The 72,089-nt window shown below is 41.8% G+C and overlaps 1 protein-coding gene across 1 annotated transcript; it reads left to right on the forward strand.

The window, feature by feature from the left end:
- The first annotated feature begins 5,275 nt into the window (after positions 1–5,275).
- Positions 5,276–41,395, forward strand: LOC114447077 (contactin-associated protein-like 4). Its single transcript, XM_028423103.1, has 24 exons — positions 5,276–5,351; positions 14,111–14,221; positions 21,547–21,740; positions 24,020–24,167; positions 24,381–24,584; positions 28,312–28,487; positions 28,576–28,722; positions 29,856–30,123; positions 30,373–30,522; positions 30,606–30,771; positions 32,647–32,753; positions 33,409–33,528; positions 33,717–33,917; positions 34,003–34,165; positions 34,248–34,375; positions 34,469–34,639; positions 35,392–35,610; positions 36,743–36,982; positions 38,068–38,313; positions 39,051–39,184; positions 39,662–39,749; positions 39,956–40,171; positions 40,397–40,468; positions 41,199–41,395. Exons 1-24 carry the CDS (start codon positions 5,276–5,278, stop codon positions 41,393–41,395), a joined length of 3,942 nt encoding a protein of 1,313 aa, XP_028278904.1.
- The last annotated feature ends 30,694 nt before the right edge of the window (positions 41,396–72,089 follow it).

The following is a 72,089-nucleotide window of genomic DNA, read 5'->3' on the forward strand; positions in this document are numbered from 1 at the left end:
ACTCTTAATGGATGTTTTAAACTTTATGAAAGGGGAGAAATGTAAACACAGAGATTTGCTCTCCGTCCTTTCTAGAGGGAGTTTGTGGGTAACCTTAACCTTAGCTTCTGAACTCCAATGGAACCTTTTTTTATCATCCACAGGTAGCAGCAGTTCCTGTGCACTCACATTTCTGTGTGTACTACGTAGATTGCATGAGTCATAGTAACCTCCTCCACACCTCACTTGGCCTGTTGAGGCTGACTTCAAAAGCAGGTCAATTTTCTAGTGAATGTGGGCAAAAAGAGGTAGAAAATGTATCACATAACTTTGATTTTAGACTTTATTATCCTCTACTATATGGGAAAGTGTCATTCTACTTCACTGATATTTTTGTATGTCACTTTTTAACTCGAAAAGGCAAAGTTAGTCAACTGGTGCACATTTTGTGCACTTTTGTCCATATATGAAAACACAACTTAACAGTGTGCTAACAACGTGAGCTGCTAATGCTCAGGCTCTATCCACCTTGAATATGAATAAAGCGTTTATCCTTCAACATACACACTGACTTGTTTATGAGGCCTCTGTGCAGCACTGACGTGCATTGTTTATTGGTCTGCCTAAAGCATTTTCCTTCAGAAAGTGCATCCTCATGCAGTTTGGAAGTGGTACTGTGTTTTTTTATTTTCATTTAATTGCAGTTCTTTCCCGAACAGTATGACAAACAGCTCCACCACATAAAGTCTGTGTGTGCTGCTCATTTCACTTCGCTTTTTTTTATCATTATTGACTAAAAAATGTTGTTTGTTTTCTTTGTATTTCACCTGACCTCCAAACAGCTAGCCTATGAATAATTTTCACAGACATCAGTGAAAGAGACTGAATTATACTGCAGCTTTCTACCTTTAAAAATCAATGCCATAAATGAAAACTCTGCGTCCCCCCCCCCCCCCAAACTTTTTATTAAAAAAAAAGTGGACAAGACTTGAAAAGTGTGTGAACATTCTCACACATAAATGACAGAATAAATGACTGCCAATGAATCCTGAACAACACATACACACTAAATGTTTGGGGCAAATAGTACAAAATCCTCCAAAAGGAGCAAGATGGATGGTGGAAATTATCCAAATTCTGACTATCACCATGGAAACTATGACTTCTGTTCTCAGGTGCTGCTTTGTTAGGTTAAGAAAAAGATCTGAGAAGCAGAACCTACAGGCCGAAAAAAAAAGAAATGCACTGCAACTTTTGACATTAAAAAAACAACTTACTTACTGAAAGTTTCTCTTGCTGCCTGGCTCTTACATCTTTCAGACAGATGACAGCTGATTTGTTCGCGGTGGCTTTGACCTCAGTGAGCAGCGAGGTGAGTAAAAATATGTCCTTTGGTGTTCTGGGAGCATTTAGGCGGAGCTGTTCTTTTTCTCTGTGCTGCTGGGTATTAACTGGGTTGTGAAGCGTGATATTAGGTGCAAGTCTTGGTGCTGGGACGCCTCGGAGCCTTAACGATCTCGAAGCACCGCTTACCCATCTCCAGTGACTGACAGGGGCCACTCAGCTGGAAGAAAACAACACTTTGGGGCGCGACTTCAGACAACAACAGGAGAAGCAGGGGTTAAGAGGCTGAGGAAACACTGATTACTTAGCAATATGAAGGCAGGTGGCGCAATACTGTGAGTGTCTTTTTTTTAAATATTGTGACATGTAAATGGAGAGCTACACTTTCAACAGACACCACTTGCTGTGATGCAGCCAAATTTGGGTTTAAGGAAAAACAGAATGCAAACACATATGGTTAAATTCCACAAACAACCAGTGGGAGTGGCAGCAAACACTGCTAGCCTTGCCTAAATGTATATAACAGCACTACATCTAGTAAATCAGTCAGTGTGGTGCCCTCTGACCTCTGGAATGGATTTCACAGATTGTCTTTTTCTCTCTTTCCCTCTGTCAAGAACAGCAGCACCATAAATATGCCACATATCTGGCAGTTATTTCATTTCAGTGTAAGTACTGCACCAAATTTATGAATCTTTCTGCAGGTGTGCTGCAGATTTTTCCGTTCTGGCTCAGAACAGAGTGATCGACACTGGATTTATAACAGAGACAGAGATAACTAACTTTTGCTATCCTACGCCGTCTCCATTAATTATCAGGGTAACAAATCCCTCTGTCTGCCTCCTTGGATGTTTCTTTTCTTTATATTTCTGTTTCCTTAACGCCCCTTTATAAAACAGTTCTAAATGTAGATGATTGGTAAGTCTGTGGCCTATAACATAGAAAGAATCATTTTTTTTCTTTGAGTATTTTTCCTCAGAGCATGTATGTAATAAATTACATGAGTGATCTTAACGCTTAATCTTGTCTTTGCTCAATAGAAGTAAGCTGCTACAGTTTGCTCTTTGGATCTTACGTCAGTTAAATTCCATAAAGAGTGATAAAAGCAGGTCTATTTCATAGAAGATATATGCATGTATGACACGCAAAATTAATCTCTCATGGTTTCCTGTCAGTCAACACATTAGGTCTTTAAGAGTTAATTCAGCAATTTGATCCATAAAGTGTGCCTCTGCCTCACAATATCATGGACGTCTGAATTCATCCATCTCAGTCTGTGAAGATGTGCACATGTACTCTCTTAGCTGTTTGAAATGCTGGCCATGTATTGTGGTAAACCAGGAGAGTTTGGAGGTGATGAATTAATGGAGGGCCTAACAACTGTACAGGATGGTAATGGAGCTCTTTGTGCCTCAGTGGCTCCAGGTTCACAGGGCTAATGCGGTATTACTCGTCTAGGACCACAATGACAAGCAAGCAGCTATAGAGAGTGACAAGAACAATGTGAAGAGGAAAGTGGAGCATGTGAAGGCAGAGAGGAACAAGGGAGGGGTGCTTATAGTTGAGCAATTTCATTCTTCTTTAATAAGTGCTCCTAACATTGATGTTATAATAGTGTTCGTTGAAATTTAAGTGTGATGACCTTGTCTTGTCAGGAAGGTTCAGCTCACTCCTCTTTCTGTTGGCTTCCACTTTTTGTATTTGATAGAATTTACTAAAAATACTTCAAGAGGTGTCTTCTCTTTTGTCCATCCATGAGCTGTGCTGTCCCATTACTCCTACCTCTTCATTTTCTGCTAGGCTCTGAGTGTTATAGGGTTAAATTGAAGTTATGGAGATATTGGCTGTGATCACCACTCCAAATGTGTAGTGAGATCTGTTACACCTATGTAGTGGATGAGCCACTATCACACCTCTTTCTTTGTGCTCATTCATAAGGGTGTTACATACAGATGTGAAAGTGGCTGATGTATCCCACAATGCATCACAGAAAGCAGTGTATAACCAATCAAAATCACTGCATCAGTGTTGTGAACTGTATATTACATAGTGCATTGTGCTCAATATTAATTACCCCAGCAGCAACACGACACTTTTTAATATTACAACAGCAATAAGACTATTAACTGTAGAAAGCGATGTCCTCCACAATGATACAGTGAGTGGGCAGTAGTGAAGAAAGGGGTGATTTTACCCATATGCAATGAGTTTAGGACTGCATTAGATTGTGCTGACCTTGATTTCCTACTTACTCCCTAACTTTTTAGGGTTTGGTAAAGTTTGCCTGTGTCTAATGAAGGGGAGGATGATCGTTAATATGGATCTTATTGTGACTGGATGGCGTCCCATCCACATCAGAGTTTGGACAGTGAACACAGAACTATGCTGAGTAAATGTTGTCGGTGAAAATATTTACATTCTGCTTTGGCATGGAACAACAGTGACTTCTGATCACTCTGCTGAGTAGAAACCTTTTTGAAATGTTAATAATCCAGCAGCAAAAATCCAGAGATGAGGAAAGCGAGATTAGCATACTGTATGCTGAGGGTTTTGTCTCACAGATACACAAAACTCAGCCTGAGAGTGGGTTGTTCTGTTTAACTTTCTAAAACATTAGAAACTAAAAGTGCAGTTCCTCATTTGCTCACAGCTTCCTCATTCGTATGCCACCTGTCTCCTGAAAAAGCCCATCTAGCAGCCCTGTGTGCAGATAAAACAAGCACAGTGATGTGATCTAGGAACAGTTATATTAACTATGATAATGCAGATAAAGACCGCAGGATAATCTATTCCTACGCTCAGCAGAAGTGACATATTTATACAGTGTTCATAAAGGAGATTGAAAACCCAATTCAGACAGAGAAATTACTCATTGTGTGCTGGTTTTAAAAATCTATTCTTTGGAAAGAAGCTGTTTCTTCAGTCCTGTTTCATATTTTTTGTTTGAGAAGAAAGTCTGCAAGTGGAGCAGAAAAAAATGTCACAGTCTGCAATCCTCCTGTCTATTTATCTTTCTTTTATAATTAGTTTCTAGGCTCTTAAGTTTAGGTTTTAAAAGCCATGATTTTGCACTAAAGAATAATTAGTGTTACCTAGATGACCAGATCATAAGATAATATCCATAGCAATGAGGCCATATTTTTAAAGACACAGAGAGGAGTAAACAAGTGCATAATGTTGGAAGGTTGCCACTGCTGGTTTCAGTAAGGTTGTTCTACAACAAGTGGACCGACCAATACTCTCTTATGTTCTTAATACTGGACTCATACAAGCAGAAGACGCTGCAGAGAAGGTACGTGTCAGTGAGAGGAAGAGGCTGGTTTTCATTTACATATTTACCTGTAAAGATGAAGAGTGCAGAGATTACGGTGCTTTTTTTATTTATCATTTTAATTTCTGAGTGCTCCCTCTGTGGCCCTCTTTTGTTGATTTGCAGCGATCCCTTCCATGACCACTGGACCTGACCTGCTGCATTACATGATGACAGAGTGCGAGCAGCAGCCTGGAGCCTAATGGGGACCTGAGATGACTCTTTTTCAAACATTGTGGCAGCAGAATGATGTAGCCTGCAGCAGGTTTTCCTCTGAACGATTCAAGCAGACCAAAAAGTCTTCAAGTCCTGTAAATGACTAAAGTACCATGCACTGGAGCTGTGACAGCAGTGAGCTCTCTCTCTCTCTCTCTCTCTCCTGTGTCTTTCTCCCTCTCTTCTTCCCCCACACTCTGCAGAGTGCAGCCAAACAGAAAGCAGCCCTGCTTCTGGTGCCATCTCCGTGGAGCCAGGCGGATGTCGGTGAGCGCTGTGGACGCACAAGTGCAAAATACATCAGGGATCTGTGGAGGAGGAGGAAGAGGAGGAGGAGGAGAAGCAGAGTGAAGAGGACAGAGGAGAGGCAGACTGTCTCCCTCCTTCACTCACCAGGCTTTTTCTGCAGCATCTTTCCACTTCATCATGGATCTCTGGAGTAACAAAGTCTGGGGAATTATTGCACTGATACTTTTCAGCTTCAATGGGTCAACACAAGCAGGTGAGTACAGTTTATTTCAAATGTCTGCAGGGTTACAGAAGATTTACCCACTCACTCTGTGCGGATTTTACAAATCCAATGAGTTTTTATGAAAAGCTGAATTTTTTGAGGCATGCATGACAACATATATATATATATATATATATATATATATATATATATATATATATATATATATATATATATATATGTTAATTGATTTTGTTTTATTGACTTGAATGAGGGCAGAGCAAGTGAATGAGAAACACTTCCCTCCATCACGATCAAGTCCACACAGAGCTTTATACTTTAGATGTATGACTGTGTGACTATAAGGAAGCAATAAGAGACAAGTTATTATAGCTAAAAGATTTTTTGATTAGTAACAAATTGTTTCCTTTTTTCCTTTTTATCAGTTAATTTTCTTTTTAAACTTTACTCTGAGTGGTTTGGCATGGCATCAAATATCAGTTGTATGTGTTACCACTTCCACTGGGTCCTTATTGGTAGTCACCCCACATTATGTCAATAGAAATGTGAACAGAGAGATTGGAGCAGTTTGGACTTTGTTTCCAATATTACTAACATAGTGGTATACATTTCTGTTCTGGGTGTATTAAATTTAATTCTGAGTCAACATGCCTGAGCAAATAGGATCTATTAAAAATGTCAGGTGACTAAATGCTACTTAGGTATTCAGTGAAAGGAGAGTGGGACAAACAGATAAGTAATAGAAATTACCAGGTCAGGTTTATATTCCCCCTGGAGAGAGCCGCACTCACACTATAGGCTTTGAAAAAGCGATATAAAGGAGATAAAGACATTCCTTTGCCCTGGAGGAAATGGTGTAGACTCAGCTGAGAGCCTTTCACAAACTATAACAAAAAAGACAATTCATCTGTCTCTCTAAAATCAATAAGTTGTGCCTGCGACCCATTTTCGTCCTCTTTTAGGGTAAACATACAGTGCATCATCCACTTAATAATCCCCAGTGGCCAGGTCTCTCTTCACATTTTATTTGACTTTGTGTTAGAGTTGAGCCTATGCCACAGGCAAGGGCCGACTCAAGGTATTTGTCAGAGTGAACAAAGGAGGTAAAACTGTCATGAGAGGGCAGATGTTTCTGTCTCTGCTGTGGCTAATGTGTACTTTCAAGTGGACCCAGGTGGATGGAACATTATATTTGACTTCAGCATTTGATAGGCAACAAAACTTGGTTAGGTTAAAAAAAACACACACATCTGTAAAGATTATCAGCAATCTGGTCCTGATGCTGTTAAATACATAACTTGAACCATAAATGTGTTGTGTAGTTTGAATAATTCACTGTTTTCTTTTGTATTTATCTCTTTGGGGGAAAGTTATGCATGAAAAAACAATTTTTCTTTGTGTCAATTCACAACCACAGTCTGTATGTAATTTGCTCCTGATGCTCCAAAACAGCTGCTCACTCATCTCATCTGGGATCACCAAGCTTGGAAAGCAAATGCACGCCGCAAAATAATGTTTCCTAATGAATTTGTGTCAATAAGGTAGAGAAAAAAAAACCTGAGCAGGATTGTGCATACGACCCAGAGCGGAGCATGTGGAGGGAGGTGATGACCCCAGTGATTCTCAAGAAAACCTGTGGTTGTTAGGCCGATCATGTAATTGTACAGAGAATTACTTATTTACTGTAGCTTTCAGTCTCTCATTGGTTAGGAAAATATCTGCAGTTCCTTAAATAGCCACTAGATGCTGCCTCCAGAAACTGATTTCTGTAAATACTGCTTATTTTTACCCTTAGAGGTATATGTTTAGAATGCTGAGTGCCTGTATATTGCTGCTGCAATAGCAACATTTCCCAGCTTGGGATGAATAAAGTATTTCTATTGTATTCTATTTATACTCTATAGGATATTTATGTCATAACTTTAAAGCAACACTTTTCTTACTACCTCTGGTGGGCAGACATTTTGAAGTTCTTTTTCCTTTAACACAACAAAACAAACCAGATGTTTCCCAGCTGAATGCACACCTACGATCTCCTGTTATCTGCACGCTGCTCCCTTCAAACACACGAGATTCACACAGTGCTGCTGATAGTCTCTCACTTTCTCTCTCATGGGATCATTATCTCTTCTCTGAGCTGATGTGGAGTGTGTGCTCTAATCGCTGCCTAATGACAGGTAATACCACTGCTCTCCTAACCTGTGTGTCTGTGTGTGTGTGGAGTGTCTGCATCCCCTGATAACAAGTGAATAGCCATGTGTGAACAGGATGAAAGGAGCAGCAAGGGAATGCTGCGCAGTACAGCGGCTGTGTCCGTGTATGGGCAAATAATGACCAAAAATAGGTTTTGTGTGCATGTGTGTGTGTGTGCGTGTGTGTTAAGATAACAGTTACTCACCACTCATACTACAGATAGTGATCACCAACAAGTTAAAGTGTCAGTAGAGCTGCATCTCCAGAGAAAGAACAGGTGGAGGAGGTGCGGTCTTGTGTCAGTTTAGGTACGTTTAGAGGTTGTGATGATGAGCTGTAGATTCTGGTGTGATGAAAAAACAATATTGATAAGTGAACCAAGTTGCAAATATGTTCTCTACACAGGCTGTAGAGATTATTTATAGTGACTTAAGCACAGACATATGAACACCAAACACCAAAAATCAATGTCTTTAGGTTATCAGGACATCACAGCTGTGGATAGGTTTAGACAAATATTGTATAGGTTAACATAAAACCAACAATATTAAACACATGCTACGAGGCAAACATCTATCTAAAACAAGCTTCCTTTGCTCTTTTCTTGGTTACCATGGTGACAACTGCCTCCACAACCTGCTGATTTTGTGAACACTTAATCTCACATCCACAGGAGAGACACGAACACCTGCTGTTTCAATCAAGAAACTACAGCCGTTCTCCTTGTCAACACAACAAACAATTTATTTACTAAATACAGGGTTGTAAAAACAAAAATGCTAAAGTAGAAAAAATATTATAGGAATAAAAAAGTTGACACTCCTCCATGTCATAAAAAAATTAAAGGATTCCCCTGTCTTTCCAATAATGGGGTCAAAACATCACTATCAGGGTTAGAGTTCAGGTGGGACCCACACATGAACAAAATCCAAACAAAAGGTGAGCATTATTAACATAAAGCCAGCAGAACAAGAAACAAAAACCAAAAACTCCAAACTGACACAAACTGAAGAGTCAAAAACGTGACTTAACCAAGATGAAGGAAAGAGAAAGCCAGGCAACAACACAGGAAGTGAACAGATGAACTGGCAACAAGTGAGGGAAAACACACACTGTAAATAGACAAGGGGGCGGTGGAACACATTAGGGTGGAGCAGGTAATCACAGAGAGCGGGATGCACAGGAGGAACACTACTACAAACACACAGGGGAACCCACGAACACAAATAAAAACAAAAACAAAACGAATATACTAAAATAACCAGGAAACACAGGAAACAAGAATAAGACACCCATGGAATTGAGGCTTAATGTGGGAGGAGGTTTCAGCTGCTTTCTTTGAGCAACAGTTTGAATCCTGACTACTCCAGCACAGCTGTCACTGAGCTGCCTGGTGCATGCAGAAAACAGAGGAAACTATCATTACCGTCATCTATATATATATATATATATATACTGTATGTTCTCTCCTAATTACAGTGTGTCCTGTTCTGCATGTCACATTTATTCTAATAAATTCTGGCAATGGCACTGGAGAAAATGTTCACTGTACTGCTCATTTTGAACCAGAAAATCTAAGTGTAATATTTCTGGATGAACATGAAGCTGTAAATAAAGTCTAATTAGTGTGACTGTGTTGTGCCCCACTGTCCTTGATGTGATGATGATGAATGATTCATGAGGGCTGTGCCAGAGGAGATGTGAAAAGTGAGAGGAAGCTGAGGAGAACCCCGGTGTCATATTTCTTCTTTAGTGTCATTTATGAAAATGTTCAGAAAAAAAGGGGAGCCATGAATGCGAGCTGATGAAGTCAAGGCAGCGGCGGCCAATGGTGTACACTTGGCGCTGTCAGTCAGGAATCAAGATTTATTAACCCAGAGACAAGTAGTTAAGTGATAAAACTGACGGAGGACTGCAATCCATTCATCTGAGTTTGTGACAGGCACAGATATTTGCTCAAGGCCAGTGGCCCTGAATCTCTGGCTCCCTAAACACACACTCATTTATCACCGGGTCCTGTCATCACCTTAGATGACTTGTGTTTGGGCCCGGAATTCGTCAAACTCTGCTAAGGTCAGGGAGCTCTGTCGCTGCGTTGACGTGGGTCCTGGTTTGAGACTCAACTTCAGCTCTGTTTGTGAACTGTACAGAAGAATTGGCTAAAAATTGGCATTTCAATTTTCTCAGTCTGAGCAAACAAAAAAAATGAATGCTGAAGGCAATGATGATGGAAGAAAAAGATAAAGAAACAAGAGAATGCTGATGCTGCAGCACTTAAAGAAGTCAATGGTGATGCTGATGGCCAAAGGTCAACTGAAAGCAAGTGTAAACTTGATTGAGTGCATAAAGAAAAGCTGCACTTTCTTATGCAATGGACTTGAAGAATAATAATTTATCTTTATGCATCCTATATGCAACAAACTTCTCCTCCATCTTGGCCATTATAATGAAAGGTCATGCACTATGTGACATGTCCATGGGAGGCCTGTGTCCATGAAGGACTAATCAAAAGGATGTTTTTTCACATCCCACTGATTTGTTTGGATGAGTATGTATTTTAGGAAAAAACTTTGCAAATGAATTCTGGAAATAATTTAGCTTCAGTGGATGTCTTCACATTCCTTTACACTGTAAAGTCTCCATCTGTTCCTTCTTACACTCCAGGCTGCCACAAGGGGCAGCGTAATTAGCTCAGATGTAGAGTCTTAAATGGAAATGTGAGTGCAGTCCAAATGTCATTGCTTTTAGAGACTGCTGCTGACATTGAACACCACAGGACAAAGCTGAGTCAGAGCCAAAAACTTTGAGATGCAACAGAGATAAAGTATCTGACAAGCAATTTAATGGTCCAGTTAATGAGGTGGAAGACACGGCAGAGGAAGATGTGAGCACTCGCGCAGTCACACCAGAGCTGTTCTGAAACGTCTTGACTGCGTTTCATGGCAGAGTTTCAGAACAGGAAGACAAAGACAACCCCTCCATGTTATGGGTAAACAGATAAAAATATTGTTTTATTGTATTTGTACTCAGATCATTTCAGTTGTTTTTACATTCCCTCTGTCATGCATACTAATCGCACTTCTGTGGATTGTTTGAAATGATTGTTAAAGCTGTCAAAGCTCAGACAGCCATTGTTACAAATGCACTCTCTTCATTATTGAAATGTCAAAAAGATTAATTCTTCCCATTATGCATTATGAAAAAATAATTAAATAAAATAATCATTAATCTAATTAATTTCCAACAGCGTGACAGTGCTTTGTAAAGCAGACATGATGGTGCAGGGGACCCTGGGTTTTAAAGAAGTTTTATTAGACCGTCCTTCAAACACAAAGTCTGCACATGTCCTCTGTGTCAGCAGGCCTCTTTTGAAATGTTTGTGTCACTGAACTCCTGCCAACTCCAGAAGTGCTGATCAGTAGCTTAGCCAGTGCACTGATCTGCCTGTGAATTACTGCTTTGGGGGAATCGATAGAGTAAGACAGGAGGAAGAAAAGCTGATTATCAGTGCAGAGGCTTTCAACAGGTGGTTGTGCTTAACAAGTCCTTGGAGCGGGGGCTGTAACATTAGGCCCTAATGAAGTATGACAGCATCAAATGTTGTAGCAGTGAGGACACCATAGGTTTTATCACATCAGTATCAGGCGGTGTGAATTATGCTGGTGAACAGAACTGTTTGTTTTATTTCTCTGATGCTTCATTTGGGCGGTCTGGAGTCAAGTATTTTGCTCAAGGGCACAATAATATTGAGTTTTCCCACCGTGTCAGCGATTTATGTCTGTGAGTTTCTCCTCATGAGCAGGTTCTGTAACTTGTTCAGCACAGCGGCGGTGCTTGTTTCAGGTTTCTGTCTGTGTGTAGATGAAGAATGATAAAGTGCTGCCTTTTCTTATGTGACTTGTTTAAGTATAATCTGGGGTAAAGCGATGGTTAGTTAGTTTAGTGAGCACTCCAGTGACTCTGTAAATTGGTCAGGATTCCCTCAACAAATGTGCAAATGTGTTATATTTTCACTGTCCTTATCCTAGATTACATGCGAGTGAGGCAATGAGCTCACTCAGGACATGCATCAGTGAACACCAGCAGGAAGGACTTTCCAAGAAATCCCAGTGTTGGAAGCTGTTGAGAGTCCGGAGGAGGCTGCTGTTTCTCAGTGCAGAGGCCCGGTGGATTTTTCAATGTGTGGCATGTTTGTTTTGATCATTTTTTTTACTGTATGCTCTTTTTGTGGATTGTTTGCCCTTGCTGAGTCATGTTTGAGCATCTGGGGAAACAGCATCATGTGCAGAGCAAACAAGAAGGAATTCCATGTCATAATATATCATGTCCACGAAGCTGTTGTGGTGGCCATTTACATTTGTCTTTCAACTCTGGCACTTAGCCCCAGAGGCTGAGTCATCAGACAGCTGCTGATGGGTTCTCAGGCTAAACTGTAATTAACATCAATTCAACATTATATGCTTCACAAAACTTGTAGCTGCTTCATTGCTTCTGCATTTGAACTGTCTGCACTGCACAGGGGTTCATGTTACTTTGTTTAAGCACTGTTTCCAAATATGGCTCTGTCTATATATATATATGTATACACAGGGTTTTTTGATTGGCAGATGCAGGGCAGGAAACATTGTTTCTCAGCATTCAGGCTGCAGATATGTTGATTGGGAAAGTGCAGACAGGCACTGCTTCCTTTCTATTCTAAAAACTGAAGGACATCACAGTGGAAGATGTACAAACACTTCTGTCAGCATTTACTTCTTATGTACTTTTCACCTATAGGAGTGTTTCCTCAGATCCAAATATGTCAGCATTATTTCAGCATCATCTGCTGATTCGTCAGTATTCACCTCTGAGCCGTGTTTAGAGTTGGATGCACTTAGGATGTATGTCACTCTGGATTAAAATGACATCTATTAAATACAACAAATGTGAATGTACACTGCAGACAGTATTAAAGCTGCTCTTTCCCTCTCCTACATGTGATTCCTTATATTAGGTTAAACTTTAATGGCTGCATTAGCAGCAGTATATAGCCATAAATAGAGAAACATCTGGATGAGAGGCTGCATGAGAGAATACAAGTGAAGCTGCTGCATTAATAATGATGAACACACTCCTGTATCACTCAGGCATGTGAAGGGTACTAAGAGTCCTGAGGGGGGTTCTAACATTAATGGGACAATTTACAGAGTTTTGAATTGGAGAGTTAACAATATTCACAGTTCACAATATCTCTGTTCAGGCCAAGAGCTGTTGAGCTACCAATAGCACCCTTAGCTCTGTGATGTGCTAAGTAAAAGCAGTACAATAACACATAGATAACAGCACAAATTTAAAATGGATTGTTTAGATCTAATAGCAAGAGTTGATTTGCTGAAGACAAATATTCCAAAATTCAGAATTCATTCATGTATGTAGCCCCTGGCCCAACTTCCACCTTTATGAAGACACTTTAAAAGACTGAAAACATGAGTACTATTTTTTCATATTAATATAATCAATGTCAAGTCCTTGTTTTTGGCAGTTCTGATTCTGTCTTAGTTTGCATCATGAGTTTAGTTTGACCTTTGTTAGTTTTTGCATGTATTATTGAGTTTTGTCACTTTTCTGAACTTTTTGGTTTTTTCATTTTAGCAAACACAATAATGCCTCTAAGACAGCTGTGCAGGCATTTCATTAGAACATTCAGTTTACACTCTAGTCTAGTTTTGTATCATGTCAATTGGGCCTGGGCTAAATGAACATTTGACCTTTGCTCTCCTACAGTGGTATTATGATGTGGAAACTTTGTTTGTCTGTATTTCAGTTTTTATTCTCATATTTTAATGTCTAACGAGTTTAGAGTGTTTGTGGTTGAAAAGTTTTAAACTAGTGAGCCCATCACAATTCAAAACAGTCCTTCAGAGTTTAATGCTGTGCTGTTCTTGAGACCAGATGCATTCAGCTCGGGGGTCATTAATGTCACCACACAAAAAGCTGCGTTTGAAAACTGGAAATGGGAAAATAAGCCAGGTCTCATGAACCTGAACACTGTATATTTAGTGAGTATTTAATTTCTCTGAACATCTAGGACTGAGACCCTGAAAGAAGGAAGACCTCAGCAAAACCTCTGGGACAGACATTAATGTTTTACAGGATTTCCACATCATATACATGGTCAGCAGCTTACCTTTATGCTGATCTATTTCTGTGTGATTCAGCAACCAAAACCCCATTTCCAGTACAATCCATAATCCCAGTCAGTCAGTGGGCCAGAGAAAGGTCTTACAGTCCTTTGAATAATGTAACAGCAATAATGACCATAACTTTTCCCAGTTCATCCAGTTTCCAGTGTCTAAAATATCCATATATCTGTGTGTGTGTGTGTTTGTTAGCTCCTGTCGAGTGTGAAAAAGTGCATATAAAATCTCCAAGTTGCGATAGGACTTATTGCCATGGTAGCCATGAAAATAGAGGAGAAGCTTGTTGGTGGAAGAAGTTGTGAAACCATAAAAACAAAAATCTAATCTTTAGAGTGATAACTTTATAAAGTGTGATATAAAGTGTGACATCCATCATCCATACCAGTTGGTTCTAACTTGTGTGCTCTGTCTTCTCAGAGGCGTGTCACAGCCCGCTGGTGTCCAGTCTGCTGCCCTCATCCTTCAGGAGCTCCTCACAGGTGACCAGCAGCCACGGTCCGGGCTTCGCTAAGCTGAACAGGAGAGAAGGTGAGTAAGCGTTCACATAATAGAGAGGTACTAAAATCTTTTTACAGTGCTTTACTTTCCCTGGTGAAAGTTTCGCCTGAATCATAATATCTGAGTAAAAACTGAGGGAGTGTTACCACTGAGGAACCAGGCCTACCCTCAGGGCTGTGACATGTAATCCTCCAGCTCCACCCAGCTCTCCCTCAGCTCTCCTCACCACTACTCACATTTAAAATTTAGCAGTTAAACATCAATAAATGATTGCTGCATTCTTGCGTGGTTTTCTTCTCAATCTTTTTTTTTGATCTCTGGTGTTTTTAGTGGTCATGCTGCAGATACAATAAGCTGTTTCAGTTCACCTGTGTTGCAGTAACGACAACCATCAGAGACCTCACTGTGATGGATCTAAAGATACAGCACGATGCTTATTGCTTCCTGTCTGTTTGTGAAGACTTTCCACAACAACAACAACAAACAAAATAAAAAATAAAAGTGCTGTATCTGCTAAAACATGGCTTTCTCATTTGGCTGCTTTACACTCAATCCAAAGGCAAAACTCAGATAGAAGCGCTGTGATGTCTTTGTCTTCGACACATCACAGGATCTGAACGATTTTCACCACCTGGGAGACTGCAGGAAGTGCAGCCTGTAGGTTGCTGTTTCCTTGGTGTGTTTGATGGCAAAAGCTGTGAGCAAACACACCCGCTGTGTTCCTTCGCTTCTGTCAACCTGCTTCTCTGTTTGCCAGTCAGAGTTTGATCTGCATAAAGGAGGATCTGATGGTTCTAACAGAGGATCAAACGCACCTGAAGCAGCACATCATACTCTTGTTGTTTTGCACAGCTGAAAAACAGGAGAAGCAAAGAGCTGAAAAGTAATAAAAGAAAGACCGAAACACACAAAATAACCTCCATTTAGTACGTTTTTTAAAGAGTGCACAGAAAGATGCAGCTAATTTGCATGCAAAGTGTACAGAAGATGTAAATACATACAGTGGAAAGACAGTTTTTACACATTCTCTGCTGAACAACTGATTTCAATTTGTGTTTTAGAACAGAATTAGCTTGCTCAGTACATTAATTCTATTTTGAAATAATACTTTAGATGGAATTCACAATGTAGCAAAATGCTTCATTGATTAAAAAACAAAACCTCACTTTAATTTATAAAATCCCAGCTGTTCCATGAAAACATTTCCAGCTTCTCGTTTACATCTCCTCCGCTAACACGCCACAAAGTCATTCTCTGAGGAGCCGCCTCATTCAGAGTTCATTTACCAGCAAAATGAGCAGTGACTCTCAAGGCAACACACACACAAACACACACACACATACACACTGCTGTATCCTTGCTGCAGTGGTTTCCAGCTCTCATTTTAAGTCTTTTTAGGGCATATGGCCTTAATGATTGTTTTATAACAAAAGCTTAAAAGGTTTCTTTATGAGAGCTTTATTTAGACATTTAATGAGTTTTGTGTTTTTTATTATATGAATATCATACTGAAGCTGCGTTTTAAAGACCCCGTGATTGTCAGGGTTTGTGGATGAGGTGAGGACACAGTTGCAGGACGCAGAGCGGTTCAAATCCAAAAAAGGTCTTTTATTTAAAGCCAGGAGGGCAAAGCAATACAAAACTAAAAATCACACGTTGCGTGGCAAAACTAGAAAAGCAAAACTAGGATACTTAGCAAGGATACAAAGCAGGGTTCAAAAACATGACATAAACAAAGAAACTACCTGGAGCAAAGCATGGCATGGCATGGCATGGCATGGCAAGGACGAGACATGAAACTACACAAAGCCCACACAGACGAGACGAACTAGCAAGGACAAAGGGGAAGACACAGACTATATACAAGGGGACCAGGGAAGACAACGAGGCACAGGTGACACACATGAGGGCAGGGCTGGTAATCAACCAGGAGGGAAAACACAGGAAGCAAAACTCAAGACAATACACAGGGAGGACAGGACTACCAAAGTAAAACAGGAAACACAAAACAAGACTAGACAACTAGAAACACAAAACAAGACTAGACAACTAGACAACTAGAAACACAAAACACAAACCCAAGGAAACAAAACACCAGAACTACAGGAAAATAACAACAACTAAACGCAGATTAAACTAAAAACCCAAAACAAGGAAAACAAAACCATAAATAAACACCAGGTCATGACAGAACCCCCCCTTCAAGGAACGGCTCCCAGACGTTCCTAAAAACACAAAACAAGGGTTTGAACAAAAATACAGGGAGCCAAAGTTCAAAGTCTCAGAAACTAATCAAAATAACTCAAAGTCCCAGAGTTCATGAAGGCCCCGGCCATGGGCCAACAGGGGCAGCGGAGACAAAGGTCCCGTAAAACGAGAGTCTGGGGTGCTTGGGGGGCAGAGTCAGAAATGGAGGGGACAGGGACCCTCCAGGGTCCGGGCGAAAGCCCAGCATGGACAGGGGTGAGGGCCCACCGGGGCCCGGGCGGAAGCCCAGCATGGACAGGGGTGAGGACCCTCCGGGGTCCGGGCGGAAGCCCAGCATGGACAGGGGTGAGGACCCTCCGGGGTCCGGGCGGAAGCCCAGCATGGACAGAGCTGAGGACCCTCCAGGGTCCGGGCGGAAGCCCAGCATGGAGAGAGCTGCGGACCCTCCAGGGTCCGGGCGGAAGACCACCAGCGAGGACGAGGCAGCGGACCCTCCAGGGTCCGGGCAGAACACCAGCGAAGACGAGGCAGCGGACCCTCCAGGGTCCGGGCAGAACACCAGCGAAGATGAGGCAGCGGACCCTCCAGGGTCCGGGCAGAACACCAGTGCCGAAGACGAAGCAGAAGACCCTCCAGGGTCCAGACAGGAAGCCAGAGCCGAGGACGAAGCAGAAGACCCTCCAGGGTCCAGACAGGAAGCCAGAGCCGAGGACGAAGCAGAAGACCCTCCAGGGTCCAGACAGGAAGCCAGAGCCGAAGTCGAAGCAGAAGACCCTCCAGGGTCCAGACAGGAAGCCAGAGCCGAAGACGAAGCAGAAGACCCTCCAGGGTCCAGACAGGAAGCCAGAGACGAAACCAGAGCGGGGGACCCTCCAGGGTCCCGACAGGAAGCCAGAGACGAGGACGAAGCGGGGGACCCTCCAGGGTCCCGACAGGAAACCAGAGACGAGGACGAAGCGGGGGACCCTCCAGGGTCCCGACAGGAAACCAGAGACGAGGACGAAGCGGGGGACCCTCCAGGGTCCCGACAGGAAACCAGAGCAGGGGACCCTCCAGGGTCCCGACAGGAAACCAGAGCAGGGGACCCTCCAGGGTCCCGACAGGAAACCAGAGTTGGGGGTTCCCCAGTGACTGGACCAGTCGCTGGGGCTGAGAGTCCTTCTGGGTCAGGGCGTGGACCCAGATCTGATGACCCTCCAGGGTCAAGGCTGGAAGCCAGAGTTGGGGGTTCCCCAGTGACTGGACCAGTCGCTGGGGCTGAGAGTCCTTCTGGGTCAGGGCGTGGACCCAGATCTGATGACCCTCCAGGGTCAAGGCTGGATGCACCCCCAGCATCCAGACAGGTGACCTCCAGCATCTCTGCCACCCCTGTCTTGGCAGGAAGTCTTCTGCGGGGGGCACTGGAGGTCTCTGTGGCAGGCGACGTCGTCTGGAGCCCGCCCTCTGGCCGAGACGGGAGGAGCGACGCCGTCTGGAGCCCGCCCTCTGGCCGAGACGGGAGGAGCGACGCCGTCTGGAGCCCGCCCTCTGGCCGAGACGGGAGGAGCGACGCCGTCTGGAGCCCGCCCTCTGGCCGAGACGGGAGGAGCGACGCCGTCTGGAGCCCGCCCTCTGGCCGAGACGGGAGGAGCGACGCCGTCTGGAGCCCGCCACTGGGCGGCACCGGAGAGGATGGCGTCATCTGGAGCCCGCCCCTGGGCGGCACCGGAAGGGATGACGTCATCTGGAGCCCGCCCCTGGGCGGCACCGGAAGGGATGACGTCATCTGGAGCCCGCCCCTGGGCGGCACCGGAAGGGATGACGTCATCTGGAGCCCGCCCCTGGGCGGCACCGGAAGGGATGGCGTCATCTGGAGCCCGCCCTCTGGCGGCACCGGAAGGGATGGCGCCATCTGGAGCCCGCCCTCTGGCCGAGACGGGAGGAGCGACGCCGTCTGGAGCCCGCCCTCTGGCCGAGGCGGAAGGAGCGATGGCGTCGTCTGGAGCCCGCCCTCTGGCGGCACCGGAAGGGATGGCGTCGTCTGGAGCCCGCCCCTGGGCGGCCCCGGAAGGGATGGCATCATCTGGAGCCCGCCCCCTGGCGGCACCGGAAGGGATGACGACATCTGGAGCCCGCCCCCTGGCGGCACCGGAAGGGATGACGACATCTGGAGCCCGCCCCTGGGCGGCCCCGGAAGGGATGGCGTCATCTGGAGCCCGCCCCCTGGCGGCACCGGAAGGGATGGCGCCATCTGGAGCCCGCCCTCTGGCCGAGACGGGAGGAGCGACGCCGTCTGGAGCCCGCCCTCTGGCCGAGGCGGAAGGAGCGATGGCGTCGTCTGGAGCCCGCCCTCTGGCGGCACCGGAAGGGATGGCGTCGTCTGGAGCCCGCCCCTGGGCGGCCCCGGAAGGGATGGCATCATCTGGAGCCCGCCCCCTGGCGGCACCGGAAGGGATGACGACATCTGGAGCCCGCCCCCTGGCGGCACCGGAAGGGATGACGACATCTGGAGCCCGCCCCCTGGCGGCACCGGAAGGGATGACGACATCTGGAGCCCGCCCCTGGGCGGCCCCGGAAGGGATGGCGTCATCTGGAGCCCGCCCCCTGGCGGCACCGGAAGGGATGACGACATCTGGAGCCCGCCCCTGGGCGGCCCCGGAAGGGATGACGACATCTGGAGCCCGCCCCTGGGCGGCACCGGAAGGGATGACGACATCTGGAGCCCGCCCCTGGGCGGCACCGGAAGGGATGACGACATCTGGAGCCCGCCCCTGGGCGGCACCGGAAGGGATGACGTCATCTGGAGCCCGCCCTCTGGCGGCACCGGAAGGGATGACGTCATCTGGAGCCCGCCCTCAGGAGTTGGGGCAGAGTCGAGGACTGGGCGGGGAAACCAGGGGGGCAGCATGGGGGCCACAGGAGCCCGGAACTCCTCCATGTCCTCGAACGCCCGGGCATAATGGAGGTGGAGCCACGGGTTAGCACTTAATGCTAAGTCCATCCTTGCCCTGAGCTCCTGCTTGATGTTCCACAGTCTCCCCAGCATCTGTAGCACGGAGACCCGGTGATTAGTCCATTGCCACACCTCCCCCCTGTCCGTGGGAGGTGATGGCAAGTGGTCAACCCTGTCCAGCTCGGCCTGGAGCTTCCTCCTGAGCTGGTTGATAAGGCTCCAGTGGATGACCCACTCGTGAGGGGCCACCTCACGGCTCAGGCTAGAAGCAGCCGAAAGTTCCTGCTCTGCGCCTGCTGTGTCCATTGTTGGCTAGTTCGTACTGTCAGGGTTTGTGGATGAGGTGAGGACACAGTTGCAGGACGCAGAGCGGTTCAAATCCAAAAAAGGTCTTTTATTTAAAGCCAGGAGGGCAAAGCAATACAAAACTAAAAATCACACGTTGCGTGGCAAAACTAGAAAAGCAAAACTAGGATACTTAGCAAGGATACAAAGCAGGGTTCAAAAACATGACATAAACAAAGAAACTACCTGGAGCAAAGCATGGCATGGCATGGCATGGCATGGCAAGGACGAGACATGAAACTACACAAAGCCCACACAGACGAGACGAACTAGCAAGGACAAAGGGGAAGACACAGACTATATACAAGGGGACCAGGGAAGACAACGAGGCACAGGTGACACACATGAGGGCAGGGCTGGTAATCAACCAGGAGGGAAAACACAGGAAGCAAAACTCAAGACAATACACAGGGAGGACAGGACTACCAAAGTAAAACAGGAAACACAAAACAAGACTAGACAACTAGAAACACAAAACAAGACTAGACAACTAGACAACTAGAAACACAAAACACAAACCCAAGGAAACAAAACACCAGAACTACAGGAAAATAACAACAACTAAACGCAGATTAAACTAAAAACCCAAAACAAGGAAAACAAAACCATAAATAAACACCAGGTCATGACAGTGATGCTGTAACACAGAACGGTGCTCCATTTTCCCCAAACACAAAAATAAATGCTATGATCGCACAAATTGCTACCATGGTCTTTACAACAATTTAATGCTATTGATTGAAATTACAGTGTCTGCCTGCCATTATCTCATCTATTAAATTATATGATTCTGTGGAAATTACAGGCCTCGCAGGGAGATATAAATTACTTAAGTAGACAGCGAAAACAAAGTGGAATACTTTATCTCACAAAGAAAGCGTTGCATTATAAAATACTTTTGCAAGCTTTCCAATGCTTGGACTACACAAGTGTCACAAACTTTTGGTTAGTTTTCTTCTCGTGGTGAAGCTGTAACAGGGTCTCTGTGGTTGGACTCAGTTCTGCCTCCCTGAAGCACTCCACATCCATTATACATGAGTTCAAGGACACCTAAATGACCCGTTCAAAAGGCATTTCACCATATTATATGCTGGAGTTAAAGCAGGAGGCTCAACAGTGTGTCTAAGTAGTGCTGTAATTAATCATTCTGGGAGGGAAAAAGTTTGAATGAGCTTCTTGGTGGAAGTTTTGAACCTCCTGTGAGAAGAAACAAAGGCTTTAGCACACCATTGGTTTGCCTTTCATTTTTCCTAAAGTTTTTATTCTGCTGATAAATTTCGTCTCAGCTGGCAGGAAGCCCAGACTCCAAACAGACATCAATATACCTCTAAAATCCATGACTGTCAGTACTAAAAGAAATGATAAAAGAATGCCAACGATGGTCTGGAGATGTTATTATTAATAAAGTTGACTTCATCAGTTTGAATCATGGCCGACTGTGGGTTAAATAATAGTAATACTTCTACCTTTACTGCTTCAAAAGACAGTTTTTAGGTCTGACTCTGACACACAAACACACACCCTTCTCTCTTTTAATTATTAAACATGTCCTCATCTGACAGGCCCCTGCCCTGGACTCAGATAATATTAAAGTCTGCTATGAAGTAGCATCTTTAATATTTAATAATTCCAGCAGAGTTTGCACAATGCCTCAGATGTGGATTATATATGCGGAGTAAATACCTTAAGCTACAGATTAAACACAGACATCAAAGACACAATCTGATCAAATATTTCCATTTCTAAAGAAGAGACAGAGGAGTGTGATGATTAAATACGTTTTTTTTGTAAAATTTTGTCCTCTACAAGAAATCTGTAAGGATTCACTGGCTCATTTAAAGGAGTTTGTCCTTCGTCTGTCTCTGTGCAGGAGCTGGTGGTTGGTCTCCTCTGACTTCAGACAGGTATCAGTGGTTGGAAGTTGACCTGGGCGGGCGGACACAAATCACTGCTGTCGCCACACAAGGACGCTACGGCAGCTCCGACTGGCAGACGGCCTACCTGCTGATGTTCAGCGACACGGGTCACAACTGGAAACAGTATCGACAAGAAGGCAGCATAGGGGTGAGTTGATAGTACGCCACAATTTATTGTAAAATCACATTCAAAGTTGATGAAATGAATAAATTCTGTTAGGCCAACAATTCAAGTTGTATGTCATGCCTGTAATTTAGTCCCATTTGACCAAATCCAAAGGAATTAGCATCTCATTTACTCATGTAATTCTTTTTTTTTATGGTTAAATAGAAATTAATTTATCTCATAGCACCTGGCACAGAAAGAAAAGTGTCCTGCTTCTGTTACACTGTGACGAACAGCTTCTCTTTAAAGATCAGAAGAGGTTAGACTTTGACTGCCAGAGCAAAACTAATGCCAGCCTAAGACTCCTTCTGAAAGAGAACAAAAAAGGCTTCTTGCAGCTTATAAGCTTGTTGATTTCACACTCAGCATAAATCAGGATAAATCCGCAGCATGTCTCCAAAGTCCTTCTAAAGCTCCACATATTAGTCAGCCTAGTTTATTATGGCTCTCGGGCTACAGAGTCGACCGCTGATCCGCCTCATCAGTCACAATTCCACCAGGACCAAGACCTCTCGTTCCTTTAAGCTTAGAGGACGCTGTTTGTCTCTCTCTCTCTCATGTTCTCCTCCTCTTTCTCACATCAGTTGCAAAGGTGTAAAAGAGCAGATGGTGTTGTTAATACACATTGTCTACAACTATGCAGGGAATATGACTTCCTTAAGTGTTAATGGAGGTAAAAGACAGTGTGCATAGATTTCCCAGGAATGTGAAGAGGCAGATTCAGACTACTAGAAGGTACCAAAGGGCATTGCAGGTGTGTGTGTTATTTAAATATATCATTCAACTTTGTGAGAACTTCAGTCTGATATGATGTTAGATATTATTTTCCTCATGTTTTATTCTTGCTCCTGGACTGTAAAGGCTGTTTTTAATGGAATGTAACAAGCAGCAGCCATCCATTTGATGAAACGGAGCCATTTAGACACAAAGTAATTAGTTGTGGTTGCCAAAGGTCACCTTGTTCTCTTGCCTGAACATGAACAATTTAAGACTTTGTTCTTATTTGGCACAAAAGTGCACTTGCACTCAATGATGAATGATTCAAATTCAGGGGTCAAAGGTCAGAGTCACTTTTTTGTTCATACCTTTTTATGAGAATACCTTTAGTTTTTGGCACAAAAGTGCAGGATAGTAAGTAAAACAGTTTCAGTTGTGTCAACTCGGCAGTAAATGCACATATATATAATAGATGTGCAACATATAGGAATAAAAGCTGTCAGTGGTGATTCCAGGCTTATATTTATAGTTCCCCTCCCCTTCCATTTAGAACTGTCGGCCTGGTCTTGTTGACCTGAAATAACTACCTGGTTTTACCATGATGGCTTCTAAGTGTATGTCACTCTTGTTGATAATGACAGCTGTCACATATGCACTCTCTGTTCACAGCTGCTCCTCCACTAAAGAAATCATGCCTCACATTTTCACTTTTACTCTTTTAAAATCCCAATATCAGGTTTTAAATTTTAATGCCATAACTATTGATAATGTTAAAAAAAAGTTCTTATGCTGGCTTTTCTCAGGGATGCGAGAGGTCAGGATCAGCTACAGAGCAACAGCCCGGAGCCTTGTAGAGATTCAATGATGTGTCGAAGGACAGTGGAAGCCCTCTATGTGAAGGACATGCTGGCTAATCCATCCCCATTTTTTTAACCACTGCTGAAACTCTGCTCTTTAGGTTGCATTGAGAGTATCTGTATGTAAGCTAAGACGTTATAAAGTGATCATGTTTGGCAAAGATCAGAAGGAAGAGCAGGCTGATTTCATAAAAAAAAAGAAACTAAAGGGAAATAAACTAAAAAAAACATATGAGAGTTAGGAAAGAATGTTGTCAAAAAATATAATCTAGTTTGATGTGTAAAGGTTAAAAAAAAACTGAAAGAGAGTGCTTGGATCGCTGAGGTTAATAAATGTTATTCTCCATGGACTAAGTGTTTACCAAAGCATCTAATACATATAAAAACTAACAACTAGTGCTTCACAAATCTAATTTTCTACCTGATTGAGAAAGCGTTCACCAGGAACGAGGACATCTCCACAATATTCCCTTCATTAGGAGGAAAATCAAACACATCACTTTCCTCCGGCACCTTGTTGATTGCAGTTGAGCTTCAATGAAAAGATGAAAGAATCCTTTTTTTTATATTGAGTTTGACTACAATGGAAATCCAGGGAGAGAAATGTCACTCTTATCTTTGTAGTGTCCCTCACATGAAAGATGGACAGATGGAAGGAAAACTTGTGCGTTTGATGTCATTCTGCAGGTCTTTCCAGGTAACAGTAATGCAGACAGTGTGGTCCAACACAAGTTCCAGCACCCGGTGATCGCCCGCTTTGTCCGCCTGATTCCCCTGGACTGGAATCCCAACGGCCGCATCGGACTCCGACTGGAAACCTACGGATGTCCTTACAGTCAGTGTTGGCTTTTATATTCCTTACCAAAAACATCAACACCAATACTAGTCAGTACATAACCAGACTCCAGTTAGAGTGCCAGTCACTGACATTTCTGGTCCTCTTAGTCATAAATGTATGAGAGTGATGACAAGTGATAATTTCCATTTAATGGCATGATAACATACACACAGGAGGAATGTCTGCTGACAGTTTTCTGTGATTTTTCAGACTCTGACGTGGTCAGCTTCAACGGCCACAGCAGTCTTCTGTACAGGCTGAGTCCCAGGCCCAGAGAGACGTCCAGCGAAAGCATCGATCTCAAATTTAAAACCCTGAGGAACTCCGGGATCCTGCTTCACGCTGAGGGACGGAGCGGGCACAGCCTCACCCTGGAGTTAGTGAAAGGAAAACTTCTCCTACTCCTAAGAAAAGGTACGAGCTGCTGGCTTTATTGAAAAACCTTTGAGCTCTCAGGAGGGTCCAGTCAACACATAACTGAATATTCCGCTGTACAGAAGGACATTATTATCACTTCCTGATCTCTGCTATGTTGAGCTTTCTGTTGGTGCTCTAATCTGTTTATGGCATCTATTCCTTGCCTTTGTGCGACTAGTGTCAGGCCACTTCTTGTTTTATTTTCTGTTTATTTGATTTTATTTTACTTTTGCCCTCCGCTCTCACTTTTTTCCTGGTTTTATTGTTCTGCTTATGTGATTTATCATCTCTCTATAAATGTGTCATCCCAATGGCTTTGCTCGCCTTTGTTATGTTTTCAAATTGGAGCTATAAAAATATATGGAGGTTAATGGGGATTGACTCGATTCTCCTGCCAGCCCCCTAGAGTCCACATGAGGAACTGCAGCTGCTTTTAAAGCTTGGTAATAATTTTTTTCTTTTTGTTTTTCCACAATCCATCTCACCCAGCTTCAAGCTATGCAGAGCAGCAGCAGCATTTTACAGGCGTGACGATGGTCTATGAGACAAATAAAGTGATTCCACTGGCCAGCTATTGACAGACTGATTGTTTATTCAACGTGCCTGACCTTTCCAGATACTTTGTAATCCTGGTGCTGTAAAGAATTCTCTCATCTTTAATAGAATACATGCACACTGTAAGTGAGCTGTGTCAGAGGAATTAGCACAAAATACTCAAGAGGAGCACTGCATTAAAAAAAGACAAAGTGGAATCACAAATCTGCAAAATCTCACTATTTGACCAAGTATCTCTGCCCACACATAGATTCTGTTTTTCTGGTTTTAGCACAGGCTAACATGATGCGTGAGTGCCAACAAGGTTAATTGTGTAGCATCATCACCCTTTCGTTCTTGGTTCTCATGCAGAAATTGGACTCTGCCCAGCTGTTGTGGAAGCAGTGCCATGTGATGTTTTTGCTTCTGAATTGTGGCCTGCAGCGTATTCTGTCACTAAATGCGTTTTCTCACAGTGTGTGTCATGTGTTGTTTGTAACACTGATGGATTTGGACTGTCAACTTCAGTTATTAAGGTTTCAAAGTGAAAGAAGCCGATTGACTGTAGGGAGATCAAGTTCGGATCTACTGACATAACGGAGGGTGTATTGAACATAATCCAAAGTGATCAGATAATTTTTAGTGATTAGTAGGATCAACCTGCATGTGAGGCACTAACCTCAACTGATCTTTTGAAACTGTGTTGCATGTATGTAGGACATGAAGCATAAATCATCTTTAAAAGTTAAATCACTTTGCAAATCAACATAATTCATAATTCACTCCTCTTCATTCCACTCTGTTTGCCTGAATAAGTACACCGGCTTGATAAAAATGCATGTGTTCAGTCCAAAAGCAGCCCCTTCCATCACTGCTATACATCCATCAAAATGTCAGATTGTAGTTCTGAGGCTCTCTGGCTCACGAGGCATAAGGCTTAAATACACAAATACAAGAAAGGGTTAACACAAAGTGTTAACAGTACGGTGGGCAAAGCAATCACAGTAGAGTGATAACACTAGGAAGTAAAAACAGACAAGGACACACAAGGAAGACTTTCAAAATAAAACAGGAAGCAGACACGGCAAAATTGATCAGCTAACGACAGAGTTGCACCTGTGTCTTATTACACTCACCTTCAGTCCCATCATCAGTTAACCTCTGTGTCCGTGTGTGTGTGTGTGTGTTTTTAATTAGGCTGAGCCGGAAGTCGTTTTTGAATTTACAACAATGATTGACTGGTAGTATGTTTCCACATTTTATTTGTTCTTGAATCAATAACCAGCATGAAAAGAAATATCCAGATTGAGTTGTTTTCAGATCATTCTCAGATGAAAGGTAAAATCTTTAGCAATGGAAAACAATGTTACAGAGATATTTAATAATAAAACCTGTTGTTGGCTGTGGATGATGACTCACTCTGATACAGCTGTCAGCTCTGCTGTGTGTGCTGTGTGTGCCGCTCAGCACTGCAGTATTGACTTGCTGCGTTTCTCTACTGTAATGCACAGGAAAGTGTTTCAGCCGTGTTCAGTCATACGGCTTAGCCTTCATCCTAGAAGCTACATGCTCATGTCATAGAGGCAGTTGTGTTTCATTTTACAGCTCAGAGCTGACCCACACCAAAACAGGCTGATTAGCTGCCCAGGCTGATTTTGTGTGAACTGTCCTGGTGTTTAAGGTGTCGTTGTGCATATGTTTAGAAATGTCTGATTGTCTTTATTGATTCAGTGCTGCAGGCTAAAAAACATAAGTGATGTCATGGGTTCACTCTCCATCTGTTGTTAGAGGTTCAGAGGTTGAGCTTGTGTTGGTGTGATCGCTTAATGTAGAAAATAAAATAAATTGAAATGACAAAACAATTACATCTGAAGACCGTGTCAGGGTCAATTATTTTTCAAAGTTGCAGACAGCAGATTAGGAGGAAGGCAGCAGTGATCTGACAGTGTAAAGAAAGTCAAAAGGTTTAATTATCATTGAGAAGAATCTAATTTAAAAAGAGAGACACTGACGTATGCTGCAAATGATATTTTTTGACAGATGTAATAGACTTTGCCAGTAAAATGCTGTGTTTTTTTGTTTACAGTGTTTACAGTCTTCTATGTTTGTACATACATCCCAGAGCTTAAGGTTTGGAGTAAAATGATGACTTGTGTAACTAAATGAAGCTCTCTGGGCAGCCGTGACAAAAGGCTGTGCAGGTTGCAGTGTAGTTGTGCCTCTCTGGTCTCTGGAAACCATTTGCAGAGTGATTCCCCGTGTTTAGCTCCTAATGGCTCTTAATGTTTCCCTCACTTTTCTTTTCCATACTTTTTACAAGTGTGAGAGACTGGAGGTCAGAGCCTCTCCAAGTTGTGCACACACCCTAGAGGAGATGTCAGTCCATTACCACACAGAGGTCGTGTCCACACTTGGTATTAACATGAGTCATGAATGTGGGAAGGATGCTAAATGCTAAAAAGAAATTTTTAAATTTTCCATAAAAATATACTGCATGAAGACAGACACATCAGAACCCTTTCACACTAACAAAGTGTAACAGTACATGACAAATCTCTGCTTCCTGGATCTGACACAGAGATATTTATGTTTTGCTAATAAAGCAAACACATTCTCCCCATAACAGATCATTTAGAGCACATATCATTTGTAGAATCCTGTGTTGTCATTTATGCTAAAGCCTGTGTTTCTGTCACTCTTTGGCATGTGCGAACATCAGTCTGTTGATCAATGATGATTTAGTCGGCCTCAGTCTTCCCCTCTCTGTCTCTGTCTGTCTCCTCTGCAGTCTCCAGTCTCACGCCAAGTATCTGTCTGACAGATCAATGATGATTGATGACTGAACACATTTAACTTGGTCCCAGTCTGCCTCTCCTCTCTCTTTCTTTCATTCCTTCTCGACACAGGCTCAGTTTTTTTCCCCTTTCAAATGTGTTGTAATTTATATTTAATGACGGGGTGCATTGAGCTTTGTCTTCACCTTCTCTCCTGACACTTTGGGGAGCTCGGTGAGGCAGCAGGTCATGTATTTAAACATGTCTGACTCTCAATAAAATTTTAATTATTGTATGTGTTGTCACCTGCCTGTCTGGAATGCAGGGGATCCTCATCAGATCCTCACATTGCTGCGCCAGTTTTAAGTTTTTATTAAAAAAAAAAAACATCCTTTTTCTCACCTCCTGGTCTCTAGGCAGGAGTTCATCTCCCGACAGCCGCCATCTTGTGTCTCTGGGCAGCCTGTTGGATGACCAGCACTGGCACCACGTTGCTGTGGAATATCACAGTGATCACCTCAATCTCACTGTGGACAAAAGCACACTGTGGGTGCAGATCCCACTACGATTTACCCACTGGGACCATGACCAGGTTTGTCATATGCATGATAACCACCACCCACTCCCACCCCCCTTAAAGTGTAATCACACATTTTAATTATTGTGTACATTTTGTGCAGATGAGTGTGGGAGCAGACCAGAGCCTTGGCTCACAGAGGTCATCTGGGACAAACAGAAATTTCCACGGCTGTTTAGAAAACCTGGTTTACAACGGACTGAACCTGGTAGACCTCGGGAAGCAGAAAGACCAACGGGTTACTGTAAAGGTAGACTTGCACACAAGGTGCTGCCGAAGTGTGTGTGTGTGTTCAAATACCAGAGCGCAGTCAGGTACCAAAGCCTCTCATATTTCCTTAAGAGGCTTGAAGTCTTGTGAATTAAATACAATATTCTAACGCTTTTATAGAATTTAATAGTTCATATATATACTGAATACATTTCACTGGACAAAGGTCACTGTGAACTGCTAGTACACAGGTTTGAGTTCATAATAGGACATAGTTTCCCAAAGCAAAGCTTTAAGGCTCAGTGTGGTGGCTCTTGATTTCACCTAACTCCCAGTTAATCCAAATATGGGTTGACTGCAGGACGAAGCGTGTTCAAATAATGGATGGATGGACGATGTGGAGCAGAGGTTGGTGGGCAGGAGTTGAAGTCACGTTTATACAGCACAGTAGTGCATTCTTATGTATGTATGTATATTTAAAATATTGTGATTGAAGTGCACATTAAAAATGTAACCTCTTGCTGTAGATGCTTCAAACAAGTAGCCACACGTGTCTGCCTGTGTGGGTTTTTCTATTGTTGCATGTGTGTGTTTATTGGAATGTTGCTCACCACCGAGTTTTTAAAGCTCATCCCTTCTTCTTTCTGCATTACAGTACTTTAATTTAACTACCTCACAAAGAGCTTTTAGCATTTGTTCAAGTGTCTGTGTATCCCCTGCTCCGCTGAAAAACCCAGTATTCCCATCAGGGAACCTGGGATGTAACGAATCGCTGAAGCTGCCCCAGCAGTGGATTTACTGCAATTACCGGTTCTGCAAACTACTGTGTAATTCTGCAGAAATGACCCACTCACACGCCCGGCCCCTTAATCGCAGACTTGCACTCTCTCTCTCTCTCTCTCTCAGTTGTTCTGACTCTCGACCTTTCCGTACTTCCTCTGTGACCTTAGAAAGCTTTTGGCTGACATTGGCGCCTTTGCTTTGGCCTGCTGGTGCTTATACTAAGCCTGGCTATTATCATTATGGTAATACCCTCATGCTTTTTAAGGAGACTTGCTGATGAGATCCAGCGCCTCCACACAGCCTTGGAAATTAATTCATATTCATGCATTATCATGTTTTCCCTCTTTTGCTGTAATCATCTCTGTCTCTCCTCTTCTTCATCTGTCTTAGGGCAATGTGACCTTTACGTGCGCTGAACCTGTTTTTGTTGCCATGACGTTCACTGGCCCTCAGAGCTTCCTGTGGTTGCCCAGGGGGGCAGATCCATCATCAGTGGGCTTGTCAGTGGGGCTTCAGTTTCGGACGTGGAACAAGGCTGGGCTGCTGCTGACCTTTGAGCTTCCAAAGCAAGAGGGTGCAGCCTGGCTGTACCTGAGCAAAGCCAGGCTCCATCTACTGATCCACAAGCCTGGGAGGGCACCACTGGATCTCAGCACTGGTCAGTCTAAACCTTAGTCTATAATTTGAATTGTTTCTATGTTTAATCTCATCAAGTCTACATTCATATAATTTAAAGCACAGATGTGACAAAGCTTCATCTGACCTGTGACCTTTGACCTCTGTAAAGCAGTCACAGTGCATTGAATTTTAGGTCCATACATTATTTCTTGTACTAAAGTTTTCGAAGACCATATGCAGCCGATGATGCAAGAATCAACTGAAACATGTCCTCTGTGTGTGCCCACAGGTTCAGCCCTGAATGACGGTCAATGGCACTCCGTAGACCTAATCTCAGGACGAGGACGTCTGACCATCACAGTGGACAGAGACGAAGGAGCCTCTGCTCACGCCAGTCCTTCGCTCCTCATCACGGCAGGAGGTCCCCTTTTCTTTGGTGGTGAGCGACACCTACTTTGTGACAAGCATTCAGATTGGACGTCATGTTTGAGGCTGCATTTCTGCTGGTTTTCTCCTGGTTAGGTTGCCCTGCTGAAAGACAGGAGTGCATGAACCCTTTCAAAGTATTCCAGGGGTGCATGCGTCTGCTCACTCTGGACAGCCAGCTGGTGGACTTGATCAAGGTGCAGCAGAGGCTGATGGGAAACTACAGTCACCTGCAGATTGACATGTGTGGCATCATTGACAGGTTAGAGCACCATTTATTTAATAATGTTTATGATTGTGTTGTATGTATGTATAAAAGGCAGCTTGGCTCCTGCTGCATTCATGGACACATTTAATCAGGATATAGGAGCCATTTATGCAGACTAAAAATCGCCATCATCGAAAAATCCATTATGTCCCAGACATCCAATGTCATCAACAAATCCGGAGAAACTTTGCCCTCTAATACGTCTTTCTACTCTTTCCGTACTGCAGGAAAATGTCACATTGAGCTTCACACTGGGGGTGTAATCCTGTGTGTGTGTGACAACACGTTGCTCTCAGAACATGACATCCCTTTTTTTTCCAAATCATTAGAGCCCTCTGCTAAATAGCACATATTATCCACAGAGCAGATTTTGTTTCAATCAAATGTCAACTTTATTAATTGATTTACACTTGTCCAACTCCAACCCTCACCTTCAACATGTGCCGCACTCTCCAGAAGTGGTGCTTGATTGATAAAACTAATTTATAAGTAGACTCGTGGAAAAGATATGCACATGAGCAGATAAGCGAGGAGCATTGGACTGCCAGAAAGCACAAACCTGCACCTATTCCAACTAACAGGCAAGAAATTGGTGCTAAAAACCAAACTTTACCATCTGACAGACCTGCTGAGTCGGGCTTTTTTAAGAATGAGTCTCCCACTGACTCAGAGATTAAAAATACATGCTGCTTCTCTCTCACTTCCTTTCACTGTCTGCAGTCACGACTTACTGGCCTCATTTCCTCTTCCAAATATGTTTACCCATTCGCGCCTGAGCTGCATTCATCCCAACTTTCATTCCCTTTGTCAGTTCTTCCTCATCTTCTCCCCTGCCTGGATTTCTTCCCTATTTTCTCTCTTTCAGTTTTTTCACCTCCTCCTCCTAGTTTACTGTCAGCCATCATGAGGCAGGCCAGACATTGACAACAGCAGCAGCACGTAAAATTTGGACACCTCAGTCCAAAAGTCATATCCCAAAATGACAAATGTTGATGTTCTAATATTATTTTCCAATGATCTAAATCACAGCAGAGCTCAGAAACTGCACTGTGCATTGTTGTTGGTGCTTTCAGCACCATTAGAAGGATCTTTCCGGTGACAGGAACATTGTGCCTTCACCTCAGCTGTTAGAAGACGGAGGACATGTTTCTGTGTGAAAAGATTTCACACAGCCTTTATAACTTTATTGAAGTGTGTTCAGGTCTGACCTCAGACACAGAACTTTTCTTCAGGAAAACTTTATACAGCTTTATCATGGAGATTGTACATTCCTATTAACATCCAAACAGGTCAAATGTGAATGACTCTCAAAACAACAGAGGTTGAGGGTTAGATAGCGGCACAAATCTAAACAAAGCTATCCACCCACACTGACCAATATTGACTCAAGTCTGACTCTCTACACTCACTGGAACACAAGCTGGGAGTTAACAGAATCCTGCAGCACAGAGCACAAAGCACAAGGACAGAGGGACGACAGAAGGAACAACAGCACATCGAGAGAGCACTCCAGACATGTGGCTCCCAGCTGGACATTGGTCAAAATCACAAAAACAAGACACACAACTGACAGGAAAGAGGACAGCAACATCTAAAAAAGAAACATTTTCATCCCTTATGTATCAAGAAGTTCAGAGAAATTCAAGTGGATCCTGGTCCACGTCAAACTTATGAAAAACTGGTCCAAAACTACAAAGCAAACACGCCAAGGGAAAACAAAGCAACGTTGTGTGTGTGCTGTACAGTGCAGTGAGAAATGCTTCAATCTGTACATTGGAGACAGTGAACAACCACTACACAACATAAGACAATCAACCATAAACATACTCTCTCTCTCTCTTTCTGTCTCTCTCTCTCTCACTTTCTCAGATGTTCTCCCAGTCACTGTGAACATGGAGGCAGCTGCACTCAATCATGGAACACCTTCCATTGTAACTGCTCCAGCACCGGCTACAGCGGAGCCACCTGTCACAGCTGTAAGGCTAAAATCAAAAATGTGATGTGTGTGTCTTTGTGTGTTCTCTGTTATGAGATGCTTTAATAATTTCAGAGGTTGTTGCAGCAGAAGGTCAGGCCGAGATCAAACCTTTCTCCAGTCATCACAGTGTGAAACCTCACTTATGAGACTCGTCAAACTAAATCAAACAGAGGAAGAACAGTGGCACATATTGTTAACCATTTTTTGACCAGACTATAGCTGTGTACATACTGTATGTGCTTTTCTTCAGTAAAAAAATAAGGCAGCTGCCAAATTGTTATTATTATTGTGTTGTAAGAACCTGTTAAAGTGCTCCTGTGGCAATTATTGGTAAAAATGTATTTTTTTACAGCACTTAAGAACCCAAATCATTTCAGAAATGTCACAGCCAAAATGTTTTCTTCACTTCAATGTAAGAAACAAATCAAAAACAAATCACAAAGATCTTCTACTTCAACCGAGTTGTATAAAATTCACACATTTCTTTGCTCCTAAAAGAAAATAGCTCATTATTGTGTTTTAATGATAAAAGGTGATTGTGAGACATTTCTACTTTCTCCTGTCTAAATACAGTGAGAAACAAACTGATGGTCAGCAGCGCAGATATAATGTCAGTATTGTGATGATGATGATGATGCTGTCTGTCTCCTCAGCGATATACGAGCAGTCCTGTGAGGCTTACAAGCACAAAGGCAACACGTCGGGGTATTATTACATTGATGCGGATGGCAGCGGACCCATTAAACCACAGCCACTGTACTGCAACATGACAGGTAGCTGACATACACACATCAAAACACAGCGTGCAGACACCCTGGCTGTCTCTCCCTTTCTTCCTTCCCCTGCTTCTGTCTGTCATTCCTGATGTAAGGTGAATCCTCACTTTCTCTCTCTCACACACACACACACGCACACGTCTGAAAATGAGAAATCAAAAATGCATCCCTTGTCTCTCCCTCAGAGGATCATACATGGGTTGTGATCCAGCACAATAACACCGAACTGACCAGAGTCCGACCAGCACTAGGAAGGAATCTGCTCTCGGCTCACTTTGAGTATGTGTCTGATGAGGAGCAGTTAGCGGCCATCATCAGCCAGTCAGAGCACTGCGAACAGGAAGTCACGTTCCACTGCAGGAAGTCACGCCTCCTAAGCACACCAGGTGAGGCTGGTAGATTCAGACATCAGATGCAATGGTAATAAGATTCACCTAAAATGAACATGTTGTGTGTTTGTGTGTGTTTCAGAAGGTTCTACACTCAGCTGGTGGGTAGGAGGTCCAGGTGAAGGTCAAGTGCAGACTTACTGGGGTGGAGCTCCACCAGGAAGCCGTCGTTGTGCCTGCAGCCTGCAGCAGAACTGCGTGGACCCCAAACACCACTGTAACTGTGACGCTGGCCATACTGAGTGGTACTAACAGTCCCTCACTTTTGTTTCTCTTTCTGTCTTTGGTTTCTTCTTGAAATTCTGCTTCTTCTTCAACTGCTGACAGGGCGAATGACTCCGGTCTGCTGACCCATAAGGAGACCCTCCCTGTCAGATCTCTGGTGCTGGGTGACGTCCAGAGGCCTGGCTCAGAGAGCTCCTACAAGGTGGGACCTCTCCGTTGCCATGGAGACAGTAAGTCTTATTCAAAGCTGTCAATGTCACCTTGTATTTTTAAAGAGAGTCAGAATTAATTCTGAGCTTTTATAACTTCCCTGTATTTTGCAGAAAATGTCTGGAACGCTGCCTTTTTTGACAAAGAGACGTCCTACCTTCACTTTCCCACATTTCACGGAGAGCTGAGTGCAGACATCTCCTTCTTTTTCAAGACCACCTCATCCTCCGGGGTCTTTTTGGAAAACTTGGGCATCAAAGACTTTATTCGGATTGAACTGAGCTGTAAGTAAAACCTCTCAGCTTTGACGTCTAATCTAGACTTTACTTAGCCGGAGCAGGAAAGATCATCTATGGCGGGGGTCACAGTTTCTTCAGGACTGAACTCAGCTGGAGGTGACAGTTAACCTTACCAAAAAAAATAAACACCATTAGCTACATCGTTTATCCTCCGAGGAATCACTGCACTGTTGCAGGTGCGCTAACCCATTAAAAGACTGGTGTTGAAACCCTTATAAGGCAGCACATATAGAGTGTGTGCTACTTTACTTTTACTCCTTTATGACAGCAACTCCGGATGAAATGTAATGTCTGCAATAAAGGGTAACTACACAGAAACTGGGTTATGCAGAAAATCAGGTTCTTCCTTTTTGATTTTGTTTGTTAATAATATACAGGAAGAAGCAGGTTTTAGTCACTGCAATCGCAACAGTTTGTCTTGTTTGTACATGATGGGGATGTATTTTTTTTAATTAAAACAACATATTTTTCCTCACATTTTCAAAATTCAGCTTTATTGAGGAGTGGGTAATCAGGATTCCATAAAACATCCAAAGGGCATCTTTGTGCCATTAGTTGTGCTGATTGCAAGAACAACAGTTAGGATATCCTGAAGATTGCTATCACAAGTAGTCTTGTGAGCAGGTTGTGATTGTGCATCACTTAAGTGAAAAAACACACTGCAGGAAGCAACAAATCTTAAAAAGAAGGCTTTATTGAATTTGTAACTCTTGATTTTCTTTCTTCCCAATACGCAGCCTCCACGGAGGTCCTCTTCTCCTTTGACGTGGGTAACGGCCCTCTTGAAGTTTACGTGAAGGCTGGCTTCCCACTGAATGATGACAAGTGGCATCGCATTCAAGCTGAGCGTAATGTTAAAGAGGCGTCGCTCCGTCTGGACGAGCTCCCTGCTGCCACGCAGGAGGCTCCTGCTGATGGACATATCCACCTGCAGCTGAACAGCCAGTTATTTATAGGTGTGTGTGTGTGTGTGTGCTACTGTGAAAAATGCCACAAGGACCAACAGTCAGACTGTTTCTTTTTCATTTGTACAGTTTGAGTCATGGATGCTGTGGGTTTACATCTTCTAGGTCTTCTGCTTCTCCTGGGAGACACAAAAGAAGCCCCTCACTATAGCTCTGCTCCCCAGACTGTACAGAGGACATATTAAAGTTATTGATCCAAACTGACAGATTTAATCAATCTATAGTTATCCTCATTTCTAAAGCTTACTCTGATATGTTTAATGGACTGAGAGAAAATCCTCACAGAGAGAGAAATATCCTCAGGACGAGCGGTAAAGTCACATTTGAAGTGGTCAGTCTCCTTACAGCAACCTTGGTGGAGCGTCTGAACTCGGTCCATTAGTTAAGGTAGTCTTTTCCTGACAGCTCCTGATGAAACTCACAGCCCTGATATGTACCTCATCAACTCTGCAGGCCTGGAAAGCTGTTTATCTCATCATAACAGTGTTGAGGTTGCCAGTTTGGCAGTCTGAGACAATTATAATGTTGCAGAGTCTGAACTTTGAGGACAGTTGGAGGTTGTAATGCAAGAAGTTGGAAAACAATAACTTCTGGAGTTTAAACTCTGTCCTAGAAGAGAGGGAGAAAGAAAGAAAGAAAAAAAAAACATTTCCCTGTCACTGTCAGCCAAGCAGACAGGACAACAGACTGTCAGAGAGATTGACAGCTTGCCAACTTTCCAGATAGCAACACTCAGCATGGTGCATGGCTTAGCGGAGTGGCAGCCAGCAAAAAAGTCAATTTCTTGAATTTCTCACCTGCCGGTTTGTGTTTCAGTGAGTTTCATCACTTTATGGTGTTAAACATTCAGTGTGAGAGCGGTGACAAGTCTTTGTTCCCGGAGGCACTCAGTATGTTCAGCCATTAATAATACAATCAGATATCAGTCGGTGACTCTTCACTATTTGATCACAGTGACGATCTAAAATAAATGAAAAGACAATAAATTACAATAGTAAGTGATGCAAAACAAAACTGTTTTATCAACATTAAACAATGCATCACGATGAGTTAGAGTAATGAAGAGAGAACAAATTATATTCATTACAGCATGCTGAATGTTTTTTTCCTTGTGTCTCCTCAGGAGGCACAGCTTCAAGGCAGAAGGGCTTTCGGGGCTGTATTCGCTCTTTGCAGCTGAATGGCATCACCCTGGACCTGGAGGAGAGGGCGAAGATCACCCCTGGGGTTCAGGCAGGGTGCCCAGGCCACTGCAGCAGCTATGGCTCGCTGTGCCAGAACCAGGGTCGCTGTGTGGAAAGACCCAACAGCTTCTCCTGCGACTGCAGCTCATCTGCTTACACCGGGGCCTTCTGCGACAGAGGTACAGAGGCACTGCCCCCAACCTCTTATCCATACACTCACAACATGTTATTGCCCCAAGTAAAGCCCCACAGTTCCCAAACGTAATCATCAATAAACCCTTAAAAACTGTGACACCTTGTGGCCATTAAGTAAATTGCACCCTGTTGCCCTTCTCTTATTGTGTTGTGTTTTAGACTGTATGTCCATGACTGAGAAACCAGTGTATGTACGACAGTGAGGCTGAATTGAATATTACAAAGCCACACTATGAAGGATGTTGAGATCGTAAAGTTTTAAAAACAAAACCACAGTCAGCAGCTTTAAAAGAACAGGAGCTGCTGACCGGCAACATGGTCATCTGAAAATGTGTTACAGTGCAGCACCTGGAGTAAGTCCATAAATAAAAGAGTCACAGTGTGATATAAATAAAGGGAGACACAAAAGAGGGTCACATAAGTGGAGTAGAGTCTCCCTTCTTTATATACAGGAGGCATATTTAGACCAGATACTTGGCTCATTGATCATTGTCTTTTTCTCTATCCAGGTTTTTTTAATCATACCTTAGTTTTAAAAAGATATTTCACCACTCCCAGGTAGCTGCATCAGTTTTGGTGAACTCTAGTGGAGTGGCTTAGGAGAACTATGCTATGAGTCCTTGGTTTTAAATTTGGGATTTAATATGACCTGGATGAAAGAGAGTCTTCACTGACTTATTGTCTTTTTCTCTTATTTGTAAAAATCTGAAACTTGGCATGATGTTCTGTGGACCAGTGAGGCATCACATCAGCACACGCATCACAAAGCCTCATGGATATTCAATAATTAACATTCCCAGCTGTGCTGGCTGCTGAGCTCCACAGGTATATCTGTGGTAGAAATCCTAACTCTGATGCTCGACTCTGTTTTAATTGGAGAGCAGGATATTGTGTTGTCTTCTCAATCTCACTAATTGTGTGTCGAGTTGCTGTAAATCCGTACATGAACTGCCATGAGGATCCCCTTTTCATCCAATTAAAACTTCTCATAGCTAAATTTACATGTTCAGCATAAATACAACAAATGGAATAGCTGTTGTTTGTAATTACATTTTTGGACTTCCTGCAGAGGTTTCTGCCAGCTTCAAGTCAGGGACATCCATCAGCTACACCTTCATGGAGCCAATGGTAAATGAGCAGAACAGGAGCAGCAGCAGCAGCAGCAGCAGTGCCCTCCCTTCCTCCATCTACTCTGACATGACCCTCAGAGCAGAAAATATCTCCCTGAGCTTCAGGACCAGTCAGAGTCCTGCTCTGCTGCTCTATGTAGGCTCCCTCCACAGAGAGTACCTGGCCCTGTTGCTCAACAAACAAGGTAAGTACTCGAGTTAAATGCTCTTTCTTTTTGTCTCCATTCACATTTTTATCCTTTTTGCTTTCTGCTTACTCTTCTCATCCTCCCTCCTCTGCTGTGTTTAATCAACCTGAGTCATGAGTTTAGCCAGACATGAGACAAATGTCCATTTGTGTTGCAAAAGACAAAAACAGCTGGTTAATGTATTACACACAGGATTCCACTTCTAAATAGCCTGGATAGTCTGTGCTTAAATAACACAGACAGGGGTGAGGTGATGGCCAGCAGCTCAATGGAGTTACCATGGCGATCAGGTAGAGGCAATAAAACAGGTTTCTTTGGTGAGGAGATTTTATGATTATTATATTTCAGAACTCAATGACCTGTTTCAATTGTTGTCAAGTTTGGCCAAGAATGTTGGTTTGAACTGAAACACCCACACTGCAGCTGCTTAATAAGGTAATGGAAATCTGTCGACAAATGGCACTCGCCTCTGACTTGTTAATTGTGATAACTAGTGTTAACACATGGTCGATCTTCTCACCTTTCCAACAGTGTAAAAAGGAAACGCATGTGTTAACAGTGTTAAAGCTGGTTTATTGCTCAAGTGCCCTTGAACATCTGGCTATGAACTGAATTAGCATCTTTACTGTCAATCCAGATAATGAGAAAGTTTTAATGGGTAGATAGGTTTGCCTTTTTTTTAATCTAAAACTGAAGTTGATTATATTTAATGTACTTTGTCCTCTGTGTTGCAGAGGAGCTGGAGGTGAGGTACAGACTGGACAGCAGCAAAGACGAAGAAATCCTTAGGAGCAAAGTGAAGAACCTCGCTAACCGACAGCTGCATGCTGTCACCATCAACAGGCTCGCAGATGCTGTCATGGTGCAGGTAAAACACACACACTGCATTTCACTCGAAAGATACCAGAACTGACACAGAGAAACAGAGAAATAAACAATAACAAAAACCTCGAACAGCAAAACAGACACAAGAATGTAGAATGATGGGAATACACAGGAGCAAGCAGTGAAGAAGGAAAGGCAGGAACTGACCAAGACACATGAAGTGAGGGAAGAATGCTAGACTACAAAAATAAAACGGAAACACAAGGAAGCTGGCTTAACACTAAACAGGTAAAGAAAAATAGAAAAATCCCAACTAGCTAGAACTAAAATGGATCCAGAAAAAGAAAGAAAAAAGTAGAATAAAAAACGGGGAAAGAGGTTTAAAATCAAAACAGAGATCAAGTCTGTCAAAAAGTGAGGATCAGGGCCATTCTTCACATTCATCTCTTTCATGCAGTCATAAAAGAACATAAAAGTCTCTTTTTTTAATTTTGAAAAGAAAAATTTCATTTGCTTTCAGATCGACCAGAATGCTAAAGAGGATTTCAACCTAACGTCTGATGTAGAGTTCAATGGCATAAGGTCACTGGCGGTTGGCACAGTGCACAGTAAGTGAGACACAGACCTTCAGCCAGCAGAGCACTCAGACAGACACGAAATAAAGAGGCTTTCGCGAGCATTATCATGATGGCTGCAGCACATGAAATGCTGTCTAGTATTACAGTATAGCAAGTAAAGAATAAACAGAGTATATTGACACAGCTTATACAGATGCTCTAAGACCCTGAGATAACCGTTACAGCTCTCTCTGCAGACTCTGACGACTTGGATCCGGAGCTGGCTCGGCTTGGCTCTCAGGGATTCACAGGCTGTCTGTCTGCAGTCCTTTTTAACTCCATCAGCCCTCTGAAGGCTGCTCTGCTCCACCCGAACACCAGCCCCGTTCTCATCACAGGCCCTCTGATCCAGTCTATTTGCGGCTCCCCTTCAGCCAATCCCTACTCAGTAGAAACCACACACCACCTATCAGGTCAGAGGGGTAACTGTCTTCATTGTTTCTCTTAAACTATGGATTAGAACTCTGCTGCTGTTGTATTTAATACTCCTCCTGGATGGAGCTGCTGTATATGAGTCCTGTTTTCCTGTGGCTTCCCCCTCTACATATGACATCTCTTATCTTTCCCCCCTCCCTGCACTCTTTGTTCTTCCTCTGTCTCTGTCCTCTCTCTCTGTTGGTTCTGTCTCTGTGCTGCAGGCCAGTCTGGATCAGTGGAATCAGGTCAGCCTCTAGTGAACGCCATCAGGAGTGACTCAGCTTTCATCGGAGGTACTGTAGAGTAAGCAAAGATGATTGGATGTCAAACTGGCACGACTTCTTATAAAACTTATAATGACTTAAAGTTTATCAAATCAAAGTTTCTGCTAACATCACTGAAATTGCCAAGGAAGACTAAAAAACAGCAGACTGCAGCACTAATGATGGAGCACAGCAGCAGCATGTTTCCACTGACTGATATGGTAATGTTTTGTCTTCAGCTCCATTTGTTGAAAATTCATATTGCTCTATTTACTTATACTGTTTTGTAATGTCAAAAAATACCGTAGACCATGATTAACACTTCTGAGCTGTACATAAGTGGAACAGGGATTTTGTGAAGTCAAATCTTCAGACTCCAGAGAAACTTTTGACAATTTGGACTCTTTGATTTTTAGTTATTTGAAGTTATGTGCCAGTTTTCAGCAATGTCTCTCTGACCTTTAAAAGTTGAAAAATGGATCAAATCCACTCAACAAGCTGTTCTTCAAATGTTAATGCACTTTTTTTTCTTAGTACTAAAACACATTTATTAAACCCCTTCAAAGATTTGATGTTACTTTATTATAAGTTGGAGAAACTCCGATATAACTGGTTTGCAGAGGGTTAAATGTGTACTGCCTTTGAGCCATGATGGTTTGTTCACTGAGGGCCTGATGCTCTCCAGAACTTCCTAACATGGGTGGAAAACATGAATAAAGAGCCCCGGTGCCTTAGATGACCTACTGTCTTTACTTTGCAGGGGTGATAGCCGCGGTGATCTTTGTGACTGTGGCTGTGTTAGCCGTAATGGCCCGACTGGTCTACCAGAGAAAAGGGACGTGTCAGAACCAGGAGGTAAAAACTGCCAAACCTGAAGACGGCCCGGAGCTGCCGTTCAGCAGCCAGACAGGCTCACAGAACGGCCCGACCGAGAGCCACAAGGAATATTTTATTTAAGTGAGGAGCTTGGAGCTTAGCAGATGGACAGAAATGCCTTGTCAAGCCTCAGTGCTTTACATTACAAACTGAGCCTGAACAGGGACTCAACCAGACCGGAAGACTTTTTTCTTTTGTTCTTTTTTCTGTGGTTGTGTTTTTATACAGACCGTAATGAACCCAAGAACAAGTGTTCCATTTATATTGTGTCAGTAGAACAGCTGTAAATAGATGTAATCTAAATGATGACTTTGTATCAGTCTTTTCTCTGTTTTATTGAACTGATTCAATGAGGAACTGTATTTTTCATGAACTGTTGAAACTCAGATCAGCTGTGTTGGTTCAGGGATGGCATGATGACAAGTGTAAGTGAGGCTGGTTAGAGCGACATCCTGCTTTGTTTTGTTTTATTAATGTTTGCACCTGTTGTGGGAAAGCAAATCTTTATCTGTTCACATTGAACATGTCTTCTTGTTCATGTCAAAGCTTCAGTCATGATATTTATGTCACATATTCCTTTTTCATCTTATCTTTATCTTTATTTAAATTCACTTTCTTTACTTCAATTTGCTCTAATTTACTGACAATAACCAGGGAAGGTTCAATAAAATCCCACAGCCCACTGTGTGCTCCACCTTTGTCACAAACAAACACTCCCAGTAGCAATTTCATTACAGTATACAACATGATTTTATTTATTTATGTATTTTTTGTTCCGTCCTGTAACAAACACAGTTCTGTAGAGTGGAAATAAATGGATTGATCTTTTTATAAAGTGGGTTCATTTTTTATTTCAGCTGTTTTTTTATTGAAAATTCATGTTGCTCTATTTACTTATACTGTTGTGTAATGTTGTCATCAACAATGTAACAGCGGGGAAACATTTAGATTATTTAACATGAGACAACGTGCTGACAAAACTCTTTTTAGCACCTGCCAGCATGGTTGTTGATTAATTATTTTCTCAACGCCAAATTTAATTAACAGACATTTCCACCTGTGAACGTTGGCCATCATTAAAGTTACTGTTGGGCATCCGTCTGCACTGAGGAGATTATTTCACAGTCATGGATGGTGGGGCGTTCAGGTGCAGGCTAGTTTTTCCTTAAAGGACTACCTTCCTTCTTTTCATGTTGAACATTAAAAAGACATCCCCTTCACACACACACACAGGCTGTGATAATCCAGGTGACAGGAGCTGGATAGTTGTCAGCAGGTTATTAATGACAGCTCATGCAGAGATGGACTTGTTGTAATGACACATGCTGCAAGTGTAAAAAAAAAGACATTTCACGGTTAAGATAATTTGATGTAAAAGACATCATAAAGGTCTATGGAGACACGATTTTAAAATAGCCTAATCTAACTAAAAAGTTTGTGGACATGCATGACGGAGTATATTTGCATAAAGAAGTGACGAACACAAAAGAGCAGGAGAAGATAATGTCTCCCTGAAATGCTGTGCTGTTTGGATAATTACCAGATGCCTGTAATCTGATCAGAGATCTCATGGGACTGTCATCACAAACATAAACACCACCCCATCATAAACAACAGTGCAGGCCTCTGACTCCAGGCATCCATCATAATCATGCAGCAAAATGCATCCACAAAACATTCCTCAGCCACATCCTGCTGTTTACCGGCGTCAGCTGGTAAACCTGCTCAGCCGCTCACACGCTGACAGTAAAGCCGTCAGGGGTCAGCGGCGCACAGGCCACAGGTTGGACTGCTCAGGCGAAACCAAGTCAGACGTGGCTCCTGACAACTTTTTCCTTGTGTTGCTGCAAAAAGTCCATGAGGACACCGAGATTCACAACACATGTAACACTTTTTCAGCCGCCTAGTTAAAAGGTTTGGCTTCTCTCAGGCTGTATTTGCATTAAATTCAAAGCTCAATTCAAATTCTGCAGGCATCAGATTTGTCTGTACTATACTTATACTATACTTACCTATAAATGAGAGCCTGGCAAATCTGATACGAGTCATTTGCAAACCTGAATTGATGTTCAGATTTGTGTGTCACACCTTAAAGGTAGAGTAGGAGATTTTGAAAACTCACTGAGAGTCAGCCAGATTTCGAAGGTAAACACACGCTCCTTTCTCTCGGAGCTCACCCCGAAGCCACGCCTCCCAATCACATGGACGCGCATTACCTGAAGACGAGCTCGGACTGTGACTTCGGCCATCATGCACGTACCTCTCGGGTGCGGTCAGAGCAGGAAGAGAGTGACAACCAGCCAATACTCCGCGCAGGGTCCATCCGGAGGATTGGCTGATGTTTTTAGTGTTTTATAGCTTCCACAGATGATTCATATTCTTCGTTTTAAAGCCAAACTGCCGAACTAATTGGTTGCTATCGGATTGTTGTAGTTACACTACTCCTACCCTATCTTTAAGGAAAGCATGATGTGAGGCATTTGTTTCATCCACATCTGTGGCACTCTTCCCTGCTGATGATGTTTTGCCTCCTCTTATTTTTCCCTCCTCTTACCATGATGATTTTAAAATGAACGTTTCCAATCTGGGTTAATTTGACTGACCCCTCTGAAAGAACGACAATCTGCTACGGTTTAAATGGTCCCCAGAGTGTGACATGTCTGCTGGGAATATGTGTGAGATGAATGCAGTCTCACTCAGACACTGGGTGCTTATAGCTTCCTTTAACTCCGACAACACTCAGATGGAGATTGAACACACACAGGGGATGATGCGGGCTAATCTGAATTAATTCCGTAATAGCCAGTCTGGAGGACAGCTTTTAATCACAGACTCTCTGAAGATGAGTCTGTTTCTGTTTACAAAACTTCTTTTCAGATAAAAGTATTAGTTAAGAAAACTTTTTCTCACTGCAGAGTTTTTCAGATTTTTTAGGGGGTCAGAGAGAAAACGTTTCCATCACGCTTGTCATTATTGCTTTTTTCCATGTTAAGTTGATGGGAAAGCTTATTTTTAAATCAATATTTTATATTATATTGTACATCTATATCACATATAGATGTTGTTAATGTATGTTAATGTTCTCTCTCCTCACAAACTGCTTTACAAATCAGGCAGTTGGCAAAGTTCAGTCAGAACATGCCTGCACCACCATCATCTCATTATCCAGACTCATGCATACACCCATCTGTCAGCACGGCCCTCCTTCCTCCCTGCCTTCCCTATATTAAACACTTTACCTCATGAGAAATAGTTGTTTTGATCTGACAGGATGACAAGTGCTGCTGGTGCCGTGATATTAAAGGTTTCTTTTTACTTTTTATATTTTGTTAAATTTTTTTGTTAACCAAAGCAGCAGACGTGTACTTTAAATAATTAATTCCCCTTTTTTTCCACCATTATTTGTGTTGTCAGACTCACATGGGGCCGCTCTAATACGTGTCGCTCCAGGTGGTTTTAAACTGCTTTGACGGTAATTACTTCAATCTACTTGCACATTTGCTGATTTTTCTCAGCACCTAAAACAAAGGAATGGTGACTTTTCATGTAGCATTTAAAAGCTTTATCCACTGAACTTCCATTGTTTTCTGTAGTTGACACCATGCTGCTTCACTGCACAAAATTACCAATGTATATTGGCTGGAATTAAATTTTTTTTAAAAAAGCTTGCTGACATTATAACAAATCTCTGCCATCATAAAACCAATCAGTGTGGGAGGACATCAGAGTTGATGCTGTTGTTAAGCTACTTTAAATTTCAATTTAACAGGTGGAGAAGAAACTGAGTTATAACAGTAGGAGATGGTGTTATATGAAATCTATTTGAAGAAAGTTAAGTTTTCAGTCACTTTTAACTGAAGTGAAGTGTTCATTAGTCCTGAGCTGCCCTGCACTACAACTGAAACCGCAGAGTGTTCGCCCAGTAAGAGCACCAGAGACATTTTTGTGATGGATTAAAGATTGAGTAAGGTTTTAAAAAAATGTTTGTGGTTCTACCTGGGGTATATAAATAATGCATTGCGAATGGATCTATTTAAGCCCAGATGGGATTTCTGCATTTATTTCTTGAGCAAGTCAGTTCAATAGCTGGAGTTTTCACTTCCTTAGATTACAGTAAAGTCTGTAGCAGCAGAATGTTTTTTTTATTCACTGCAAACACAGTGTTTAGGGGATCACTTCAAAAAGTGATTCATGGCACTTAAAATAAGAGAGGGTTTTAACAGGTATATGTGACTTCTGTGCCACCAGAAAGTTCATTAAACATGTTTTGCAATAAAGATGTAATGTTGCTTTCATATGAACGTGTCAGCCCTCTTTAAAAATTAAAACATCACACTCTTTGTAACACTCGATCTTCATCTGTGTACAATCATTAAACACAGTTGGTGAGGTCACTGTCACAGTATGGACTCATCTCCCACACGATGCTTTTCACACTGCATATAATTTATTCTGCATCTTCTGTGTTCATATCACACCTCTCTATCCATCTTTATAGGCTTTATGGGCTAACGGTGTTCTCCTGCTCTATGTAATTATTCTGCCGTTGTGGCTGTTATACATCAGTAATGCTGTTTATGGCTCAAGGTCACAGCCAAATGTCCAGAGAGTTGAGGCAGTGATGGATCACTGTTTCTCAGAGTCATGAACTCTGCGGGACGGTGACAGATTCCAGCAAATCAAAAAAAGGTCCTTTTATTTTTTGCTTTTTTTTTCTCCGAGTCTTTTGATTGACAGCTCAGAGGACCTGAAGGAAAAATAGCCTGAGTTTTCCTGTGTGTGATGTGGGCCCTTATCATCCTGCAGGATAAATGGAGCGTCTCCCAGTGGGGAAACAACAATATCCTCACTGTTTAAAGGAAAACTCAAATCTCCCTTCTTTTGACCTACTCTGCTTCATCTGATGGATTTTTGTGTAACAGTAAACACATTTTACTCACCACTGTATTATCATCCTGTTGAAAATTTGGAGCATTTTGGATCATTTTTGGGTCACTAAGGATCTTTTTACATGTCATGTTTAACATGATGAAAAAAGGGAAGGTGTTGGTAGGCTTGTTGCCGAGGAGATCCAGAACAAATTCTGCATCTCTAATGACCGTTTTAGTCTCTTTGAGCTCATTGTTTTGGTTACTAGCCTAACAAGACCCAGGGACAAACAGCATCCAAAAGGTGCCTCTCAGCAGCTCGCTTTCTGTATGGTCTCCATTAGTCATATCCTCAATCTGATGCAGCTTCAGACACCAAAAAGGAGAATAAAACAGTGAAAACTTTAACCGTCCTTTATCCTTTATGGACTTGAATAAGAGTAAACATTTAAAGAGAGATCTGACTGTAGCCACGTTGATATAATGTTGTTCTTGTGTGCTTTACAGAACAGCATAAAACTCAACCGACTGAAAATCGCAGGGCTCATTAAAATATGAGAATAATGACTTGCAGGAATATTTAGAGGTTTTTCTTGGTGGTGTTCACACACAAAAAATAGTTCTGCACTAACACTGTGTTGTTATTAAACTTATTACTCCTCTGCTCATGCAGGCGATGTGTTTGCTTCATTTTTTCCCACAAGGCTGTTGGACTACACTGACCTCCATTAGCTGGGTTAATCTGATTGTGTTATGTGTGTTACTTTCACGGTTTTTATTACCCCTAAATATTTATTTTATTTATTTTAGATGAAAGAAAACAATCTCTTTTTTCAGGAATAATTTGTTTTGTATTGGCATATGGTGGCAGAGTTACTCCCATCTCGCATCCTCTCGACACAGTTCTGCAGCCATGCTGGGGCTTGATTTCGTACTTTTTTTAACTCCACTCTCACGGGGATTCTTACACAGCACAACTCGGAACTCCTCAAGATTTTTAACATAACTGTAAGGCATCTTGATAAAAGTGGGACAGATCAGAGGGAGATGGTTCCTGGGTGTCCACTGAGGGTTGTGTTTTTTTTTTTTATCAGCAGGTTATTTGTAAAATATTTTTAAAAAATATGATCCAGAAACATCTCACTCAGCAAAGATTTGAAGTCTGGTGCATCAAAAGAATGATGTAATCTGTTTGCCATATATGCATACAACAGCATGCTGCATTTGAGATCAGACAGACAGACAGACCTCCTGAGTGGAGCTCACTCTGAAACATGGCATCTGCAGCCATCAGTTCAGAGCCTCATTACATTTATATTGAGTGAAAGGGCAGCAGTTCTATATTTTCTGAAGTCATTGTATTAATTTCCTGAAAAGAATATGCAGCAGTTTAATTTTTGTTTAGAAATGAGTGTTTGAGCCTGTGTGTCCTCGTCAGTGTGTTCGGACTCTGGAGGAGAAGTGATAAACAGTAATCTCTTTTGGCCGAGTCAGCAAATCAACATATTTTCACATATTCCGGCTTAAAAAAAAAAAAATAAATAAATACAAGAATCCCAAAAAGTCATTCTCGGTTCCACACTAAACCATTATTACTTTCTCCATGGAGATTGCCTGTTAGCACGAGGGCAGCTCAGACATGTGAACAGATTTTAATTAAAATGTAGTCAGAAAGTTTAGAGTTTGTTTTTAAAGCAGATAAAGAATATTTTTTTTCACCCAAGGATTTTTATTCTCACAGTTTGGCCCACAGATGACCTCCAAAAAAGGAACCAAACAACCAAATGTGCTGGTTGAGGAGGTTAATTTAACTGAGGCTGTATGCAGACTGTAACACGGTGATCAGAGACAAAATGAGGCATGACTTTTTTGTATGCTTTTTTTGTTTGCTTTGATGAGTCACAGTGGCTCTGTGGGTGTTTTTTTTTCACACTGTATTTGATAAAATAGCATAAAGCTAAACTGCCCCCTCTGAACAGAAAAGCCATGCCCACACAGGCTGAATGTGTACAGATACCAGGAGGCAACAAGGCAAATGAGACAAACTGTGCAAAAAATTGGAATCCCTTTGATGTAAATTTATTCATGCACATAAAAATTCAGTTGTCAGAACATTAAGTGTTGAAGTGTGTTTAATTCTTTAAAAAGCCCTCTGCTGCTTTGTTTGGCTCCCTGAGGGCTTCTTGTCTTGTCAGATTCACAGACACCATCAGCACATCAAGGTCCAGTCCCTGAGGCTCATGGGTAATTTTCAGTCCAGTGACTCTCCAAACACAAGTGCATTAATCTGATCTCTGAAGTCACCAGATTTCTGTTATTTTCTTGTCTCAGTCCAAGAATAATTTACAAGAACATAGCTTTGTTTACTGTGATAATGGACATATCCACTCTGTGACCAATACTGCTGGTCTGGTGTTATTTCTAAAGGTTGGAAAATCTTAATGCTGCATTTCTTTGTGCAGCTTAAGATTGATTGAAATATTGATTTATTATCCTATTTATCACCAATGTATTCCAATATGGACAGACTTAATTCCTAACTTAACATGATCTTCCTAGTTTGGTGTGGATGAACTTGTCTGTCCTGGCAGATGTTGAATGGGCACATTCTACTAAAAGCAGTGTATATTTAAAGCACAAATCTCATGTTTTATACCTATATGTGATATAGATGTACAATATAATATTTAATATAGATTTAAAAATAAGCTTTCCCATCAACAGAGAACCAGAAAAATGGATCATCAAACATATGGCAGTTTGGTGTCCACATACCTTTTGTCTACATTCATCTGTTTAAATCTGAATTAGCCCTGATAGCTACCTCAGGACTACAACTAAGAGAACCAAAGATGTAGCTGTTCCTGAAAGAGCCCCATATACATCCATCATATGAATCAGAAAAACTACTAATATTGATAAACTCTTTCTCTAAAGTACAGGCACTTACACTCCTGTGTATTAATGTTAGGCGTACCAGGGATTGCACTCACTGATCAACCTCAGTCAGCATCTCTCACTCCTTAAAACCTGATTCTCGATCAATGATTTTCCATTTTCCCAGAGTACATCGATGCCAGCTGCCGGAGCGAGGATTGTGTCACTTTGCTGCTTTGACTGCAAATGAAACAGCCTGATGTGAACCAGCCAAATAATTCAGGGTGTCTGCCCATACAGAGTGCTGCAATTAGCAACAAATTAAAACAGATAAGAGCAGAAATGAGCACAGTTATCTCCCAGAGTCAATGGCAATTAACTTGACAACACTAAATTAGAGTTTAAAAAAAAAACAACCCCAGAGGAAATATGGCTGCAGTGGCGTGACTGATGATTTCTGTAAAAGGTTTCATTGAAAGCCAGTTACTTTTTTTTAACATGCAGTCAAATTTCACAACAAGATGAACACTTGAGGTTGCTATTAGCAATGGTGTCACATCTCAGACCTGATGCATATTGCATATTATTTGATCAACAGACTAGGCAGCCATCAGAAGCAGGCAGTGTTTGAGCTGTTTCCTCATATCTTCTCTTCTCTTTTCACATGCCTGCCTCCCCTCTGAGAGAGAGCACAGATCAAACACATTATGAATCCCTGATGAACAGGTCCGCTCACACACACACACACACACACACACACACATGTGGGCGCATGTGTGCAATATTGTACACTGACTTGATGAGCTCCTGAAGCCTCCACAGCAGATTTCATTTTGTTTTGATTATTTCTTTCTCACAGTTCTCTCTCTGTGTGTGTGTGTGTGTTAAAGAGAAGTTATTTTTTTCCTGTGAGAGATGAAGATCAGATGAAGAATATCTTGTTTCATATGTGAAAGAGCTCCATCTTTCACCTCCCACTTTTAGAAAAGAGGACACTGATAGAAGACTGATAAATGGCTTTTAATTACAGTACTCGACTTAGATGAACAGGCTCATTTTTATCTGTCTGTGTTGTGTGTTTATGGGCAGATATATTAGAAGAAGGAAACTATACACCGCAGTTTGAATTATAACATGAGTCCGGGTTCAAAATACAGATGGTGATTTAAACAAGATGATTGGCACTGAAAGTAGGAATTAGGTGTATGTTATATCCCATGTTGCTGTTTTCTGACTGTTTCAGTATCACTGAACACTTTGTCCAGTGGAACACGGGGAAAAACTGATTTCTGAGTTCCATTCAGATCTCATTCTTTGTAAAGACATCATGAATTAACCCATGCATCATCCCATTAATGAGGGGGTGTTAGCAGGTAAATGACTGCGTTGTGTTAGGGAGTCTCTGGAAACACTTTTCTCTCTGTGTGGGCTGTATTTTTAGACTCCACTGTGATGAGGTCCAGGGATGTGAACTTGTCCATCATGTGCCCATGATTTGGATGACAGCAGAACATTCAGCCACTATGCAGAACAATTAATGAATTAAGTCTGATCAAAGTCCGGAAAAAGTACAAATTACATTTCACACAAAGGTTAAGCAGTGGGTCTGCAGCCTGAGTGGGAGTCATTACATTTTGTGGAAAATCTGAATATATTTCTGACAGCTTTGAACGTGTGTCAGCATTTTTCTTTTTTCATGATTTCAGTAGAAAGAAAGCCTTGATGAAAAAAGACAGAGACAGACAGTGAAGGTGAAAGAAGCAGAGTTTGTCTTTGCTTTTCTTTTTTCTACGCTGACACCTCTCATCTCCCTCTCTCTCTGTGTCTCTGTCACCATCGGACTCTCTGTATTCACTTTTAGAGAGATTCTCCAGATACACTCCATCCCCCTGATTTTCTTTAAATGAGCTGAGATTATGCTGCGCTCCCTCTTTCACTTTGTCCTGAGTGATTGTACTTACTGTTTAGGAAATGTATTACTTTGACCAGATAAATTAAAATGCATGCTGTAACATGGGAACCATGTCTTCTTCTCTTCCTGGGATGCATTCCTGCAGGAATGTTTACCTGATGATAGAACAGCAGGCGACTCATTTAGAAACCATCGGCAGGTTTATGAATTTATTTATTTTTTATAGATAGGCAGATAGATAGACATATGGTAAAACATTAATTTAACAGTAGAGGGCAGCATTTCATTAAATATCATCAGTTCAGAATATCTCAAAGAATGGCGCCTCCGATAGACGGTCATGGTGTGTTTACTGGTTGGGTCACACAACAACACAAATAATCCTTATTGAGTTTTTATTTAATGTTGAATTTGAGTTGTTGTTTAATGTTGCTGGACTTTTTGTCACTGATTTGCTCCATCTTGCACTACTTGTACACTAGTACCTCCTCACCGACTCATGTGGTACCTATTACATTATTACACTGTTCCACTCGTTCATATAAGGGTCTATGTTTGCCATTACAACCGCCACTCATTTTATGTTCTGTTCATTGTATGTCTGTTATGTCATGTCTGTTATGCCATGTCAATTTAGCCTTACTTTAGTTTATTTACCTTAATTTTATCTTAGTTCTATCTTATTTCATGTTAATTATTATATGTTCTATGTATGCACCAATCACTAAGGCAAATTCCTAGTAATGTGAACCCCCTTCACTTACATGGCAATAAACACGATTCTGATTCTGATGACACAGCACAGTTCCTCTTGATTCTAGTTGTTTATGCTACTCTAGTATGTTGTGTCTTGTTACTTGCTACTTACTTACGTGCTGTAATGACTTCATTTCCTTCAATAAAGTCTTATCTCATCCTATCTGGATGTTACAGTGTGAAAGTCCGAGTCAGAGCCCTCTGGTGAACTATCTGTTACACACTCCTATCAGCTATCAGCGGTATTTGTTCAGCTGTAATCATACACAGTAAATGGAATTGTTTTTATCTAAATTGAGCTTTAAGTATTTCAAGTGGAGCTGCGGAACTCTTCTGTAGTAACTGTTTCTGTTTATCGTTGTTTACACAAGTTATCATTATGCTGCTGTCACTTTTTTTAATTTTATTTTAGATACTTTAGTAATCCCAGAGGGAAATTGTTTAAGGCTGCTGCCAAGCAGTGTCATACAATGACTAGCAAGGCGCCCCACACAGACAAGGACACACATCAAACCATCAACCTTCCGGTTATTGGAGCTATACCACTGCTGCTACTCCTGCCCCACATCCTGTATACTGCCTGTGTGCAAATGTTTGGCCCTGGCACAATCAGCCTTATTTACTTGAGGTGTCATGAGGTGCATTTTTATGAAGTTAGAGGCCATTTATATTGATACTTAACCCTTTCAGCTTGTACATTGTCTCCTTGCTGTACTATGTCTTACCTCTGACCTCCCTCACTCAGCTGTCCTGCCCATTACTTATCCCCAGCTCTCATCATCATGGAACTGGCTGATATACTGTGAATGACCTCCCGGGCTGCTTATCTTAAAGCACTGAGCGTCTTCATCTTCTCCTGAAGCCGCTCAGCTGTGCAGCCTGTCAGTCAAACAGAAAAGGAGAACAGTTAAAAACATTCTAAAACATTGAGAGCAGGGTTTTACAAAATTGAGAACTGATTTGAGAAAGACCACTAAATTCCAATGTGGTTCTTGAATTTGAATTGAGCTTGCAAACAGGAAGCAGCATTACAATTCAAATTGCAGGGAGTAGAATTGGAATTCCATGATACATATTTAACAGTGAGCCTTTACACAATATATTAGATATGATCACAACATGACATGTATATAATTGCATGTACACAATACTTTATTATAAATAGAAATATATTATTATTATAAATAGAAATATTTTATTTCAACACAAATTGCCATTGAAAACATACTCGATAAAACAGATCATCCATCCATCCATTATCTGAACCTTATCTTTGCCCTGCAGTGCAGGGTCACGGCCACAGGGTAAACCATTAAACATTAAACATGTGGAAAATGTGGAAAATGATAGGACGGCACTTCATTTCCCAGAATTCTCTGCTGTATCCAAGTCTTCAAAATGGTTGTCCAAACATTTTGGCCATTTTGTTTGGAGCATACTAACTGAGGGCCAGAGTTGGTTTGTACTATTGATTTTTGTAGTTATAGCAACTTGCACTTAAAGGACGTCTGTGCTTGTTCAGGTTGGTGAACAAATTCCCAGGACCCATTGAAACCACAGAGCAATCTGCAATTACCGCAGTGCTCCAGTCTGTCTTTCCATAAAGGCCTCAGATTTCAAACGGCAGCTCCCGGTAAGTTTACAGATTTGTAATCTGTCTTTTATTTTGATGACCATAGCATGTATTTGCTTTTGTAACTGTAAATTAATCAGTAATACTTTGCACTTAACTCGCTACTTAAAAACATGTATTACCTTACCTGCTCTCTTTAATATACAATGACTATCTAATCGCACAAATGATGAATCTTAGCATATCATGTGAAAGCAGAGCATTATACAGAGGCAGACCAATCAATAATGTTTGCAGTACAAATGTATTTGTAGTATAACATAAACACTTTTATAGCTGGCACTTTTATCATTAACTTGAACAGTCAGACCAGAACCATGCCTCCTCAATGACCAAACATTTGAGGAACTGTTGACTATTAGATGCAACAATGTTACCCTGTACAGAAGCCTGCTTTAATAAATGTGTGAAGAAATGTGTGTTAAAAGTATCACATTCTCACTGACATGTGATAAGAATGAATTTCTCTGATTTGCAATGAGTTCCTTCCTTCCTCCGCTGGTGCAGGACTTTGCAAAGAGGAAGTCAATGTGTGCCAGATCTGAGAATAGGCACAAAGACAATGAAGAACATTTCAGCATATTTACTACACACTCAGAAAGTTATGAACAGTATTAACCACCGCTCTGTGGATCTTTCCACTTGACCTGAGCTGCTGCTGATGGTGGGAACAGGTTTGTGGTCACAGAGAGAAAAAAAATGAGCTGAAGTGTCTGGTGAGTGTCTGCTAAGTGTCTGCTAGACTATCACACATTAATTGTTCTGCCTGAAGCAGGGTGTGGGTAAGCGGGTTAGAATAACAGGTGGCTGGACGTGATTGACAGCTCTGTGGCTCAGAGAGAGATCTTCAAGATGATATTCTGTATAGGGGGGGAAATCCCAAATGTATCATATCTTGTGAGAGTTATGTACTTTCCATTGTCCCAGCTGGAACTAATTTGTGAATGTTGGTGTCGGCATTACACACAAAAAAACATATTTGACAAACTGTTTCTTTGTGTGTAATGTGGTCAAACCTTCGTGTTGGCCACAGTCACTTAAAACTCACAAGAGACAAGAAAGTGTGGGATAAATTTCATCTATTATTTAAATCGTACTTCCTCTGTGGCTTTATTGGTAATGTGAAGAACAGCAACATTTAATCACACATTAACCTCACACTACACACTGACATCGAGAAATACTATTAAAGAAAACAATCATAACCTGAGTTTAATGCACACAAAGGTCAACAGTACCACAGTTTGTTTACTGAGAGAGTGTGTCAACAGAGAATAAAAGCTGCTAGAAAGATCTCTCAACATGCTTTCTCATAATAATAGCAGCAGAGGAGGAAGTAGGGCTGCTTGTAATATGTAAATTATACAAATATAACTTGATGGTTGATGTTGTGTAGTGAAGCTGTGCAGCAATGTTTGCTTATACTTATTGATAAGTGGTGGGTCTCTTCTTGTATTTTGCTGTTTCTTGTGTGTTGCTGACATCTAGTGGAAACGTCCTAGTTATCCCACCTTAATATAGGGTCTTACAGCTGGCTTTGTCCATTAGGCTGTGTTTGGAAGAAGGTGATGTGTGAAATTAAAAAGCTACCATCTGCTTTGCATTGCAGTTACAGTCATTATCCTACAGGAAAAAAAAAAACAAGGGAAAGACATCATGGTGAGAACATAGTGTGCAACAGAGCACCCAACACACAGGCAAAAGTGCAGGAAGCTAAAGTGAGCTGTAGCAACAAATTACACAATGGAACAACAATGTAATTTGAACTTTTACAGATGTACAGCAAGCATTGCATTCAGTTTTCAGTTGTTTTAGTGGGCTGCTGAAAACATGCTGATTTAAAGCAACAAACTACAGAAGATAAAGAGACCATGATTTAGTATTAGTTACCAATTTCACATTCCGGATGACACATCTCTTTTTTTGCTTTAATTTGCATATCAATATCAATATCGTCTCATTCTGGTTACAGCAGTTTGACAACACTAAACTGAGGCTGTACTGCAGATTGCTGCCAAGTGCAGTACATCTTGCATAATATCTGAATCAGCTATTGTGTTACATCTTGAGCTTGATGTCTGGGAAATCCGACCTGGCAGTGTTCCCGGTGCATGCTCTGTCTCCTTTGTTTTTACATAGACACATGCGCATACACACATGCACCCACTATTTCCTGTTAATCAGCAGAATTTAGCTGCTTAAAATAAATTCCAAATGCACATTTCTGCTAAAGCACCAAGAACATTTATTATCTCTGCTTCTGGATTGTGTTTAGGAATTGTACTTCTGCATTCACACTGTAACCATTGAGGATTTTTGTGTCACTTTGTGTGACCTACAGTTTCAGTGTGAAAGTCAGTGGAGGGAGTTGGCCGTTTGCATGTTCTCTCTGTGCCTACATGGGTTTTGTTTGGGTGTCCTGGCTTATTTCACATTCCAAAGTCATTCATAATGGGTTAGCTGGGGACTCTACATTTGCTGTAAATATGGTCCTGCAACAGACTGATGACCTGCTCAGAATGTGCCTTGTCTCTTGCAGTAAATCATGTGAATCAGTGCTGTAGTGAGAACAGATAAGTAACAGTAAGGACAATTGACACATTTGTGGGAAATCTAAAAATAACATGGGTGTGGAAAGCAGAAGGTTTGACAGGAAATCCCCATCTGCACATCTCTCATGGGTTCAGCTGCAGAGTTTTTTTACATGCACACCTTTATTGGTTATCTCTTCCCCTAGGATAGGTGTGGCACTTGAAGACCTTGAAGGCCAAGTATTCATTATTATTGAATAATCAGTATATGCAAATAAAGGAAAAACACATGGAAGTCATTTTACTATAACGATTGCTCAGAAATTGTATTTCCACCTTTTAACAAGATGTAGGCCTACCACACAGCAGCATTTTTCTGTTTAGTAAAATGTGTCTCTGCAGCAGCTCATCATTAAAAGTATATTTTGTCCAATTATAAATATGTATATATGGCTGAACCTATGTGATGTCACAGATGGGTTTCTTAAAAAGAAGCTCAATGTGGTGGCTTCATGACTGCCATGTTGGCCTTGTCCATGTCTGCCAGTTTAAAATGTTTAATGTGACCTATTCATTTAATAATCGGTATATTATATCTATTATACTATTATTATATGCCTGTATTATAGTATTGATGATTTTTTACGTATTTGATTGTACATTGATTATGTCTGTGTAAATGAAAAGCTGTGTTACCACTCCTCACAACATAACCAAAGATTGTTCCAGTGACTGATCATGCACAATAACAGAATGTGTCAGGGGGCAGTGTTTCATTAAGTCAGAGTTGAGTGGATATTTATTGTATAGGGTTTCCTGTAAATCAGGTTGCGCACGCGTAACTGTGATGTGCAATATTTGCATAAAACACACATGCAAAGCTCAGGCAACAATTATTAGTCACTTCTATCAAGGGTGTAAACGTGCAGCACTAATCCCTATTAGATCACTGACATTGAGAAATTATATTCAAGAAAACAAGCATCATCAGTACTACAGTTCGTTTACAGAGAGAGTGTGTCAACAGAGAATAAAAGCTGCTAGAAAGATCTCTCAACATGCTTTCTCTTAATAATAGCAGCAGAGGAGGAAGTAGGCTGCTTCTTGTAATATGTAAATTATACGAATAAAACTTAGATTTGATGATTGATGTGCAGTGAAGCTGTGTAGAAATGTTTGCTTATACTTGATGATTTAACAGCAGTGGGTCTCATTTCTTGTAAAACCAGTTGTCATTTGACCCTGATTGCTCTTATTTTAGCAAATTTGTACATGATGTGGTTAGAATACATTAGAACATTATGCGCCAATGTAATTTGTAACATTTCACAGATATACAGCAAACATTTCCATCCATCTTCCAATCGCTTATGTATACACTGAATGTGTCAGTGGGGCAGTGTTTCATTAAGTCAGGAGGGAAAAGGAACTGTCTCTAATCTTGTTTACCGTGTATGTTGGACCATAATCATTTGCTGTCTTCATCATTTCCTATTTGTTCTGGGTTTCCTGTAAATCACGTTGGCTGCTCTTGTGGGTCAGTGCAGCAGAATGACTAATGGCATTGCATCTGAAGAGCTTCCTCTGTTTTTTGGCGGTTTAAGACATATTTTAATCAGTCAAACGAGAGCTAGTAACAAAATGCAGTTGTACAAGTGCTAACTGACTCATTAAAGTTTAAAGAGTTTTGATTGTGTTGGTGTTCCAGCTGTTGTTGTGTTATGTCTTGTGAGTGTGTCACTACAGAGCAACAAGCATAAGCTGAGTTTAATAACAAAATTCCACAGTAGCTACTACAGTTGGTTTACAGAGATAGTGTGTCATCAGAGAATAAACGCTGCTACAAAGATCTCTCAACATGCTTTCTCACAATATTAGCAACAGAGGAGGAAGTAGGGCAGCTTCTTGTCAAATGTAAATTACCGGTATATGAATTAAACGTTTGCTTATACTTGATGATTTAACAGCATTCCATTTCTAAGATTACTATCTGTAAGCGCTACGTCATTCCAAAATTCCAAAATAACCTCCTACCTCAGCTGTTCAAGTGGGAGTGTTTTCTGGGGAAATGATTTAAATATTTAAACAATGGGAGGGCACTAAAGGGCAGCCCTGAACTGAAAAAAAGAACACACAGTATTCCAGATTCTGTGATACTTTATGATGTGTAAGACCACATTATCTGATTTTAACTTTGCTTTGTGTGTGTGTGTACACAGTATGGGGAACTGCTAATGTGTTGTTTGGGACAAGTATGGTGGACCATGATCACATGCTTCATTTCCAGTATCTTTGTTGGTTTCCCATAAATGGTGCTACTACACCAACCTGACTGAAGGGTTTGGCTTTTTTTTTTTTTTTTTATTTCATGGTATGAAAAAAATGTGCTGTGACTGAAAATGTATCAATGAAAAGAAGACTCCCAATAATATCCCTGTGGTGAAATGTAAAATAACACATTACTGTAATTCATACAACTCTGAGGAACTTGCTCATATGACTTTTAATCCACTAGTATGTGAGCAAGGCAAATATGTTTATTTAGCATTTTTTTAGTAAGCTTGATGACGCTTGATGAAGTTTCTTCATCTGACTGGAAAATCCCACCTGGCAGTGTTTCCTGGCATGCTCTGCCTCCTTTGTTTTCATAGTCACACGCACACAATTTGAACACATATTCAAATTCCAAAGCAATTTCATATCTCTGCTTCTGGATTGGGTTTTAAAAATTAAATGGATTTAAAAATCCCACTGTAACAACTGAAGAGTTTTGTGTCACTGTGTGTAAAGTGAGCTGCAGTTTCAGTGTGAAAGTCAGTTGGGAGTTTGCACGTTCTCTCTGTGCCTACATGGGTTTCGTCTGGGTATTGTGGCTTCTCCCATATTCCACATTCCAAAGTCATTCATCATAGGTTAACTGGGGATATTTACTGTGAATATGCATGGTCCTGCAATAAAGTGAAGACCTGCTCAGGGTGCACCTTGTCTCTTTCATACTAACAGCTTGGGTGTGCCCACTCTGACACAGGGTAGAATAAAAGGAGTTACACGAGTAGAGGTATGCAGGAGGCTGTGGTTCCCCCATCGTTCCCAGGAAAGACTGTGTGTGGCTGTTACTGTAACAGAAAAGCAGCACACACACCAGTTCTATTTGCATTTACATGACCTGACATGCCTGCAGGCACATAGCAATAGAATGTTGGCTCACGTTGACCTTGACGTCTTTGAGAATCACCACCACCACCCTCTCCCCCGACCCCACCCACCACCCTCTCCCCCAACCCCTCTCCCCCGACCCCACCCACCACCCTCTCCCCTGGCCCCGCCCACACAAACACATACACGGACTGAGCATGACTCAGCATATTCCAGTTATGTTTGAATTTCACAGAATCCCTGTCAGGTGACTCTTGAGGTTAGTGTGGCTAGGAACTTAGTCTGTGTAACTGCCAGCTGCAAGTGTTTGTGGTTGTGAACTCTTTTATGTTATAGTAATAAGGATTATGTCAGTAGGTCTGTATACACAAGACTTTGTTTGAACACAGGCTGTTCATGACATGATCCAAAGTTGCTCTAGTGACCTTATGAAAAACAGCCTGTTAAAAAAATGTATGGTATGTATAGTATCTTTTGTGAATAAGGTGACCACACCCAGATAGCTGAAGAGTCATGTTCTAGCTCCTGGCTGCTAGTGCAAGCATTAAAGTGTTGTTTTGATTGTGTCAGTGGTTGATATGGTTGTTACTTTTACTATTTCTACTACTATCACTATCTTGTGAGCGTGTATCATTCTTGGACAGCAGCCAGTAGGAGAACGCCTTGTTGACAGCTTGTTGAGTTATAACTAAGACTATCTCTTTACCTTAATTTGAGCCATTAAAGGAGAAAGTGTTTATAGTAGGCTATAGTACACCACTTTAGGGACTGAAGGTCAAGGCGCAGGGACTCTCAGTCTTAAGCAGCTGCTTGGCTTCAACTATGAAAGACAATGATTATTTCTTCCACACACATCATGATCCAAGTGACACTAAGAATAGATGCACATGCTTGTAAAATCTGTTTTCATACCTTTACAGTACACATATCATCGAACTACAATTGGTGGCTCACAGTTTTCCAATGATTAGATTAGATAAGGCCACTTCATTAATATCATCTATCCTTGAACAGCATCTATCCAGGTGAACAAACATTACATTTCAAACTCTTGACTCTCTGTAATGAGAGAACGGTTTTATCGGTGTGTCACTAGGTTGAAGCTGAGTTGTTTCATTGGTCTTGGTAAACCTCATATAACCGTTAAAGCAAATACATGGCAGTAAGTATAATCAGTCTCCTTTTCATGACAACCTCACAGTATGTACATTTCTAACTCCTCTATGTAAATACATTTGTATAAATCATGCAAATCAAAAGTAAGAAGTAAGGGTGTGGTCAGCTGTAGTAGTTGTCTCCATGGCAGCACAGCCTGCCTTCATCTTGCTCCCAGCTCTTCAGCAAGTCTCTAAAACTAAGACATTGGTTTGACTGAGTCAGTGCCTCAGCTGCAGTTGCGTTGCATGCCTATATATCACAACTTCCTTATGACTCAGTCACAGAGTGAACCTCTTGATTGATTGAGTGTAAGTGTTCTAACATGGGAGACGGAGTGTGCTATAAATAGCAGCCTGTAAGGGCAAGTCTGTTTCCTTTGCATCCAGGCTGCATTCTGTGTGGATTTATTACTCACACACTGAAGTTTAAACAAAGTCTTTTCAGATAATGGTCAATAGGAGAAAACAAACAGGCTTGCTTGTCCACTGTTTTGCCTCATGTGCAGTTAAAAGACTTTGTGACGTGTGTGTTTTTTTTTTTTTTTTTTTTTTGGGGGGGGGGGGGGGGGGGGGTACTTCCAGGCACAATTGTTATGACAGCGCTGTTTTTCCTAAACAGTTTATGATTGCTCAATGGAGCATAGCAGAGCTTTGTTATGCTACTCAGGGTGTGTCTTTAGGTTGAAGCTGATGTCTGTGTGAGTATACTTGTATACTTACTAGTATACAAGTTGCTTTTGATCTCTAGATAATTCCCTTTTTCACGTTACAAGTACACTGTGGCTTGAGGGCTTAATTAGGAGTGTGGCCACTTTGAGAGGCAGGTGGCTGCTGTCTCCATGACAGCACATAGAGACAGTTACTCCCTGTAGATGTTGTTTATGCCTTGACCTGCTCTGTATCTGAATCCTGCTGACTCAGTTCCACATTGTTTCGTATCACCCTTCATTACTTTTAACAACCCTGCCTTGGACAACTGTTTAAACACATTCATTTGCATGAACTAACTTCGTAACACATGGCATGGAAATGTACTGTGACAAGATGAGAAAAGTGAACACCTGAGTCACTTCCTGTCACAAGACTCCTCACCCCACACCAAAAGACCCACCTTCAATTTTTACTGGCTGAGAGAAATCATCAGACATTCCCACACACACAAACACTGCCAACAACACAACAGCTGATGGAAAGTATTTTTATTGCTGTTTTCCATTAAGAAATTAAGCGGACAGATAAAGTGAAAAAATATATGTAGCATGGATGAGTAAAAGCATACAATAAGCCATAAGCCCTGCAACATACAATGCGATGTACAGTCTCAGGTGTACCGTGTCATTTAGTTTTCTTTCATTTTAGTTACTGTTAGCTACTGGTAACAGATTTTGTAAGACACTGTGTGTAGATATATAGATATATATATATATATAGATATATATATGTTTTATGTTATCATCGTATATAAAACAAGGCACTTCTATTTTATCATATAGACATATATGTATACAGCATGTATATAATCTATCTATATCTATAAAGTATTATTATATATTATTAATATTATATTTATTATTATACTAATACATTATTGTGCCATATAATCAATAGAAATATATATTTATCTATAAAGCTCTGTAGCTTACCTCTGGCATAGACATTTAGAGACATTGTCTCATCTACACAGTGAACCTATAGCAAAAGCAGAAACACTGACAGGGGAATGTGAGGTGTTCAGGAGATATTGCTAACATTTTTAAGCTTAAGCTCTGTTGTGACTGGACATGGGTTAAGTTACTGCATCAGTAATGAGGCTTCATTCTCAAAGTTTCCACAACCTCGAGAAGAATGTATCATTTAACAACAGGTGACTGTTGTCTGTGTAATTTGCATAAAGGCTGAAGCAATTTAAATCATTGTGTGTGCCTCTATTTGCAAGAAAACACCTGATCCCATGAATTCTTCTAGCTTCTGCTATATGAAGAACAGCAAAAAGCAGAAAATGGTTTCACTTTGAAAAAAGATGAATGACTGTCCACAGTGTGAGTCACAGTTTGACCTCTTACTTGTGATGGAAAACATTGCAGCAGTGTCACTGCAGTGTTCCGCTCATTCATTAAGCTGAGGGTGAAACAACTGTGTACACTGCGGATGTGGTTTCTGTGTGGATCAGTCTCTTTTTTTCTCGGTTAGCCACTAAGCACTGTTAGCACTGTGAGAATGTTAACCAGTTACATAGTGAAATCTGTTGCTTTTTATTATCACAACTGTGTCAAACGCTGAGATTCCGACTATTTTGTAACACACGGCTTATTTCATCAGCTAGTCTATAACGCAAAATGATCTGTCACTAACCAAGACACATCCTGTAGCTTTGAACCTGGAAGCCTGACCTGTCATATTACAAAAAGCAAAGCCTTTTGAATACTTTACACTTGGATGCTACATACACATCTAAAACGTGTACTAGCCACCTTTTGTAACGGTATGTCTGTCTGTTAGATTACAGCTGAATTACAAATACTGTATCAGTAAATACAATTGTGAATTCAGCCTAAACATCTGAACAGGTACATCAACAGTTGGTTTAAAGGTGAATTAATTAAGCATGTGTTTTATGTTACACATCTGTGAGTGTGCAATTAGCTGCGTTACGTCATCACAGGGTATACACGAGCCACTGGTGAATGCATCCACGAACCCACCATTTTGTTCAGTCAGCACAACAACTGACTGCATAAGGCACAGGTTTGTCACTGCCTGCATATGTATCATTTGTCTTAAGTAATGTAAAGACAATTAACGGTGCAGGGCCGGCGTTAGGAATACATGAAAGTGTGCATCAGTGTGGAAGAAACGATTCTATAGATCTGTATCTATAGATCTGATTTACTGTACGGAATGCCTCCTTAGAACGGACAACAATAACCACATGTCCACAACAGAATATAATCAGGTCTCCCATGTCCAGTCACTGTACTGTATATGTGAATCATATTAATATGCATGATTTACCTTAATAAATGCATTGATAGTTTAAAAGATATTTTTCCTTAGAAACCTAGAAAAGATTACAACTTAGTAAAGTAATCTCTGAAAAGATTGTCACACATTATCTGAAGGCACAGAAGAAAATCTACATGCAGTAAAAATGCAGAGCCTAAAAAACGGATGCCTCCACGTCATCTGGACTGCCTGCCGTAGAAGTGCTCTACAGAAGCATAGCAGAGGGTTAGTCAATCCCAGAAGTTATACAGTGTGTGTGTGTGTGTGTGTTTATAAAAAAATACCTGCCGGATGAAGCACTTATATAGCATGAAGATGACCCCCATGACCCCCAGTACCAGCAATACACAGGCAGCAGGAATGATGTAGGCAAGGTATCCATATTCTGCACACAACAAAACACTGCAATAAACCACCAATTATCCAGGTAACATTTCTCTTCAGACTACAAGGCTGACTTTAATATTGCAGTTTTTATTTCTGAAAAACAGGCTGTCCCTTTGAATAACACTGCTGCTACAGGGTGTGTTTAATAATAATTACCCAGGTTTAGCCTGAAAATGTGTGGTCAGTAGTAGTAGTGTAATCAGTCCAGTCACTATAGTGACTTTAACTCTAATGGAGTGACTTGAGTGAAGTGAGTGAAGAGTCTGTGGACTCAATTAGTCATAGTCAGACATGAAAGGTAGCATTATATTCAAATAGTACTATTAGACTATATACAACATATACTGTGAGCCCTCAATGCTAGAATAAACACAGGCAACATGAGTACTGATATTGTGTGTGTGTGTGTGTGTTGGTTTAATATGAATGGAAAGTAGTTTGGTTGTGTTGATTTTTATCACATCTGCCACTCACTTACTCAACAGACCCAGACTTGTGATATTTGACTCAGGTTTCACTGATGATGACCCTAATGCCTTCATGACTGAGTCATATCTCTGATAAGGGAAGTAACAATAAAATGTGATGCATGCAGTCGTCTCCTACCTTGTTCACGTGGCTGCAGGTTCCTGCAGGTGACTTAAAAAGAAAGATATCCTTACATCAGAGCACTATAAGATTAATAAGTAAATAAATAAAAGATAACAGTAAAAACAGTACTCACTGTTACAGCTGCTTACACGTGGTGTCCCCTAAACAGGAAGAAAAGAGAATTACATTATAGGGCTCAGAAGAATGAATGTGTTTAAATTGACCTGTAATACCTCAGAGATGCAATCTCTCCAGTAACCCATACTTTCAGAACACCCCCTGATGCGAACAGACGACTCGCTGCTATTCAACACCGTTTCATCCTGCCCCAGGTTGTTGGAGATCACATGACCCTAAAATCAACATGTCAAAGAAGATAAACCAGTGAAGTCTGATTTATTTTCCACAGCATATTAACAAGCCTGCCATGTGAATTGGCTTGAATATTTTGAATAGAACAAAAACAAACAAAACAACAAAGTCTTAAATTCTTTACACTGTTGTTGCTCCAGGAGAAATTACAGTCAGTTGCTTGGTGTTCAGGCACACTGTACTCAGTCCATCCACCATCTTGTCTGAAGGTGCAGTTCACCTCCTCCTGTGCAGAGACAACCTGCCATGGGACAGCTGGGGGAAAAACACAGGTGTGGTTTAGTCAATTTTGGGAATTTGCACACACACTATATTTCAAACCTTACTTCTGCATAACGTTAAGTCCTAATATAATTTTCATGCCAGTATCTTTTGTTCAAGAACAAACATGTCTGACACTTTAACATGGAGGCAGACAAAAAGAAAGTGGCTTAAACAAAATTTTAAATAAAGTTTTAAAAAAAAGTTCTTTAAACCCAGCCTATAACTGTGTGTGTGTGTGTGTGTGTGTGTGTGTGTGTGGTGCACACCGTAGAACAGCACTCTGTGTACTCTATCTCTCTCTTTGCGCTCATGCGTAAAGCTCGGCTGAGCAGGGGAATTACTCAGCAGGCAGGTTGCTACAGTGCAATGTGTCTCGTGCGCCTTGGTTATTATTTGAAACGCCGAATTTCCCAGTTCGCCCGCTACAAGATTCCTAAAAATACACTTTACGAGTCTATGCGTATGGCTGTCATGTTACATCTGGAATAAACTGGATTAAAGCGGTCGTCAAACAGCGAGTGCGTGGGGGTGTAACAAAAGTATCATTCCATCCTCGCGGTGGCATCAGGTGTGTACGGGATGTTCTCCCTTCACCTGCCCAAAAACTCAAACCTTTCATTCATTCATTCATTCATTCGTTCATCTCGCGTTTTTTTTCTATTCCTCTGTCACGGGCGCATGCACACACGTGTGGCGCTGCTCTGCTGTCAAACACACAGCTGTACGCACCAAAGGAGCGCAGAATGAAAGCCTTCCCTCATAACGGGATCTGCAACGATACCTCTCACCTTTTAGCGTTACACAGTATCTGGGCTATTTTCTGATCGACTTTACACAAACACATCAAACTTGTACAGCGCGATCAGTACTCTAAGTCCATCACGCATCTATTCTGTCACCTGTCAGACTATCTGTTATCACAGTGTGCTGAATCAGACAAGGGAAACACAGATTACTGCTCTGGAGTAAAGATAACGCCAACACTCACCCACATAAGAGAGAAACAATATCAAGAAGAAGGCGGTTTTTATGCGCATGTTGTATCGGCATCCAGTCCACCAGCCTCACTTTGTCCAAATTAAAAATAAGATCGCTGTCGCCTTAGCTGCGAGGTCCTCCTCTCTACTCCGCAAAAAATGAAATGTTTCCTGAAGCGGTGTGGCTGAAGAAAAGGAGCAGGAGATCTGCTGCAGAAGGAGGAGGAGGGGCAGGGATGGGGCTTCCCAGCATAAAGCGTGTGTGTGTGGGTGTTTTTTAATTACCCCTGCCGCGTGCCGCCTAAGAAGACAATGTTTTAAAACATATTTAGCCTAACTAACCTAAATGCCTCATGTAGCCGTGTGTGATCCAGCAAACACTGAAAGGCACCTTAAACTGAAAAGCGTAACAATAAAGTGATAATAATTTTATTGCGTTATGTCAAAAGGCTACATTATATATGTAGTTTATGACCACAAGGAGCAAGCCACCCCACCCCCACCACACTAAAATTAAAATGCTGTTAAATGTTGTATGGCAGTTCCAAGGTTCAACTATAGGTGAACTTTACTAAGTGAAAGCCACAAGTCCAAAACACTACAATCTAAAAGGTCCAAGCAGAAACTTACAAAAGGGACAGAACGGACACCAACCAGGAACGAGGGACACAGGAAGTACGCTCCACAACTCCACAGGAGAACACCAGGGAAGCTACACACGTGAAAAACGTGTGCTCTCCTGTAGTCCACAACCATCTCCTTCGTCTTCTCCACGTTCAGGGAGAGGTTGTGGTCTCTGCACCACTCGGCCAGAAGGTGCACCTCATTTCTGTATGTTCTGTCTGTTTCATCTGGAGGGGGCTCAGCACACATCCTTGGGGAGCCCCAGTGTTCATTGTGATGGTTCTGGATGTGGTGGACTTCTTTGGCACAGGGATGATCGTGGTGGCTTTGAAGCAGGTGAGGACAACAGCCCAGCTCAATGTGGTGTTGAAGATGTTTGTAAACCCCTCAGCGAGCTCCTCAGCCATGAGCCAATAGAATAAATAAAACAGCAGCTAGCTCTTATTTAAATTTAAATCAGATAAAGATTTAATATATTACACTTCTAAGTTGTGTTATTAATGGTGTGTATTGGGCTCTACATATAATTGACACAAAATTTGCATTGCAAACATGTGCAATATCCTTTCACACTGACAATACCAAATGGCCTTTGCAGCTCCACCGGGCCTCCTCCTGACCTCCATCACCACCGACTGACGCTTCACACTGTTCTGTAGATGTATCTAAATTTACCACTCCAGTCAGACGACTCGGGCTCAACCAACTTAAACATTTAGGAGGAAGGAATTCCCTCAGGTGGTAGAACCCATATAATCTACATCTACTGTGGTGTAGGGGCTGTGCTGTCAGATGAATGCAGAGTGAATGCAAGAAGATCAGAGAAGTGACAGAGAAGCATCAAAATGATTTTCCCATCCCACCAGCCTGTAAAATGTAAAAAAAAATCCCATGGCACATTTTTGGCAGATTAAGAAATATGAACTGAGCCTAGAGCTTTCCACATAGCTGTGGTGAGAGCAAAATACATCAACACAAGCACTAAATGACTAAATGTTTTGATTGTGTTGGTGTTGTGGTTTTGTTGCATTGTGTCACTCCAGATTCTTTTTGACACAATATTCTCAGAGTGTCAGTGGTGCAGTGTGTAAAAGGGAAATAGACAGCAGCCTGTGAGGGCAGGCCTTACAGCTTCCTAACTCATCCACCACTTTACTGATTACCAAGATAATGTGTTTACAATAAGTCTCATCTTGAGTAGAATGTTTTATAGTAAAGTACACCAGTAACTGAAGGTTAGATCTGGATCCCCTGCTGACTCAGCTTCTCATTCTTTCTTACCAACAGTTTAACCACCCTGCCTTGGACAACTATTTAAAAGTCAAACAGTAGGATTTGACAGTAACGACTTCCTGAAAACTGTGCTGTGATACGATCTAAATGAACACCTGTGAGTCACTTCCTATCACCCCACATGAAAACAAAAGACACACCTTTACTTTTCACTGGCTGAGAGATATCATTAGACATTTTTATTGCCTTTTTCCATTTACAAAGCATAAGGAGAGATACAATGCAAGGCAGAGAAAACACACTAATGCTGCACAATGTAATGTTGTCGTATTGTTTGTGGCCATTAAGGGGATGTAGAGTTACACTGTGTGTGAGATCACGGTTTTAGTAACTTCAGACGACTGCTCTTTCCATAGATCCATCCAAGATAAATGATCATCAGAGATAAACCAACCTCCCTGTGCGCATTCCGATATAAACACCCTGCCCCCCTCTACCAGATTCCTACAATATACTTTACGCGTCTGTGCGTGTGGCTGTCATGTTGCATCTGGAATAAACTGGATTAAATCGGCCGTCAAATAGCCAGCGAGTGGGGTGAAAAGTATCGTGTCATGGTCGCAGCAGGCGTGAAACAGACTGAGGCGTTCTCCCTTCACCTGCCAGCCCCGGAAAGGGCTCAAAAACGTAAACCTTTTTATTCATTCATTCATTCATTCACCTCTCGTTTTTTTCTATTCCTCTGTCTTCTTGCCCTTCTCTCTCAAACACAGGCGCACGCACCAAAGGAGCGCAGAATGAAAGCCTTCCCTCATAACGGGATCTGCAACGATACCTCTCACCTTTTAGCGTTACACAGTATCTGAGCTATTTTCTGATCGACTTTACACAAACACATCAAACTTCTACAGGGTGATCAGTACTCTAAGTCCATCACGCATCTATTCTGTCACCTGTCAGACTATCTGTTATCACAGTGTGATGAATCAGACACGGTAAACTGCACTTACTGTTCTTAAGTAAAGATAACGCCAACACTTACCCACATAAGAGAGGAACAATATCATCAAGAAGAAGGCGCTTTTTATGCGCATTTTGTTTCGACATCCAGTCCACCAGTCCTCCATCACTTTGTCCAAATGTAATGAAATGATTTCCTCGAGGGGTGGGGCTGATGAAAAGGGAGCAGGAAATATGTTGCAGTGAGTGACAGACGTTTATACTGAAAGAGGAGCACGGTGGATGGGGCTTCCCAGTGTCGTGTTTAGGCTTGGCTGTGAACTGGCACCCGGTTCTTCTCAGACAAATCTTTAAAAAATAAGTCCAAAAGTCCAAAAAGCCAACTATAGACAGGCGAACTGATGCATAGAGTCTTTACTGCAGATCAAAAAGAAAATGACAGCAAAAACGCCCGAGTTGTTGACCGGCCAAAAGATGAGGCACAAAGGCAAAATCACACCTTTTATAAAGGTTCCCAAGCTTCTCCTTGATCATAACTCACCCCACCTCAGCTGATACTCTTCTGGTACAGTTCCTAGATGCATCTCACAGGTTCATTTACAGGTCAATCCAGAGAACAATCATGCTTGGCAATGTTGCGCAGGCTGCCAGCACAAACCTCTCTAGACACACACCCCTCCTATCTCTCCTCCCCAGAGTCAGCAGATCCTCCGCAGGGATGCACAACATCCATCCCTGTTTCTCTGCTTTCACCTACCCCGGTCAGCCATAAACACACATGACTCTGGATATACACCTGCACAACACATTATCACACTGGTTATGTACTGATATCATAAGATATCGCACAAACATGAACCAAATTATTGTGCCATAACACAACACACATCCCCATACATGTTCTCAGTGTTTCAATGTGATTTTTTTCCCACCACACCAGCATAATGTGTGTGTGTGTATTTTAATTCACTGTGCCACCTAAAAAGTCAAAGTACATTGCCAGATGTACATTATGTAGTTTATAACCACAAAGCTGAGGATAAAGGATCCAAATGCAGACTCCAAATGCAAAGGTTCAACTAGGTGAGCTTTAATAAGAGGGTTAAATGGAAAAAAAACACAGAGGAACAGAACAGAAACAACCAGGAATGAGAGACACAGGACTTACATTCGACAACTCCACTCAGGAACTACAGGGAAGCTACATAATCACACACGTGAAAGGCCACGAAACCAGACACAACCACAACACAGTAGGGATCGACCAGGACAAGAGAAACACAAGACTTAAATACACGAGGGCAGGGCCGAAGCGGCCACTTTATTCAGCCTGGGAGCCCAAACCATTCAACTTATAAGCAATTTCCCCACTGGGATTAATGAAGTATTTCTGCTTCTGATTCAGTTTTTCATGGAGGAGTAATTTGATTAAATGAAACAGCAGCTAGCTCTTTCAATGTGAGTTAACAGACAACACTTTAACAATATTTGAATTCAAATTTAAATCAGATAAAGGTGTTATATATTACACTTCTAAGTTATGTTTGTGATTAATGGTGTGTATTGGGCTCTACAATCTACGCTAAATTTGCTTTGCACATATACTGACAATACCAAATTATTTCCATATCTCTGTTTACCGGCTGCAGCTGCGGTCTGTCATAAAACGTCCTCCAGTGCCTTTCTTTTCATCAGTCTGGCCTTATTGGCTCCTACTTCTCCTACTACTTCCTGAAAACTGTGCTGTGATAAGATCTAAATGAACATCTATGAGTGACCTTCTATCACCCCACATGAAAACAAAAGACACCTTTACATTTCACTGGCTGAGAGAAATCATCAGACATTTTTATTGCCTTTTTCCATTTACAAAGCATAAGGAGAGATACAATGCAAGGCAGAGAAAACAGACTAATGCTGCACAGTGTAAAGCATGTAAAGCATAAGCCCTGCAGAATACAATGCAATGTACTGTCTCAAATGTACAGTGTCATTTAATTTCAACAGGTTTTGTAAGACACTGTATATATAAACATATGTTTTATGTTATATGATAGTATATAAAACAAGGCACATATTTTATTTCTCATATATGGACATATATTTATACAGCATGCAATCTATTACATAGCAGGGGTGACTGATTAGTTTGTGGCCATCAGGGGGATGTAGAGTTACACTGTGCTCTTCCATAAGATAAAGAGAAGGCCAGCGACCGCGACCTCTGAACAGGGTGTGTAAATGTAAGAGGATGTTGTGTGTATTCTGCCTCAGGCCACAAACAAAACTCAGCCACCTCTCCTTCACTCACTCCTTATTATGGATATATACTAATAGATTATTATGTCATATAATCAATAAAATATATATTTATCTATAAAGCGCTGTAGCTTACGTCTGGCATAGACATTTAGAGATATTTTTATCTACACAGTGAAAAGCAGAAACACTGACAGGGGAATGTGAGGTGTTCAGGAGTTATTGCTAACATTTTTTAAGCTCATAGTCTCTGTTGTGACTGGACATGGGTTAAGTTACTGCATCGGTAATAAGGCTTCATTCTCAAAGCTTCCACAACCTTGAGAAGAATGTATCAAATAACAACAGATGACTGTTGTCTGTGCAATTTGCAAAAAGGCTGAAACACTTTAAATCATTGTTTGTGCCTCTATTTGTACACCTGAACCCATGAAATCTTCTAGCTTCTGCTATATGAAGCAAGAAACTCAGCTTCTGCTCATCAAAGAGCCAAGAGCAGAGGATGGTTTCACGGGTCACAGAATAAAACAGTCCTGTCCACAGTGTGAGTCACAGCTTGCCGTGTTTTAGCGGCTCTGAGATCACATGACCTGAATCTGGAAAACAGTTGTTTTTTTTAATATTACAGAGAATAAGAAGGCATGAAATCTCTGTATGTGTCGAACTCTTCATTTTTCGCACACCTTCCTGAGTAAGCACTGCAGCGCTCTGCTGTTCAGTAAGCTGATGGAGAAGCGACACAGCCACAACTGTGTGGATCAGTCTCCATTTTATTCTCAGTTGGCTCGTTAACCAGTTACCTAGTACAGTCTCTGTTGTGCTTTTTAAATATCACAACTGTGTCAAAGTAACTGATGGATAAGCACTAAGTGTTGATGACCTGATGAGACAGAGGGCCTCTTGCATGAAACAATCTAACAATCTGCCTCTAAGCAAACACACAACTGTAGCTTGGAGCCTGGAAGCCTTTGTCACGCTTACAAAAAGAATTGCCTCCCTTTTAGCACGTCAGACTAAGACTAAAGCTCCAAAAGTACATTTCCATCTTTACCTGCATTTTGTCATCAAATACAGTATAATGCGTGGATTTAGCGTTTACATCTGCACAGACACTTTACTAGGATTTGTAAATGTGAATTATGCAGGTGTTTACACATCTGTGACTAAGTCATCAGACGTTATTATACGTGAACCCCTGGTGAATGCATCCACGAA

The sequence above is a fragment of the Parambassis ranga genome, chromosome 15 (assembly GCF_900634625.1).
Source record: "Parambassis ranga chromosome 15, fParRan2.1, whole genome shotgun sequence".
NCBI lineage: Eukaryota > Metazoa > Chordata > Actinopteri > Ambassidae > Parambassis > Parambassis ranga.

Bases quoted from the DNA above. Each gene is read 5' to 3' on its own strand.
- LOC114447077 (XM_028423103.1), top strand. From the start codon at position 5,276: ATGGATCTCTGGAGTAACAAAGTCTGGGGAATTATTGCACTGATACTT. The intron at 30,124-30,372 runs GTCAGTCTAAAC...GTGTGCCCACAG, and splicing joins ACCACTGGATCTCAGCACTG to GTTCAGCCCTGAATGACGGT. The intron at 39,185-39,661 runs GTAAAACACACA...ATTTGCTTTCAG, and splicing joins CAGATGCTGTCATGGTGCAG to ATCGACCAGAATGCTAAAGA.